Below are 72089 nucleotides of genomic sequence, written 5' to 3'. Positions count from 1 at the left end.
TCATACTTACATCAATAAAATAGATTTTAATTTTTAAAATAGTAAAAAAAAAGGCAAGGAAATTCATTATATAATAATGAATGGATAAATTCAGCAAGAGGAAATAGCAGTTTTAAATACATATGCACCCAATGTTGTAGCATCCAAGTAGAAAATAGACTAAACAGTAGAGACTCCCAATAATAGTAGGTGATTAACACTTTACTTCCAAAAATGCACAAATCATTCCAATAGAAAACTATCAAGGAGATTGAAAAGGTAAATTGCACCCTAAACTACATGGACCTATAAGATGTCTTATATAGAACATTACATGTAGCAGATGCAGAATGCACATTATTCTCAACAACAAATGGAACATTTTCCAATGAAGATCATGTTATTCCACAAAACATGTCCAGACAAAATTTTTAAAAATAGAAATAATATTGATTTTTATTTCTGACCACAGTGTAATAAAACTAGAAATTAAATACAAGAAAAAATTTTGAAAATTATTCAAATACATGGAAATTATTTTTCTGAATAGCCAATGCTATTAAGGGAGAAATCAAGAAGAATATTAGGAATTTCTTGAAACAAATAAAATGAAAAAAAAAAAAAATACCAAAACCATTGGGATACCTAAAGAGCAATACTAATACCAGTTCTCAAATTATTCTAAAAAAAAAATCAAGATGAGGAACTCTCTAAAAAAAATGAAGATGATGAACTACTATACACATTCTGCAAAGCCATCATTACTTTGATACTAAAACCTGACAAGGACACACACACACACACACACACACAATGCTATAGCTCAATACACTTGATGAAACGCAGATGCAAAAATACTCAACAAAATACTAGCAAACTAAATTCTACATAACTTTTAAAAGATTATTCACTATGATCAAGTTGGATTTGTCTGAGGGGAAAGAGTATGGTTCAATATATGTAAATCAACCAATGTGATAAAACACATCAACAGAATGAAGAAGAAAAACCAAGGCCATCTCAATAGATGCAAAAAAGACACTTAAAAAAATTGAACATCCCCTCAGTATAAAAACAGTGAATTAATTTGGTATGCAGCAAATATATCTCAACAAAATAAAGGTCTTATGTACTAAGATAAGGGCTAACATAAAACTGGGAAACCAGTGAATGCTATTTTTTCAAGATATAATTTGGATTTTGCAAAGATGCTCAGTACCACCACTTTTATTCAATATTGTTGTGAAAGTCCTAGCAAAAGCAATCATGCAAGGGAAATGAACAAAAAGGGCGTTCAGAAGGAAGCCACATTGCTTCTGATTGCAGTTATATGATTTATACACAGGGAACTTCAAAAATTGCATTAAGAAAAGTATTTCAACTAATCAAAATTCAGCAAAGTTACAGGATACAAAACCAACATTTAAAAATTAGCAGCTTTTTTATACACCAGTAAAAAAATTATCTAAACTAGAAATCACAAAAACAATCCATACTGCCCAGAGACCTATAGAGTCAATCTAAACCAATTCTAAAATTTGTATGGAACCACACATACACACACACACACACACATACACACAAAAAGTGAATAGCCACATAGTAACAGGGCAAAAAGAATAAAGAGCTAGACATTATTACACTACTTGTCTTCAAAATATACTACAAATTTACAGTCATTAAAACAGCACAGTACTGGCATAAAAACAGACACTAAGACCAGTGAACCAGGATAGAAAACCTAGAAGTAAACTTATACATCTATAACCAAATGCTTTTTGACAAAGATGTTAAGATAACACATAGAGTAAAGGACAATAAATGAATGAGAAATTTGTGTGTCTATATGCTGATGAAAGAAACTATATACCTATAGTTCACTAGTATAACACAAAATTGGTTAAAGACGTAACTGAAAGACACTACTAGACACTATGGAGCTACTAAAAGGAAGCATAAAAGAAATACTTTAGGATATTGTAATGACAAGGATTTGGGGGGGCAAGACCTCAAAAGCACAGGAAAAGAAGCAACAATAGACATATAGAATTACATCAATCTTCATAACAAAGAATATAACTAGAAAACCTGTGTACTGAATGGGAGAAAATATTTGTAAACTACACATCTGGCAAGGGGTTAGTATCAAGATTACATAAGGAACGCAAAAGCAAAATTTATAAATAAATATAATATCCAATTTAAAAAATGGGCAATAGATCTAGTTATACAGTTCTCAGAAAAAGACAAATGAACATGTATATGGAAAAAAGCTCAATGTCACTGATCATCTGGGAACTGTTCATCAAAATCACTATGAGATCTCCACAATGAATTATCACATCATTCCAGTAAGAAAGGCTATTTTTATCAAAATAATAGCAGATCACAACTGTTGATGACAATGTGGAGGAAGGGGAATCCTTACATACTGAAAATGCAAATTAGTAAAGACTTTATGGAAAATAGTATCAAAGTTCCTCAAAAAATTAAAAATAGATCATATATCTAGCAATACCAGTCCTAGGTATATATCCAAAGCAAATGAAATCAGTCTTTGAGAGACCTGTTTATTGCAACACTATTCACAGTAGACAAGAAATGGGGAAACTTTAAGTCCTCATCAAATGATAATGAATAAAGAAATGTACGTTCTAACAGTGGAACGCTATTTAGTCATAAGGAAGAATAATCCAGACACAGAAAGACAAGTACTACTTGATTTCACTTGTATTTGGATTACGCAAATATTTATCTCCTATAAATCAGGAGTCATTTTCAGAGGTTGGGCAGATGGAAAAAAGTTGAAAGAAGGATACTGACTATAAGTTAGGAGCAAAAAGTTCTAGTGTGCTACTGCACAATAGGATGATTATATATAATGATAATGTTTGATGTACTGTATATTTCAAAAAGGTAGAGGAAAACCACTGTTGAATGATTTATTCATTAAAGAATCATAAATGTTTGTGGATATAGATATGTTTAGTCTGGTATAAACATTATAAAATATATACCTATATTGTAATATTAAACATTGTCCCATAATTATATGTAATACTTAAATTTGGGGGATTGGCAAAACATACATTTAAATTATGGCAACAGGGGATACTACAGGTAAACTTGGGGATACACTAGCCACATAATAAAGAAACAAGGAAGAAAAGCAGCCAATAATGGTGACTTATCAAACCAGCTACTACAATGGTAGATACATCATCCAAGGGAACTCTGTCAATTAGTGTATAACATATACCACAGCATCGTCTCAGGTAAGGAACAATTGAAATAATTATATACCAACCCTTGTTACTAATTGGTTGGTAGTGATTACTAGAAAACTAATTTTTTAGCCTTCTAGTCAGTATGATGATAGATTTCTAGCCTCCAGAAAAAGCCCTCAAGGAAGTAGCAGCTACACCTACCATGTACTATAATTATAAGGTCCAGGGAAATCTAAAGAAAGTATGAACAGTGTTTAAGTTCTGGTAAGACCCAAGAAGATCCAGAAAAGTTATCAACAGTGTTGACTTTATGTCCTGATAACTGCTGGGTGTAAGGGTGAATGGTTGCAAGAAACAGAAACAAAAGGAAAGAGTTATGTGATAAGTTTAGCTAAATCTTAACTTTGAATAGAATAGGAAATGGGGCTTTGAAAACACATGGCATTAAAAGGCATCATAATTAATTAGAAAATCAACATGGTCCCTATTAGAAAATCCCTATTATAAAGTGGTCCCTATTTTAAAGCAAATATTTAGAGAAAGCAAATGACTCATATACTTTATATAGTAGTAATGAAAGCTGCAAGAAGGAAATCTGCAAGGCCTGAGTTTGTCATTTCTGAATATACTAGAGAGACAAAAGGAAATAAATGTTCAACTTAGATTTTAACCTCTGGGTTCAAATCATGGACAGAGAGGCTGAACTTTTTACATGGTGGCTCTAACATAATCTTAGTTCTTACAGTAGCAGAACAAACCTAGATGAAAATGAGTTCCAGAGTCAGTTTTGCTGGTTTCAGAATAATAATGGTAGTTGTATTCATACTTTGATGTATTCGTAAATAAGGGCATATTTTAGCAAAGAGTAAGATTCAGACATCTGAAACAGGGACATTTGTGTGTACTCAAAGTTAAGAATACTGAGTCCATAAGTCTCTATGAGATATAAGCCCACTGCCTTTTGTTGTTTGGGGGTGATGGTAGGAGGTGCCATATTTAAGATTTGCTATTTGACCCTAACAGAATTAATGCGATAGTAACAGGTGATAAATGCCAATTATGAAGCTCCAGAAAAAAGGTGTGTTTGATCACTATAATACTCAGCAGGAAGCGGGGATATTTTGACTTATAAAGTTCTTTGCAATGCTTACTTAATAATGACATCCCTAAAAATAAAATTGATATGTTATCTATTGTGCAAAAATAATATTAATTTATCAGTCATCTGTTGTTGTTCAAACTTTGCACATTCCAAACTGGCTTATTTTAGAGTTAGTTCATGATTGGCTCCTGAGACGTGATCTCTGAACTCTTTAAGTATTCTCTCTGCTAAGAGTCTTTTGGCATGACTGAGGCATTGGATTTCAACCAATTTGATCTTAGTTTATACTAGCAATGTGATTCATAGTGAATGCCCATTTTGTTTTGTTTTGTTTTTCCTGAGTGTGAGGGTCAAGTTTCAGTAAAAAAGTCAATCATGCAGCTGTTACTTCCGTATGTGATAAATACTCAATCAGAAACTGGGGCATGGAGGCTTAGATGAGCTCCCTTGGATGTCAGCACTTCCTATGTATAGTCATGCATTGTGGCTGGGAGAACTAGGCACATCCCCATGAGATCTCACTGAGAAAGGCCACCTGGAATCTATCTCTTGGTTTTCTCCTGGACTTTATCATTATCCCTTGTTGATTTGATCTTTGTCTTTTTTTTCTATTATAAAGCATAATCATAAATATAACACTTTTTTGAATTCTGTGAATCCTTTTAGTGAATCATTAAGCCTGAGAGTGGTTTTCAGGACCCCTGGCACAGTATCTAAATATAGCTTCATCTATATAATAGGAAAATATCCAAGTTGGCTCTCTAGATGACATGACTCATCAGAAAGGAGAGTCCTCGCTTCTCCCCCAGTTTTCTGATATAAGTTAGTATGTTGACTGGCGAACCCTGATTTTAAAAAGGACAAGGGAGGAAATAAAAGAATGAGAATGTGTATGTGAGAACTATTTCTCCAGGGTTTCTTCAAAGGGTCATATGACCATTTTTTTCCCCCATAGTAAACGGGTGAATCTGCAGACTGTTCAGGGATTACTAAATTTGGTACTGACATGATGCAAATTTATAGAAATCTAAAATGTCATTGTGATCCATCAAAATAAGAGTTTAAGATCGAGAGAGGAATTCCAAAACAAAAGACCCCACACATTTTAGAAAAGATTGTTTTGTAGTTGATGTATACCCACACAGATCTCCATGTTTGATTCTCTATAATTTATGTCTATGTGAAATGGGAAATTTATTCATTTTAATTGAATAATTAATAGTATGTCAAGTATCACAACAAACTTGGCATATCAGAATCTTCTACTGAAGTTACAACAGTTATAAGTTGCAGTTATAAATCACTAAGACTATATTGGTTTAACAAGCATACCGAAACTTCTAAGAATAACTATAAGTTTCTTACCTTCTCAGGTACTTGTTGTAAGAACAATTCATTGATTTAAAAGAATCAATAATCTCACTATGTTTGTGGACAATCTTCTATTGAATTACTTTTGCTGATTTTCTCAGAGGAACTGCATTTATGTTCATTTTTGCTATTTTTATTTCAATGATTTGATTTTCAAGGAAGGATTAAAAAGTTATTTATGGTCAAATATAGGAAACAAGCAGACATTAACTGAGAAACAATAATTTATGATGAATAACAATCAAAAAGATGCATGGCAAGTCAAAGGTATATAAGAATGTGGGCATGCAAATGAAATCAATCACTCATAAATCTGGAAGACAAGATTTATGTCTGTCCACTAAGATTTCTTTCTCATCGTGAGTTTTTTCTGATCAAACTCATATGCTGCAATTATGTAAACACAGTGTTGCAAATGTCAGACAGTTAAATTATTATTTTCTTCACCTTTCATTTCAACATATATTCTCAGGTCTTTTAGGACCTGGGTAGTTTACCTCAGAAGGCTATGATGTTTTCTTACTGGGGTCATTCTTGAAACATCATATTTTATGGCCTATTGATGCTTTTTTTTTTTTTTACAAGCATTGTTTTCTTCAAATTCTATCAAAAAATCAGAATGAATCACAAACTACTGATGCTTGTTTTCATCACTCAAAATAAATAGCATGACTTGATTTTTCTTCACATTGAAGTTTATTTTTAAAAAAATATTTCTTTGATATTTCTTCTTCAAATATCATACTCACATTAAACTGTTCATTTGAATGAACTAGACTTTAGAACATTTTATTATTTTATCAAGTATTGTAGGAAACTGTCCACTTTTGTCATGCACCACAATAGATAACTTCTCTCTCTTTATATATATAATTTTAGTCAATTTGTATACACAGTATCTTGATATTTCTGTGTTATTGTCTCACTGATTAATCTGTGGACAAATTTACTTAAATTCACATAAAAATTTTCCTTTGCATTTTGCTCTATATTTGTTGCTTCCCAAACTACCCACATCCATACCCACATCTGTTCAGGAGGAAAAATTAAAACCAAACACCTATCAGTTCACCTCAAAAACTCCCCCTGTTGTTGAATTTAAGTTTGAAGATTCTCTATTAAAAACACTCCCAAAATAACAATCTCACCCCAAAAATCTTGTATTATTCCACAAGCAACTGACTTTATATAATACATAAAATTAAAAATATTCTCCTCAGATGAAGGAAAGGTTCACTTCTGGTCTTCTGAAATAGCCAATCAAAACAATAAAATATCATTCTTTATGCATCAGAGAGACTCTGATCTCAATTTTAGAGACAATTAAATGTGATACCAAAGAATTAACCTCATGCTATATACGATCTTTATTCAACATAACTTGTTTATACTCTGTAGTTCTCTCTTTACTTAGTGTATCTTCCACTCTGAATTCCAAGGGACAAGTAATTCCTTTTTATTTTCTGTTGAAATACCTTGTCAATACAATTTCTCAACTAACAGAATAATAAGGAGAAGGCAAACAAATAATGGTACAAACTTGTGATGGACTTGCCAGCATAACTACTTCATATTGCTTCATATTGTTAACCATCCCTAAGGACCAAGGAGAAAATATACTTCTGTTTCCACTTCCCTACAAGTCAACCTTCAAGACTCTGTTCCAGTGACAGGACACAAACCATCTGTGAACCATCAACTTTAAGTTCAACTTGCCTCTCAGCTCTGTTCTTGCTCATTTCTCTGCTTTCTCTGATGATGCATAACTTGTAACTATTAACTTCATTTTCTACTTAACAAAGTCAGAAAAGGATCAGATTGGAATGACCATAAATTTGTCTTCCAAATGTATACTACCACGTTCTAAGTCCATCCATATCTTCCTCCCCACTTCTACAATAGATGGATATTCCTTGTCCTATATGGTATGAACTCTTCATATGTGCTCTGGATCTCCCCCCTCCTACACACAATTTCTCAAGAACAAGTCTGTCATTCTCGGTTTTAATTTTATTTTCTCTAATCCTTTATTTTAACAGGAAAATCTTCCTGGAATCATTCATATATTCAATTCCTAATCATCTCTTCTACATAGGATGCTTTTAGTTGTGCATCACAGAATTTCAGCCTAGAAGTATAAGTGATTTTAGCCATAAAGGTATTATAGCTCACACAACAAACATAGCAATGCTAATTCAAGTATTTGGCAATGTTGTCAAGGGCTCAGGCACTTTTCTACCTGATACATACATATATATTTGTGTATATATATTTGTTACAATATATATGTTTGTTAGATATTTGTTACAATATATGGTTGTTAACATAATTTGTTATACAACACATACACACACACACACACACACCACATTACAATGTAATTAGTGTCCTCAGGAAGAGATAGCAGAAATGGATGCCTATATTAGCAAACATGTGAAGTGGAATCTATAAGACAATGAGAGGGACCTCCAAGATTCCAATTTGATGGCATGTTGGTCTTGGATTCCTCACTTCTAAAATGGTGATAAAATTAAAGATCTGTTTTTTATAAGCCAGCCAATTTGTGGAAGCCCTAGAAAACTAATACATCAGTTACGTTGTAGAAAATGAGGGCACATACAATATAGGAGAGAACAAGGATTCTTTTTAGGATGAATGTATCAGGTCCCTGATTTTTGCATCTAACACCACCTTTTTATTCATCATTTTTGGTCAAACTTCTAAACCCTTCTGATTAATAATCAGATATTTGGTGTGAGTACTTACTTATTTGAAGATAATAATAATATTTAGCCCAGTAGAAGGATGAGATGATAATGAAATGAAACAATTTTATAATTTCTTCACACAGTATCTGCTTATAAAACATTCCCCATAAAAGTTATATAATTATTTTGCTATAATTTTCAACATAATAGACTCAATTCTCTCTTAAAAGATTTTGGGTTTTGAAGCAGTGATTAAACTTTCTGAAATAGTACACAAAATTACATACATGCTATACTTCTATCTTAGAACTCTTTAATCTCCTGTCATTTTTTTTTCTTTTGTTCAGGAAAGAGTTGTTAGATATTTTTCTTATTTAAAATAAATATTAATTTGATTTTATAGGCATTTTATAGACATCCACAATAGAAAAATGCCCTTCATGTTACCTTCAATTATTTTTTTAAATTACTTTCTCATACAAATAAGGAAATAAAAACAAGCTTTCAAGAATTTAAAAAACAGCAGGAGTTAGATGCTATTTTCCAGAAAAATATAGCAACCTGTGACAGATTTGCAATCTGAACCTGAGGTTAGTGCTTAACAGCAGTTGTCAGAATTGGAAATACCAGCTGCTTCCATTTCTGAAGTCACTTGAGAGAGAGCAAATATAAAGGAGGGTACAATACAGAGTTGAGGGCATTGGAGTGGCAAACAAACCAACTGCAGAAAACAAATGAAAAATAGTGATACTGTGGACCCAGGGAGGATACAGTTCATCCATCATATAACCAGCCCAAATTGCTATTTGTTCTTTTCTAACTTGTGGAAAGATGAGACACACTTCTTTATGTCACATGAAGAAACAAACCAGATCTAAAACCCCAAAATATACAAAATACTTGAAACACTTTAAGGAAGCCAAAAAGAAAGAAAGAAAGAAAACAATGATTAGAACTGAAAACTGATTAAAATAATTTATCTGATTTATCTAGCAGCCATATTTGATGTTTTGATGTTTGCAACTTTTTTTTTTTAATTTAATTTTTAGGTGTAGATGGACACAACACAATGCCTTTATTTTTATGTGGTGCTGAGGTTCGAACCCGGTCTGCCTGTGCTAGGTGAATGCTCTACCACTGAGCCCAAATCCCAGCCTTCTCCCTATTTTTTTTTGCATATTAAGTACTTACTAATTTTACATCTGATATAGTTTAGTTATCCAAGGTTTCTTTTCTTTTAACAAATGGCAGTTTTAAAAGAACTTTAATTATGTGAAGTATGTATTTGTTAAATTTGTTATATGAGTCACTTCTTTTATGTGGTTTTGAATCCTCTTATCCCCACCCCCACCCCCATCAGGTGTTTCATTAGTTGCTGCTGTGAGTACCAGTTCTGCTGGTACTAAATCTGACCATTGCCAGATTTCCTGTCAGCAAACCAACATGACAACCTCACATCCCTGCCTCCTACCTCACTCCTGCATCATGCCTCCCAGAGGGAGAGTACTCTGTTGACCATTCAACAGTCTTCAATGCAGTCTTTGAAAAGATTGGAATTTTATTGTGCTCTGGAATGAATCTGGGACTACTGTGGGAAGCCATTCTCACACGTGATTGGGCACCTCCCTGATTGGGTGTGAGGCGTTCTGGCCAAACTGTGTCAGAGCTAATCCCCACCCTTTCTAGGTGCGAGAGCCCATCCGTGTGGGGGTGTGACTGACCATTGACCCTGAGACCAATCACTGATCCTGACCGTGGAATGCTGCCCCCCTCGACCTTCACTGGATGGAATTTTCCCCTGAATTTCTTGTTCCCCAATAAAAGGCCACTTCCTGGCGTGCTCTCTCTTTCTTTCCTGCTAGTCCCAAGTAAGCCTTGCTGCCCCACAGGGTGGTTTGAGGTGAGAGCCTTCTCGGACCTGGTCATAGAAAGGTAATTGAGTCTGTGTGTTTATTTCGATCTCACTAGTTAACTTCTATGCTACGAACCTCTTGAATGAAACAAGCATGCTGGTCGTGTGGTGGAGACTACAGTTACCTTGAAGTGATTCTTCTCCCTTTCTACCTCCCCTAAAATATGATTATGAGTAGCTTATTTGTAGATGGTCCAGAAAATCTAGACGATGTAGCAATTAAATTTAGCAAGTGACCATCATGGTAGCATATCCTCAGGTGTTTCTAAGTCCTTCCTTATCTCAATTTTAGTCTTGTCCTGCTCCTTAGAACTGCATATACATTCAGCATTAACTCTGCTTTCAGGTGAAGTTGGGCTACAATGTTTTTTCATATATTGATGAACTCAAAGCATAAGAACAGCACATCCCTTCCTTTGGTTCATTGCAACTGGATAAATTCTTTCTGTGGGCATATTTGAAAATATGGGGTTACACCTGAAATGTTTTGGGAATGTCACTCTGTTCCCATAAATATTCTCCCATCACTATGCATCTAAAATGAATATGTTATGATAATTAAAATATTATTGATCCATTACTATGTGATGGTCTTGCTAAGCTGTTAAATATTTTGGTGTTTCCTCCTCCTATTTAGTATGTGAAATGGTTATAGCTGGTGACACAAAAAGCTTTATTATTATCTTTTACATGAATTACATTCCTTTAAAAAATTATTTCTCTTTTAAAATACAGTTCTTCTCTAAACCAAGGGATTCCAAACTTTTTTTTTGACAAGATTGGATAATACATTTTTTAGTCTTTGTGAGCCAAACATAAAACAATCTAGGTTTATGTGGATAATTATGTAATACTTAAAGTGTCATACAATCTCACATCACTTAATGACAGGGACACATTCTAAGAAATACATTATTTGACAAATTTTTCATTGTGCAAACACCACAGAATATGCATACACAAACACAGGAGGTTAGCCTACAACACACCCAGGCTATATGGGAAGTATGTGTATATCTATATCTATATCTATATCTATATCTATATCTATCTATCTATCTATCTATATATATATATATATATATATAGAGAGAGAGAGAGAGAGAGAGAGAGATACATTTATATGTATATATCCATATATATCCGTATATACATATATATACATACACATATACATATACGTGTATATATGTATATACATATATACACATATAAATTTTTATATATGTATAATTACACACACACACACACATACACACACAGTAAAGCCTATTGCTCCTACAGCCATGATAAGCCAAATAACACAAGATTAAATCTAGCACAAAGAAAATTGATGTACTCAAGAGACACAGTAAAAATAGAGTATATGAGTCTTCTGCTGGTTTAATCACAGTACAGTTTTGTAGTAAATTTTTAAGTAGATGAAGTATATTCTGAAATAACTTTAAAAATTATTGTATAATACAGAAACCAATAACAATGTTTATTATCATTAGTAAGTATAATGTATTATACATATTGTATTGCTATACACTTCTCTATGACTGACAGCAGAGTAGGTCTGCTTACATCACCATTGCCACAAACATAAGTAATGGGTTACACTATAATTTCACATACATGTCATTAGGTGATAAGAAATTTTCAGCTCCATTCAAATTTTTCAGCTCCATCAAATATGAGGCTTGTTGTTGAACAAAATGCCATTGTTGTGATTTTAAAAAATGGAACAAAAAACAATTCTTATCTATGACCCATATAGATACAGGAGGTGAGTCAGATTTAGCTTTATAGCTTGTGAATCTGTTCTAAACCTATAAAATATAGATTTATTTCTATGTGTACTATACGTTAATAAAAGCATTTAAAATGCTTCCATTCTGAAAGGATAACACAATAATAGTTAATTAAATAATTCCAAACTATTTTTTGGAGGAAACTAGAATTTAGCATCTAGGATGATACTCAGCTGGCACAGAGTAAAATGGCTTCATCCATTCTGATTGATTGGCCCTTCCAGATCATGATTATTAAATATTTTAATATTGCTGGTGATAACTCATGCTGTACAATTCAACACATTTAAAATGTACTATTTGATGATTTGGGTATATTGCATTATTTATGCTTTGACTTGTGGTTATATATGTATTTATATTATATATTTTTAACAAAATTTGCCATTTTAACCATCTTTGTGCTCAATTCGGTTTCATTAACTACATTCACATTGTGCCCTTTAGGTCTATTTCAGCAACTTTTTCATGTATCCAAGCAGAGACTCTGTTAACCATTAAGAAATAATTGTCATCCCCTCATAAACTGTAACCTATTTTTGTCTCTATGAATTTACCTATTCTAGATATATGATATTCATCTTTTCATGTCTGTCTGAATTCACTTAGCATAATTTTTTCAATTATATTAGCAAATTTTTTTCAATTTTTTTTTCATGTTGTAGCATGTATCAGAAATTCAGTCATTTTCACAACTGGATAAATATTCCATTATATGTATATACTATATTTGTTTATCCGTTCATCTATGGATGAATGTTTGGGTTGCTTCCACCTGTTTTTCTCTACTGTGAATAATGCTGCCATTAACATTCTTGTGCAAGTATTTATTCAAGTTCCTTTTTGTATGTTTAATTAGAGCCATCCTGATTGTTATGAAGTGGGATCTCATTGTAATTTCAATCATTACAACAACATAAACACATTTGTTGAGTGCTTTCCATGTGCTTAGCAAGGTGTTAGGCTCTTTACATATATTATCCCAATCCTGAAAGACATTCAATAAAGTCAATGTTATAATGTCCAATTTACAAAATGCTGACCTCTCAAGTTAAATAACTTTCAAAAGGACATATATAGAGGCATAAATGTGTTTCAAATTCATCAGTTCTGTGTGCCTTCTATAATGGCAAAGACACAGAAGAATCACTCTCTGTAGAGAAAGAAAATCTATTCAAGTTATCCCTTAGTTAATTTAATTTATATATTTACACATATGTACATTTCACTAATTTACATTTATTCACATGGTATTTTACTTGGTATTATTATAACTCTGTTAAATAATTTTTCCATAAATATATTAAATAAACAGGAAAATGTGTGTGTCCTCACCCTTTGTCCTACATTAAAAGATGAAAATGTTTAATCATTTCTTGTATTAGATTTATTTTGATTGTTAATAATATAATTACAAATGTTATACTATTACTTGCTTCTTTGATTCCACAAAAGCTTATGACAGACCATTTATTTATCAATTTTTTATTGAGTACATTACTGCCAAAGGTAATATATTTAAATGTCTATGAATCAGTGTTCAGCTAAGATTAGAGATTAGGGTCCCTGTACTACCCATCATCTCAACTTTTTAAAACTCTTAAGTTCACACTGTTTTGTACCACCAAGTCACATAATTTCAACTCCTCATTGTTTTTTCTATAGGTTAATACCAAAACAGTAGCAACAGGGCCATATTAATAATTTTATAACTATTATTTATAATCAAACAGGGTTTTTGGAATTACATAATAATAATGCAATCCAGTCTCCAAATCTATGACATTTTAAGAATATTCACTCATCAAGTCAAATATTTTCCTACAATGCTCATTTCAAAAACCCAACTTAAATATTAGGCCACAGTCAATTCTGATATATATTTTATCATTAGTTTCATAGGCACCTTTTAGATTAAAAGCTTATGTACAAAGATTGAGCTTATCTATATTCCATATTTGCAATAGAAAAAGAAAAATACCTTTAATATTACCAATATTATTATCCAGTTTTTTTTTAATTATACTGCTTATTGAGTAGTAAAATGTAAGCTGCTTTTCTATCATTCCAGGCTTTCTTTCATTGCATCCTTGTTTTAATATGATTGTTTCAAAAATTCTATTTTCCTCTTTCAGTTTTCTCTTTGTTTTGATTCAGTAATTCCCAAGGCATTCCTGAGACTGCTGAAGAATGGAAATACCTTTATCTTGTTTTCACATGTTGAGAATAATTTGATTTGGCAGAGAAGTCTTTAAAATCAGTCTCACACAGACCTTTGAAGATGATGTTTCATTGCTTTTTAGAATTCAGTGTTGCTGATGAGAAATATCTGCATTTGGTTATAAAAATGAAAGGTTTTAACTTGACATTTTCTTGAAATTTTCTAATAAATTTATATTTTACTTGACATTTTCTAAAAACTTTATTTTCTCTTTTAATTCTCTATCCTAACATTTCTTGGGCATGCTTTTGAGGGCTTTTAAATTTGTTTTTTAAACCTTTCTAGTTTGACAACTTCTATTTTCTTTCTTTCTTTCCTTTTTTTTTTTTAAATAAAAGTACATATCTTACCTCAACTTTGAGAAATTTGTTTAACATGTCTTAGCCATTGGACAAAGGAATTGAAAAACAAGCTTGGATTCTTGGGAGCACTTGAAATTCTTGAAAATACACAGAGGGAAAGCAGCGCCTAATAAATCGTATTCATAGGGTAAATACAGGAGTTGCAGAAAACTGTACCAGTTACAAAATTAGAAATAGAAATCTAACTAGGGAAGACTGCATTATCTGAAGGTGCATTATCTAGTCCTGGGCTGTGGTTATAGCTTAGTGGTAGAGTGCTTGCCTTGCATGTGTGAAGTCCTGGGTTTGATCCTCAGCACCACATAAAAATAAATAAAAATATAGATATTGTGTTCATCTACAACTAAAAAATATTAAAAAACAAAACAACAACAAAAAAACTTCCAGTCCTGAAAAACAGCCACAATTGTGTAAGAGTTTACAAGGCAGGTTCTGGGGACAATGGTCACCCTAAAACATGTCTTAGCCATTAGACAAAGGGCTTGAAAAACAGGCTTGGATTCTTGGGAGCACTTTAAATGACTGTAGAACCTCTTGTTCTTCTCCAGTGTTATAGTTAATGTTCAAATGTCCAAAGGTGGTCCTTGGTTTGACTTATATAATTTTTACCTATGTTTATTCTGAGTTTACTATTTAGTTAAAGCATGGGGAATTTTAAAAAGGTATTGATAAATATTCAGATGTATCTTTTCATCATACTATTCTTTTTTATTCCCATAATGTAAATAATAGAGATTTTTCCAGTGGCAAATAATTCCATTAATAATCACATTTGAGATAGACAACCTCAGCTGTAGGCAGAAGAATCTATTTTTTTGTTCTTTCAAACTTAGCTGGGTTTCCTGAAGTCTGCCCCACACAGGGGATCACTAGATCACTAGATTGCTGGACAGTGTTTGTGTCTCTCTTCCCAGTTGTCATGTCACTCTGAAAATCCCTTCTCATTTCTCAAGCAATAAGAATGCCCTTTTTTTGTTTTTCCAGTGTTTTTTAGCCAGCCTAAGAGCAATACCTGGGACCTATTCCAACATGAAAAACTCATAAAACTGGGAAGCTTACTCCATATCCTCAGACAAAAAGCCGTAAACCCCAGAATTTGGCCTGCATTTTACCATTCTCCAGTGTCTTCAGATACTTAAAAGGTATTTTGTTTCGTGTTTTTAATTGTGTGTGGCAAGAAAGTGGATCTTATATGAGATATTGTACCTTTATCTCAGATTTAATTCTAATGCAACACTTCTAAAATTTTTATTCAATTGATTGCATTTTTGGAGAATATAACCAATACACCCAAATCATTACTCCAAAGTATTTAGATATAGTAACAAAGAAACAAAATATTTAGATTGCTCCATATAAAACTTAATGAGATCACATGCATCCTTAACAGTAACCACATGACAGCTGGTTATCTAGCAAGTGAGAATTCTCCACTGACCTTCCATACCTGTCCTGCTTTAACAGAATTTCTCAGTGTGGGAATAAGGGCTGAAAGATACTGATTGATCATAGTCATATAAAGGTATGGGAGGTAGCACAATCTTATAAATAATTTTGTTCAAAAATATTCTCATTTCTGAAAGGAAAACTAATCAAGACTATACATGGAAATAGGGTAAGAATAATTATCTTATCAATAGAATATTTTTCTTTGATATAGGGGGATGAGATTTTCTTATCTAATAAAAGATTTTTTTCTTAAAGTTCAGGCAAATGATGTCTCAGTGCTCACTTCTTAAAAAGGCAGCCATGCATTAAACACTAAAATCTCTAGAGGTACACCTCAGAGGTTTGAAAATCAAGTCCTCTGGGGTTATAAACAACTAAAAGGTCAATGAGGCTTTAATTTGACTGAGTCAGGTGATATTTGACTGGGTCTTGAATTTATTCTTCTTCCTGCTTTGCTTCTTCCTTGGATCCTGTTTCAATTTTGCATACTTTCTTTTGGTTTTAGAATTCTCCCATTTATTATTAGAAGAGCAAGTTCTTTACTATGATCTGAACCACTTATATAGATAATGACTTGTTTATCTTCCAGTCTTATGGGTAAGTCTTTGAACCCCAAATAGAACTCTATAAAATTTCAGATATGGTCTCCTTTAATACTCATTATTGCCTGTTACCAAAAAAAAAAAAAAATGCAAAAGAAAACACTCCATTTAACACAAGCTTTGTATGTATGGCCCAGAAATTAAAAAAAAAAAAAATGCCAGGAAGTCACAAAAGCTACAACATGAACAGCTTTCAAAATCAGGAATATATATATATATTTATAATATAATATATATATTACTAATTATTATATTTATAATATAATATATATATTCCTAATTTTGAAAGCTGTTCATGTTATATTTTTTTTTCCTAATTTTGAAAACTGTTCATGTTATAGTAGTGCAACACAGTTTGCAATAATTGAAGCCTGCACTGTCATCTTTCAGGCAAATGTAAATATAAGGTATTTTAATGTTATAAAATGAAAACATAACTAGAACATTAACCAACTTATTTGTTTATTACAGTTAATTTTTTTAACATTTCTAAAATACATGATAAACAAACTGGAAAACACCCAGAAAATTGTGTTTGGTTATAAAGTTCAAATCACATGAATGGTTATAATTAAGCGTAATTACCAATAGTTCAAACATAAAAAAATAAAGAATATTCTAGACAAATTTGAGGAAATATTTTATTATAATAGTAGCACAGGAAATTATGAACTGATAAAATTTGAAGCCTCTGACTTATCAGACTTTAAAAAAAATCACCAAGATTAGAAAACAAGAGGTTCAAATATCATATCCCTAGGTGAAGCCATTGAGTTGGGAAATTCCTTATGACCGTTGCTGAAAACTTGCCTTGTATTTAGATGGACTTACATATAAATAACTTTATGCCACCATGTTTCTAAGATCAGTCTGAGAGGTCTCGTCTGTTATGTCAGGTATACCCAAAATCCAATTTGTTGTTTTGTATTAGATGAGTCCAAATGCCTTGAGAACACTATCACACTGGGTGATATTAAAAATACAAGAAAAACAATATGAGAAAAACCTCTAAGCTGTTAATCTAACAATTTTGACCTGGTAAATGGGTTTCTATTTTTAGATCCCAAAAGCTTACCTTAAATAAAGGGAAATTAATTTGAAAGGGAAAAGAATGTTTATTGAAAGTTATACCTTTTTTCTGTCTGTACACAGATGTGCTAGGGCATTCTTCCACTACATGTCACTCAAAAAGTTAAGTGCACTTCAGGTATGTCTGGTCTTTCCTTTTCTACTATGTTACTCTGTACAGAGCACAGATGTTTTGGACAGAGAAATAAAAGGTGTCTGTTAATGTTATTCATGAAAAAAAAAAGTCTCATTGAGCCTTTAAGCAAACAATTAAAGCAAGAAAGTAGTAATAAAAGTGGGACATTAGAGTTGACAAGGAGTAAATATTTTCTGTTGATGAAAATATCTAAATATGTGTGAGCTAAAGGGTAGAGAAAAATTCAATAGACAAGTTATTTATTGACTATGTCTAAAATGTTGAAATCAGTGAAAATAATGGCCTCATATGTGATGAAAAATAAAACTATACCAAATGGAAAAGTCTCCAGTGAATGAAGAGGAAAGAAGTGGGAAGGAGTCAACACTGTGTATATGAGAAGATAGGATTCATGGGTCAGGCTTAGAATATTCTTAGTTTTCTGGTCTTTCTCATGCCATCTCCTCTACTTGCAATGTCCTCTTTATACTTCATCATAGAGATTCCTTCTGTGTCCTCATACAATATTTAGGTAGCTTGCTTCTCTATATTTCTAAAGTACATTATATATTTATTTAATATAATCAGAAAAGGTTTTATGAAGTTTTAAGCTTCATTTATTTTCTAAGTATAAATGTTACACACTTAAAATCACCATCATTGGTAGGCATATTATTTCAAATATATATGTATGTGTGTGTGTGAATATATATGTGTATATATATATATATATACATATATATATATATATATATATATATATATAAAATTTCAATTATATATATTTGAATTGAAACTTTGCAGTATTAGTTTTTAGTCAACATGTGTTTTTTCAATTATATGAACCATAATAAAAAAAGTTAAAACTGAAAATTTAGTACACAAAATGTGAAAACCTAAAATAAATCTATAGAATTTGAAATTATGACACTTTTGATTGTTTTATGTTTTTATTATTTATACTTTAGAAGTTATGAAATTTCAGAACTGCTTCAAGACTTTTAGAACACCAGACTGCAATTTATTATAATTATAATTTATTGTGTGAAACATACAAGCAAATAAGTATCTTGAAGATAGGTTCCATATTGTAATATCTTCCTTACTGCCAAGACCATAATTGGACCCAGAATATATTATAATAAATAATTGTATTTATTGATTCATGAATGAATATGGGCTAGGAAAATAGATATTTTATATTATATGTCCTAGATATGTATGTGAATAGAGAGAAAAAAAAAGAGAGAGAGAGAGAAATGGATACTCAGACATACAAATATGTATTGAGTTGTCCTAGGTTTATCTGAACAAAGATAAACCTGCCTTTTTATATCAGTGTTCTGAATCACAAATGTCAATACATAAGAGACAAGGCAGTAATAAGAAAAGAGTACTGCAACTCATGGCACTTATGACACACTCTACATTGGTAACTCTCTGCATGTCCAACATAAAAGAAGATATTCCTGATAGTAAGAAACCAAAGCTATTTCCCTTCCTATAGCCCCTTTTTCCTTTATGGCAGACTTAGGAAGCAGCAGGCTCCAAGGCTGAACTGTGATCTGGTTGTCACATCTCTAGTTCTTGGTTCATAAATCAACATTTCCTCTTTCCAGCCTTACAATATGTGCATTTCTGAGCCTAAATAAACAATATAGCATGGCTCATCAAGTTCATGATTAAAGTGACACCAACACATTTACATTCATGATGAGAATATTCTGTTTATAAACAAGATTTTCACTCTAGCTAGAGACAAACACATTCCCTCTGGGTGTAAGTGATATAGTGAAAACCAGTGGTGGATGTGACTGATATCTAATTTTATTGAGCATGAACTAAATGGTGTACTAAGAGGTACCTGATCAGAGGTATAATGGTATTATGAAAATATATATGCTTTACAATATTGGAAATATAGTTTTGAATAATGCTATATCACTTAGAGTTTCTGGGATTGAATCAAGGTACACAGACTATATGAACACATTTTTTTAATAATGAAAGTAAATATGACATAATATTAATTTGAAATGCTATTGAACATGATCACATAAGGATGCAATAAAAATCTAGGCATATACAGACGTCTATAAATAAATAATCCTAATTTTAATATGTTTACATGGTGCATTCCTTCTCCAAACATATGTGCAAATCAGAGACCACCTATTCCTTGATAACTTAACCAACAAAGGCCTGTTTTTTTTTTAATTTTTAGTATTAATTGACCCCTAATAATTGTACATACTAATGGGATACAGTGTGACATTTCAGTACACGTACATGATGTACAGATTGGGGTAACTGGCATATCATGATCTCGAACATTCATAATTTCCTGGTGTTGGAAATATTAAAAATCTTTTCTACTAGTTATTTTGAAATATGTGGTTAATTTTTGTAAACTATACTTAACTCATGGACCATTAGGAGTTATTTCTTCTAACTGCACCCATATAACCATTAACCATCTTCTGTCCATCCACCACATCCCCTCCCCTTAACCATTGTTCTATTATTTATTACTATGAGATCAACTTCTTTAGGTTCTACTTACAGGTGAGACTATGCAGCTTTTGAAGGTCCTGATTTAGATGTCAAATTTTCTTACCCCCCCCAATTCCTCTTTTTGATTCTGGCATATTTTGAAGTAAGTTTTCCTTTTAAAATATTTATTAAGCTGTGATGGAGATGCAGTTTGATTTTATGAAATTCCTTTATGTGAAACTGAAGAATAACAACTCAAAAATTCATGGAAATGTAACCAGAAACACGATACTTTTCTCGTCCACGGCTTTCCATGGAAAGCTATAATTTAGAAAGAAATTTCTAAGCCAGAGTAGGTTTTAGTCACACATGTCCAAATAATCATGTTGATTCTTGGGGATATTCACAAAACTTTGACAATGCTTATTACTAAAAAGAACAATTCAAGTTAAAAATGAATATCTGCTCTTACTTCTAAATCTAGCTAGATGAGAAATACTTTGCAAATCGATTAGGATTTATACAACTGTACTTTCAGTAACTATCTTTGACTTACCAGGATATGCTACGAAAAGTCACAATAACAGTGTTGTCAAGAGTTGTTATTATTTTTATAAGAAATATAGAACATAGCATGTAATTTAATATTAATCTAAAATTAATCTTAATTCAGTTTAAGACATTAAATTTTATCTTATATAAAGATATAATATTGATTTTTTAAAAAAAATTGATATTTTATGAAAAATATAATTGCACAAAACCATGGGATCATGTAAAATGGGATAGTTTTTAGTATCAGAGCTATCACTGTAACATTTTGATAAAATATTTCAAGAACGGAACCACCATTTGACCCAGCTGTTCCTCTCCTTGGTTTATATCCAAAGGACTTAAAAACAGCCTACTACAGGGACATAACCACATCAGTGTTTATAGCAATTCACAATACCTAAACTGTGGAACCAACCTAGATGCCCTTCAATAGATGAATGGATAAAAAAAAATGTGGCATATATACACAATGGAATATTACTCAGCAATAAAAGAGAATTAAATCATGGCATTTGTAAGTAAATGGATGGAGTTAGAGAACATAATGCTAAGTTAAGATAGCCAATCATAAAAAAAAAAACAAATGCCAAAACATTTTCTTTGATATAAGGAGGCTGATTCATAGTGGCATAAGGAGCAGGAGCATGGGAAGAATAGATGAACTCTAATTAGGGCAGAGGAGTTGAAGGGTAAGGGAGGAGGCATGGAGTAATTAATGATGGTGGAATGTGATGATCATTACTATCCAAAGTACATGTATGAAGACACAAATTGGTGTGAATATACTATGTATACAACCAGAGATATGAAAAATTGTGTTCTATATATGTAATAAGAATTGTAATGCATTCTGCTGTCATGTATAAATTTTTAAAAATTACATGAAAGAAAGTTCAAAATGATACTAATAACACTGAATCTAGCATCTTTATTTCATCAATAAGAACACAGTCTAGGGGAAGATTGACTCAAGAACAACAGAAACTTGATTCCTAATATAGTTTACAAGTAGCATAGAAGTATAGCATTCTGATTTGTTTATGTTATTGGAGAAAGAACAAGTCATAAGATAAAAGTAGGTATGAACATAGTCTCAATTAGAGTATAAATAAGAGCAAATATTTCATGGAGCAATTCACAAGTGTCAATATCATATGGGGCAAGGAATGCTGGAAATGTAGTCTTAGCCAGAGTGTTCATATTCAAATAGCTGAGATAATAAATTGTCCTCATTCTACACATAAAATGTTTCAGTGATACTTATTGCTTGCAGGCAAAGATTTTTTTCAATATATAAGATAAAAGGGTGAAATAATTTTTCCATAACTTTTGCAGCTAGAATATAGTCATGTGTCTTTGAATTAATTTGATGTGGTACCTTACCATCCAAAAACCTGTAGGGGTAATGGGGACAGCATGCAGTTCAAGTGGCCTGGAACAGTGATTCAGTCTGCTACATGTGACGTTGGAAGTAAGAGTTCTGTGACATGCCAGGGATTTTGCTGCTTTTTTCACACTTCTATGATTATCCCATAGCTTTTCAATAATTTATACATACATACACATGCACATGCACATATACGCAGGTGCACACACACACACACACACACATCAGCCACATTCTATTTTTGTAGCATCAATATAAAAATCATCAATATAAAAATCACTTTCAATATTATGAAAAATATAAATCCACAGAGCCAATGAGGCCAAAGAAACTTAAGCATCACATTATAATCAAATTGCTGTAAACCAATAGTAAATAGAAAATCTTAAAAGCAGTCTAACAAATTATGGGACAACTGAAAATTTAGAGAGCAATTAAAAAGTTAAAAATGAACAATATGATATTTCTTAAATAATGACGACCTGCTATATTGTGAGTACTTTGGATTTTACAAGGTAACATATTTTTAGATACATGTGCTGAAGTATTAAGGGTGAAGTATCATGATATCTACAATTTACTTTTAAATGATTTGACAAAATAATATGGATAACTATGTGATGGATGTATAGTGGATAGGTGATCAATAGATGGATAATTGATAGATAACTGATAGGACAAATTGATAGATGATAGATGGACAGATAAGTGCATAAGTATAAGATGATTGATAGGCAGATCAATGCATTATATATAAATGGATAGTTGGCAGATGATAGATATTAGGTAGATGATAAGTTGAAAAAGGTGCATAGACAGATCATACATGTATACATATAAACATATACATGCATAGAAAAATACTGACAAGGTTACATGGCTGTTCATTGTACTACACTTTCAACTTTTCTATATACTAAAGTTTTTATTTGAAATGCCATATTCAACCTTCAAGACCTCAACAGAAATATTTTGTGAGATATAAAAAATGAAACTGTCAGAATCATTTCCCTGGAGCATATAGGAGAAGATATTGGGGGAATAAAACAGAGAAGGCAGTGGAAGACCCCAGACATTTGTTGAAGTGATTTCTCTCTGAAATATTAATAAACTCATAAAATATGTGAGCTTATGATCAGTCCCTTATTCATGAAAATTAATGATGGTATGCACCACACAGTAATAGACAAAGGTAGCATGTATGTTTGGAGGAGTGTAGCTCCAGCACAGTTTTGATAACAATATAAAACAAAATACTTGCATAGAATGGCCTTATTCATAAGAGTTAATCATGACATTTCTAGAAATCTGGTGTTACTAAGGCTTTATTCTCCACAACCTTTCAATATACTTGTATATGAAACCTGAAAACTACCCATTTAGCATATTCTGTCTCCATTAGTGGTCCATACCTCTCATAGCAGCACTCCTGATTTAACTTATTAGCTACTTTATTTTCTTGTTGCCTCATGAGGGAAACAAATTTGTTCATACATGGTTTATCTCAATGTCTGCAAGATGCTTCTGGTTCGTATTAAAAGCTCAGTAATTATTTGCAATAAAGGATCTACAATATAATTTTGTAATAAAATTATAAATAAAGGGTCTACAGGAAAGTTTAGTGAAAGGGGAGGTGGTAAAGGAATGATAATTGTTTCACAGCCATCAGGTAGGGGGAGAAGTCAAACTTCCATTTGCTTTCCTAAGTAAATGGAAAGACTTATGGTTAAACTTAAGTCTACATGGATGTAGATATTCAATAATAAAATAGAAATGCCTCTTATATGAAATGAAAAAGAAAACACAAAGAAACTAAAAAGAAAATAATACATAAAATTACAATCGGGCCAAATAAAAAGGTCTATAACTAAACATGTAAAGAACCTATTCAAATATAGAGTAAATCATGAAATCCCAATAGTTAAATGTGAAAGGGATACAAAATAGCAATTCAAGTGGGAAATGAAAAAAAAATGTAAGCTACTAAATACCAAATTAAAGTAATATTGAGGCATCATTTGACATGTATAAAATTAGCCAAAATTTAGACAAAAACCCAAAGTTATTATGGTTGAGATTAAATAGGAGGACTCATTATGCTCATATCTTTATGGGTTGTTAGAAGCATTTTGAAGATTAATTTACAAATGGAAATTAAGAGAAATTTTTGAATCTCTACTCCTAAGAGCTTAACAAATAGAAACAGAAAGAAAACAGTGTAGGATGTTTGTAGCAGTTCCCATTTCTAAAGATGAAATATAGAAAAAGAGTATAAATGTTCAACACTGGGATAATAAAAATATAAAGTATGTTCCATCAACCTGATGGAATATTGCATAGCATTATGCATCACTATTAAATATATATGAACATGTGGAAAATATAAACAGCATCCCTGAGGGGAGGGTAAAATTCAGCTAACTTCAACTGGAAAATCTGTCCACAAGGGTAGAATTCCCTAGGAAAAGGGGGAATGAGCATGACAGTGAGTCAGTGGCTACAGTGCTCTCAGTCACTGAGAATAGAATCTGGGAGATAAAACAGGTGCAGCACAGTCCCTCGTGAGGACAACTGCTGAATTACCTTACCATATGCCTTTTACTCCCCCGGTGCAGAAAAATTAGAGTCTCATCACTTCTATTTGTTTGTACCCTTGCCACCACTGACTTCTTTCCCTGTGAAACTGAGCTGCTTGGTTTTTCTCTTGCAATAGCTGCATTTGTACTTCGCTGAGTTCTGACTGTACCATTTTACATACAGACATCCTGGTCTACCATTTCTTCCTAGTAGTGTCACTTTCGTGAAGTTCACCAAAATGACACAGAGAAAGGGCCTTGGTGCACATATGCCAGCTTCTTCCCCATAAAACACAGAAGGGGATCTCTGAGCCTGCAGAGTAGACAATATGAGCAAAGCTCACCCTCCCGAGCTGAAAAAATTTATGAACAAGAAGTTATCATTGAAATTAAATTGTGGAAGACATGTCCAAGGAATATTGAGGGGATTTGATCCCTTCATGAATCTTGTAATAGATGAATGTGTGGAGATGGCAACTAGTGGACAACAGAACAATATTGGAATGGTGGTAATACCAGGAAACAATATCATAATGTTAGAAGCCTTAGAACAAGTATAAATAATGGCTGTTCAGCAGAGAAATCCGTGTCCTCCTTCCAGAAGCCCTGTTTTTAACTATGACTTGAAAATTGGGTCATGTACATTTTCATATTGAACTTTTTGTTAAATAAACTTCAATAGCAAAAACAAAAACAAAAAACACAGAAGGGGACAGAATCCACACCATGAGCTCCCAGGTTAGAGAGGCAGGTGTTTTTTTTCCCACAGTGTCAGCTCCAGCATCATCCAGCTAAAAGCCTTTGTTTCATGATGCCTCTCATTGTGCATTTCTGTAGCTCTGCTGGGGTGTGGTTCCTGCAACTGATTCCCAAATTGTGGCTTTTCCTCTGGATGACAGTCAAACAACTGTTTAGTTTTACATTTGCATAAAAAGGAATTTCAGTTAATTAATAATATAATTGTTAATTTTGGCAAATTAAAACATAATAGGAAATATCTCAAGCTTATGAAACTTTTTAGAAAATATACCAGAATTGATACTTAATGTAGTTTTCTGAAGGTTCTGCATGTTTCATGAGAGAAAATATAGACAAGAGAATAAAAGATGCCAGTGATTCCAGAAATAATGGTCTTTAAGTATTGTAATTTCTGAGCATAATGTTCTAGATTGCCACAAACACATTTTCATTTTTTTAGGTGATAATGATGATTTTCTTGTACTGTTCTTTTCACACATTGTTTTAACATCTGCATCAAATTATATATAATTATTATAATATTTCATAGCTCTATCTACTTTTATTTTCTTTTCATTTATACCCTTTTTGCTTATATCCTCTGTAGGTAACAAACATTTTCACATAAATATTGATTTGTATTTTATGTTAGCATCAAAGAATAAATTTTAAAGCAGAATTAACAGATCAAACATAATTAATAATTTAATTCTAATTATTATATTATATAATTATTTTCCTAGAACACTGTTCTTGTTCCTGACATCTACATTGAAGTACCTCCAGGAGATATGAAGGATGTGATAACAAGTTTACAATAACAGCTATTGAAATTGGTCTGTCATGCAAGCAAATACTTCAGGATGACACTCTATTTAAGCTTTTCTACACACAGGAGAAATTTACCTCATCTGCAAATTTATGTGCATATAGCATAAGATAAAAACCTTATTTTTCTGCTGAAAACATAATCCTTTAGTACTTTATTTTATTGAGCCCACATAGAAGGAATCAAATAAACATATAAAGCATCCTTCTGCATGTCACATAAAAAATGAGAAAAATGAGTGATTATTATCTTGCATGGAGCCTGCAGATGTATTTTCTTTGCCCTTATTTTTAATTTAAATGGTTTAATATAGCTTGTTTGTTATTGTTTCAACCATTCATCCAATACTTCTGTTACTACCAGAGTGATCACACACTGATGTAGAAACATGAGCTTCTGGATGCTGAGGAAGCACACTCACTGCTAATCATTTTGCCATATGCTCAAATGCTTTATTCAGAAAGCATAGTTATTGCAAACATGGGGTTCTGTGAGGCATATCTGTTGTACTTTGACTCTACTTTCTGAAGTCTCTCAACTTTGGGACGCGTCCAAATGCAGGCGTGCAGGTATTCAAAGTGTAGCAAGTCTGTTTTTGAGCTTTCTCTTAGCATGTAAGCATGTATCCTCAAAGCCTCACTGGGTAGTGTCACTTTTCTTTCATTTTTTTTTCAAGGTATCCTAATTTCTTTTTCTTTCTTTCTTTTTTTTTTAACAATAAATGCATTTATTAGATAAACAGAAGAAGGAAAAGCATTGATTTGGTCCCTGTGCTTTTCTTTCCTAATCCTAGATTCTCTTGTTTTTGGCCTAGTTGAGATTCTTTTTCGCATTACAATCCTTATTACACATATAGAGCACAATTTTTCATATCTCTGTATATAAAGTATGTTCACGCCAATTTATGCTATTATACATGTGCTCTTTTTTTGCATTACAATTCTTAATACACATATATACCACAATTTTTTATATTTCTGTTTGTATATTAGGTATGCGTAGTGTTGCTTTTCTTAGGATGGTCTGGGCTTCATTTGCAAAAACATGAAGTTATGAATCATCTTTGTAAAGTTGTATTAGGAAAAGGATATTGAAACATAAAAATATAAAGATGTTTGTTAGAGGGAGATAAGAAATCAAAGAAGGCATTTATATTTTCAGTTTTAAAAATAATGATTCTTCCAGTTTTATCTACAACATATAAAGAGTTTAAAAGGCATCACACCCATCTTTACCACAAAGAAAAAAACATGTTGAACAAATGGAAAAACTAATGAGCCAGGCATGGTGGCACACACATGTAATTCCAGTGGCTCCAGAGGCTGAGGCAGGAGTTCAAAGCCAGTCTCAGTAAAAGTGAGATGCTGAGCAACTCAGTGAGACCCTATCTCTGAATAAAATACAAAACAGGGCTGGGGATGTGGCTCAGGGGTCAAGTGCCCTTGAATTCAATCCCTAGTCCAAAAAAAAAAAAAAAAAAGAATGAAAGAAAATTAATGACTTGACTAATGACTAAGAGAATGGAAATTACATGGAAAATTGCCACCCCATAATCTTGAAGAACAAATGGAGGAAGACTATATCAAGAACATTAGAGGAATTACCTGAGATTAAGCTAGCTTTGTTTTAGTGTGGAAAGTCTCAACATGACCCATAAACCACTAGAACATTAAACTGGAAAAAACTCCTAAATGATAATTTTGATAAAGATTCTGGAGACCAAGGATGGAATAGACACTTCTAGGGGCATATAGTCTCAGGTGAGCTTCCATCTTTCATGGGTTTTACCTGTAGGAAACTTACTTGGTTGTCATGGTGAAGAGCCAAGTGACAATTAAAAAAAAAGAAAAAAAAACAGAGTATTTTCTGTACCCAAGGCCTGCTCTTCAAGGGAAAGACTTTACTCAAGTCTTATATCATGCTAGAGATGTCTAGGGGCATTTACCCTGTCTAGGGGCATTTACCCACAATCAAACCCAAGTAACTTTTATGTCACAACTAAAATTGTAGAAAATTAAAGACCACTTGTGAAGGTCACATCTTAAGAACATAGGCTCATTAAACACTGAGGTATAGTTATAAGGTCATAGAAAGCTTTTCTGCCATGCACCTAATAAACACTCCAATTGGGATCAAATACAAAGGCAATGGATAATAGATAATAGAAATGTAAGTTGCAGATTCTTTTTAAGAAGAAGCTCTTTAGAAAGACCCAAAGACAAGAGGAAGACTAAAACAAGAACATTAGAGGAATTATTTGTCAATGGCACATATACCTATAGGAAAAATATCACAGACCAACTTCTAACCAGATGATCATAAAGCTTCCAATTCAGACTTATTTACTCCAGATTCTGTTACTTGATACATCACATCTGACTCTTAACAAAAAGTTACAAAGCATGCTAAAAGATAAGAAAATTATGATCAGAATACAAAAAAAAAAAATTAGGAACTGGGTGATATGACAAAGATTTTGAAACTGTCAGACAAAATATTTAAAATAACTACTATCCATACTTCAAAGATCTAAAATGAAAAAGTACAATAAAAATCAAGAACAGATTGATAATACAATCATAAAATTGGAAGCCAAGAAAGAATCAAAAGAAAATGTTGGAAATAAAAAAAAATACTGAAATAGAAATAAAGAAACTCTTGTTTGGGCTTATCAGTAGAGTGGACATAGTGAAAGAATAATAAGTGGCCTCGAAAATATGTCACCAGAGATTTTTCAAACTGAAATGTGAAGAAAAAAAAAGGAATGGGTAAAAAAAAAACCCATAATACCTTTGAAATATGGTATGTTTTCAAAAGGTAATGGAAGTGTAATTGGAATGCCAGAAAGAGAAAAGAGAAGGAAGCAAAAGAAATATTTGAAGTGATAATACCTTGTCACAGGCAAATGGTGAGTTGAAGCCATAAGCCTGGGTTCTTGTGTCCCATCAAAGGAAAGTTTAGAGTCAGATGATAAAAGCTAAGCAAGAGAATTTTATTATGAGTGAAAGTAAGCCTCAAACAAAGAACACTCAAAAGAGAAAGGGAGTGGGTAGTCTCTGAGCAGAAAATAACAAAGGAAACTAAATGCTACTTCCAAATTTATTACTGTTTTTTTTTTTATGTTTGCTATTAAAACTGGGATCCAATTTCCCATGTTTAACTCTTCCTTCACATTGGCTCAGGGAGTTTTTGACCCTAGTTGATCCTTTCCAGAACTATCATGATAAGCATCCCATTCAGAGGGTGAGTTGATGTACAAGTCAATTCTATGTTAAAGCAGGTGCTGGAGTCAATGACTGGGCAAACTTTATCTTCGTGCACTTGTGCTATTAATACATTTTCCCTTCTGAAATACATTTAGAAACCTACGGCCATAAATCCTAACTTTATAATGATCCCAGTAGACCCTGTCACGAGTTAGCTTATGAATCTTTCCTTCTTGGTGTATTTCTTATTTGGACCCCTTTGTTTCTACCTGTTTATTCTCATGATTTTAATTCACCTACAAGTTACTTGATTATTCCTTAAAGGCCATTTAAAGAAACCCCTATGTTACTGGTTTGCATTGCACTGTTCCTTACTAAATAACACCTAACAATAAGAATTTTTCCAAAAGTAATGACAGACACGATTTTAATTGGATTTTCCACCACTTTGACTAAAAGATCTGGTAAACAAAACTTTTGAGGAGAAAAAGTTTGTGTGGCACTCATAATTTCAAAGGTCTCAGTCCCTAATCCGACGAGTCCATTGCTCTGGGGCCAAGGTGAGGCTGAACATTTGAGGCAGAAGGGTTTGGCAGAGGAAAGCAGCAGCGGAAACGGCAATAAGGAAACAGAGAGAGAAAGGAGCTCCACTTACCAAGGAAAAATATACATCCTATAGGCACAGCATTGTGATCTACCTCCTCCAGCCACACCCTGCCTACAGTTACCACCCAGTTTATTCATTCAAGTGGACCAGGCATGGATTAGGTTAAGACTATCATAATCTAATCACTTCCACTCTATAAACTTTCTTGCATTGTCTCACACAAAACCCTTTGAGGAACATTTCATATTTAAACCGTACCGGACACAAAACTATTTATTGATGAAATTTAGAAAACACACATAATGATAAACATGATATAATCTATACCTTGTCATATTCAAACTGCAAAAGACTAAACCCAAAGTAAATACTTAAAATCAAGAATTGATCAAACAAGCCAAAACTGAGTAGATATCTTTGATGTAAGCAAAGCTATCAATTAATTTGATCTAATTGATATTTGAAGTTTACTCTATTCAACAAAATTTGGATACATATTCTTATCAAAGTCGCATAAAAGTTCACCAAAATAGACCATAGTCAAGTCTATGAAACACATCTTAACTATTTCTTAAAGATTTAAATCACATAAAATATCTTCAGAGCATAATGAAATTGAACTAGAAATCAGTCACAGAAAGACAGATGGAAAAGACCAAACATTTGGTGAAAAAACAAGATATTTAATATAGCACATGGATTAAGGAAGAAATAATTTTTAAAAAATATTTTAACTGAGGGGATGGGGTTGTGGCTTAAGGGTAGAGTGCTCACCTAGCATGCATGAGGCGCTGGGTTCAATCCTCAGCACCACATAAAAATAAAATACATTATGTTCACCTAAAACCAAAAAAAATAAATATTTTAAAAATATTTAACTGAATAAAAATAAATATAAAACCCATACAAATGTACAGGAGATAGTAAAGCAATATTTAGAATTTTATAGAATTAAATGTATATATTAGGGAAAAAAGAAAAATACAATCAATACTCTAAGCCTTCACTTTAGGGATCTAGAGGGAAAAAGTAATATATGACTAAAACCAGAAGAAAAATATAATAAAAGCTTGAGCACAAATAAATAAAATTGAAAATAGGAAATAAAAGATAAAATCAATGAAACAAAAAATGTTTCTTTGAAGAGATTAATACAGTTGACAAGCCTCTAGGTAGACTAATCAACAAAAGTAAGAGAAAACAAAAGTCACTAACATCAGACATACATTTTTATCAAGAACCAACCTCATTGCAAACAAGGCATATCACTCTTGAGAATTACCCACAGATTCATGAAAGAATCATGCTAATGTTTTTGTTCAAAGAACCATGGGGATTTGTTTTTATTATAACAATACCTTACATAGAAAAATGAGAGGTTTTTTCAATTTCCTGTTTCACACTCTAGGAATACTCCTTTGTATTTTTGAAGTTCTTTTTTGTCACGATAATTTTGTTGGATCTAATTCCCATAGTGTGCATGCTACCTTGAGAAAAAGGAAATACTTTCTAAGCTCCATTCCCTCCCTCCTTTCTCCAGAGGTATTTTGAAATCACAGCACACCACAGAATTCCCCAGTGGCCTGCTATAGGAACATAGTCCCCACAGTGCATAATGACTCCCGAGTGGCAGCTTAAACAGTAGGAAGTTAGAATGAATTATGGAGAATAAAAATACCCCTGGATCCTTTGTTTCTTTTTATTTTATTTTATTTTATTTTATTGGGGGTGGGGGTGGGGGAGTGCAGAGCTGGCTCTTTAACGGTAATGAACATGATCCATACAACATTAGCATCAGACATATTCCCTACAGTTTCCCAGCATGGAAACAGTTCCCAGATAAGACTGAATAAGCCAAAGCAATTTTATTGGTCACATTCTTTGTGCTTGATTTGCAGATATCATTATTCTGGCAATGCCTTTGTCATAAACCAAAGTCACAGAAGTGCTTTTAAAATGAAAAGCACTTTTGAAATGTCTCCAAAGTTTCAGTGTTTTAAAGGCCCAAATTTTCTCACTTAGCAAACAATGAAATCATCTATATATTATATTGGCATGGTTTTGTTTCTAAAACTACAGTCAGAATCACTCTGGCAATAAGAGCCATGTCAGGGAACTAGTATTTAGAGATGCTAAATAGATGCACAGCTATGAGATCCCTCAAGTGTAGACACTGGGAATTCACCAATGTTACCAGCATTGTTGTCAAATAATGTCAATAGTTGTTATATCAAATCCTGATGTATAACTTAGGAAAAAAGCTTTCTGGAAATGATTAATAAAATGTCACTGTGGGCAAGGTACATAATGGTTGGGTTTAAGAGGTGAGAATAGAGTTTGCATGATGAGACCACAGTATTTTCTAGCACAGAGTACTGCAATAATCCACTGTTTCTCTTTGACCATTCCCAGGCTCATTGTACCCCCTATCATACCTCTCAACACTCACCTGGCTTCAAAATATATACTGTTTCTTGACTGCAGGTGTCTACCCATTTCTAGTGTTTTAATATAAACCAAACATCCAACAACATACTAACTGTTTATCACCCCTGATCCTTGTAACTTTCTTTTCTGTCTGCTCTCTTCTATTGTGCTATTTTTTTTAGTCATTTTGGCCTCCACATTTCTTGTTAATGCATTACTTTTTCTGTTTTGACAGTCTATAAAATTTTATTGTGTATTAAACATTCTTTTTTTTTAGCATTTAAAATATTTTATTACAATTTTGAAATAAATAATTGCTAGGGTTTACATATTCCTACCAAAACTCATGTTGTGATTTGAGTGTCATTGAAAGATATTAAAAGGTGATACTTTTAATAGCTGATTTAAGTCATGAGGATTCATGGATTAGTGAGGGAGTGGTTTTGTTATTAAAAAATGAGCTTTTCTTTTTTTCTTTTTTGTGCCAGCAATTGAACCCAGATATGCTTAACCCTGAACCACATCCCCAACCCTTTTTATGTATTTCTTTTGAGACAGGGTCTCACTAAGTTGCTGAGGCTGGCTTTGAACTTGCAATACTTCTGCCTCAGCCTCCCGAACCATTGGGATTACAGGCATGTGCCAATATGCCCAGCCTAAAAATGAGCTCTCTTAGGGTAGCTTTCTCTGTTTCTTGCCATGTCATGACCCTGCAGTAAAACCCCCACCAGATGCTAAGCAGATGCTGGTGCCATGTTTTTGGACTTCTAGAGCTAAATAAACCTATATACTTAGAACTTATCCAATCTGGTAGTCATAACCATATTAAAGGAATTAAAAATAGTACATTAATATTAAAAATGTTACCTCCTGCATGCTCTTTCCAATCAGATCCTAATTGCCATACTACATGATTACTGTTATTTTTGATTTGTATGTGAACAAATGCAAATCTAATTTCTTTTTTTCTACCTTTTATACTATTCATGCTATTCTTCATCTTGCTCTTTTTTCACTTAATATATTTTGGAGATTTTGCATTTCAATAAATAATGAATTTCTTAATTCTATTTTAAATTTTATAGTATTCCATGGAATAGATTGGCCATCATTTATTTACACAGCATCTTATGGATGAACTTCTAGCTTGGTTTAAATATCACACTTATAAGCAATGCAATAACAAGAAGCCTAATCTACATCAATTTGCATGTGTGCACATTTATGCAAGAAATGTTTTATTAGTCTTCTATTGCCATATAAAAATGGTCAAAAGTTTAGAAGCTTAAAAAATCATTTATTTACCGCCCTGGCTCAGGGCTGTGGAGCCTGCGGAGGCTGCTTCTTGGACCCTGCTACTATCAGAGCAAACACCAAGCACTAAGAAGCCGAATTCCGGCTCCCGGAACTGAGCCCGCGGGGACTGCTTCTTGGAGCTTACACTTATAGGAGCTTACACCGAGCATGGAGCGGCCGAGTTCCGGCTCCCGGAACCGTCCTGGAACCGCCCTGGCTCAGGGCTGCGGAGTCTGCAGAGGCTGCTTCTTGGACCCTGCTACTATCAGAGCAAACACCAAGCACTAAGAAGCCGAATTCCAGCTCCCGGAACTGAGCCCGCGGGGACTGCTTCTTGGAGCTTACACTTATAGGAGCTTACACCGAGCACGGAGCGGCCGAGTTCCGGCTCCCGGAACTTCCCTGGACCGGGGCTAGGAGCCCGCGGAAACTGCGTCTCGGTCCGGGTCCTGCTGAGGGCCGGTCAGGACTCACCCGTTGCTTGGGTTGCCCGGCAAGGGGAACGAAATGCTGCCATTCGCATAGGATACCAACATGGCAGAGATCTGATGTCAGCAGAAAGCGGTGGAGGAGAGATCTTCATCAATACCAGCGGTGACATAAGCAGTTGGTCTCCTGGTAAGGGGGGTGAGGCTCAGTCACCCGAGTCTCCTCAATTTGTCCTCGAGCCAGAGGGAAGGAGCCGGGCCGCCGCCAGCCCCCGGAGCAGGCCCAGCGGCTCGCCAGCGTGGTGACCGCGTGACCCCAATTGGAGAGGGGGCGGAGCGGAGCCGCCACCCACACCCGCCAGGTGGGCAGACCCACGACCCAGTAGTACATGGGCGTGGTAGGAGGGGCAGGGCAGAGCCGCCCTTCGCGCTTGCAAGGTAAACAGACCTGTGACAGCCTGGCGGGTCAGGCCCAGTGGCCTGCCAGTGTGGTACACACATCATCCCAACTCCAGTAGGGGCAGAGCAGATCCTTCTCCCACGCCCGGATCAGGCCCTGCCGGTGTGGTGGTCACGTGACCCCAATTGGAGTGGGGGCAGAGCGGAACCGCCACCCGTGCCCGCAGGGTGAGCAGACCAGTGATCAACCTGCAGATCAGGCCCAGGGGTCTGCAGGCGTGGTAGGAGGGGCAGGGCAGATCCGCCGCCCGCGCCTTCAAGGTAGGCAGACCTACAACAGACCGGCGGATCAGGCCCAGGAGCCTGCCGGCATGGTACAAACACCACCCTAATTGGAGTAGTGACAGAGCAGAGTCGCCTCCCTTGCCAGGAACAGGCCCAGCGTCCTGCAGGCGGGGTAGTCACGACACCCCAATTGGAGTAGGGGCAAAGCAGAGCCTCCACCCGTGCCCGAAAGGTGGGCAGATCTGCGACCGACCAGCGGGACAGGCCCAGTGGCCTGCTGGTACGACAGACACGTCACCCCATTTGGAGTAGGGGCAGAGTAGAGCTGCCGCCCGCGCCTGCAGGGTAGGCAAACCTGCAACTGACCGGCGGATCAGGCCCGGTGGCCTGCCGGCGTGGTACACTCGTCACCCCAATTGGAGTAGGGGCAGAACAGAGCCGCCACCAGCTCCCAGAACAGGCCCAGTGACCTGCTGGCATGGTAGCCACGACACCCCAATTGGAATAAGGAGAGAGCAGAGCCGCCGCCCGCACCTGCAGGAAAGATACGCAAGCAGTATGAAAAGACAAGGAAAGAAAGGACCACAAGCAATGCAGGTCAACGCAACTTTAGAAGAGGTAACAGCTGCAGCAGATGGAATGTCAGATAAAGAATTCAGGATATACATGCTTCAGATGATCTGGAGTATCAAGGAAGACATTAAACAGCAAAATCAGACAATGAAAGATCACTTCGACAACGAATTACGCAAACAAATCCAGGAAGCAAAGGATCAACTATACAGGGAGATAGAGGTTATAAAAAACAAGCAATCAGAAATCCTAGAAATGCAGGAAGCAATAAACCAACTTAAAAACTCAATGGAGAATACTACCAGCAGAGTAGAACACTTAGAAGATAGAACATCAGACAATGAAGACAAAGTATTTCAACTGGAAAAGAACATAGACAGCTCAGCAAGACTGTTAAGAAACCATGAGCAGAACATCCAAGAAATATGGGATAACATTAAGAGACCAAACTTAAGAGTCATTGGGATACAGGAAGGTACAGAGCTCCAAACCAAAGGAATGAGCAGTCTATTCAATGAAATAATACAAGAAAACTTCCCAGACTTGAAGAATGAGACAGAATCCCAAATCCTAGAAGCCTACAGGACGCCGAATGTGCAAAATCATAAGAGATCCACACCTAGACACATTATAATGAAGATGCCCAACATACAGAATACGGAGAGAATTTTAAAAGCTACAAGAGAAAGGAAGCAGATTACATTTAGGGGTAAGCCAATCAGGATAACAGCTGATCTTTCAACACAGACTCTGAAAGCTAGAAGATCCTGGAATAACATATTTCAAACACTGAAAGAAAATGGGTTCCAACCAAGAATTGTGTATCCAGCGAAATTAAGCTTCAGGATGGAGAATGAAATTAAAACCTTCCACGATAAACAAAAGTTTAAAGAATTCGCAGCTAGAAAACCATCTCTTCAAAACATCCTCGCCAAAGCATTACAGGAAGAGGAAATGGAAAATAACAATGAAAACCAACAGTGGGAGGTAGGACAGTAAAGGGGGGGGGGAAATAATCAAAGAGGAAAACAAACAATGTTTAGTAACAGAAATAAACAAATATGGCTGGAAGAACAACCCATATCTCAATAATAACCCTAAATGTTAATGGCTTAAACTCACCAATTAAGAGACACAGGCTAGTAGAATGGATCACAAAACAAGACCCAACAATATGCTGCCTACAGGAGACGCATTTGATAGGAAAAGACATACATAGGCTGAAGGTGAAAGGTTGGGAAAAATCATATCACTCATATGGACTTCGGAAACAAGCAGGCGTGTCCATACTCATATCAAATAAAATAGATTTCAAGCCAAAGTTAATCAAAAGAGATAAAGAGGGACATTACATACTGCTTAAGGGAACCATACACCAACAAGACATAACAATCATAAATATTTATGCCCCAAACAATGGTGCAGCTATGTTCGTCAAACAAACTCTTCTCAAGTTCAAGAGTCTAATAGACCACCACACCATAATCATGGGAGACTTCAACACACCTCTCTCGCCACTGGACAGATCTTCCAAACAAAAGTTGAATAAGGAAACTATAGAACTCAATAACACTATTAATAACCTAGACCTAATTGACATATATAGAGTATACCACCCAACATCAAGCAGTTACACTTTTTTCTCAGCAGCACATGGATCCTTCTCAAAAATAGATCATATATTATGTCACAGGGCAACTCTTAGACAATATAAAGGAGTAGAGATAATACCATGCATCTTATCTGATCATAATGGAATGAAACTGAAAATCAACGATACAAGAAGGAAGGAAAAAGCATACATCACTTGGAGAATGAACAATAGGTTACTGAATGATCAATGGGTTATAGAAGACATCAAGGAGGAAATTAAAAAATTCTTAGAGATAAATGAAAACACAGACACAACATATCGGAATCTATGGGACACATTGAAAGCAGATCTAAGAGGAAAATTCATTGCTTGGAGTTCATTCCTTAAAAAAAGAAAAAAACCAACAAATAAATGATCTCATACTTCATCTCAAAATCCTTGAAAAAGAAGAGCAAAACAACAGCAAAAGAAGTAGAAGGCAAGAAATAATTAAAATCAGAGCTGAAATTAATGAAATCGAAACAAAAGAAACAATTGAAAAAATTGACAAAACTAAAAGTTGGTTCTTTGAAAAAATAAACAAAATCGACAGACCCTTAGCGATGCTAGCGAAGAGAAAAAGAGAGAGAACTCAAATTACTAGCATACGGGATGAAAAAGGCAGTATCACAACAGACACTTCAGAAATACAGAAGATAATCAAAAACTATTTTGAACCCTTATACTCCAATAAATTAGAAGATAGTGAAGGCATAGATAAATTTCTTAAGTCATATGATCTGCCCAGATTGAGTCAGGAGGATATAGAAAACCTAAACAGACCAATATCAATTGAGGAGATAGAAGAAACCATAAAAAGACTACCAACTAAGAAAAGCCCAGGTCCGGATGGGTATACAGCAGAATTTTACAAAACCTTTAAAGAAGAACTAATACCAATACTTTTCAAGCTACTTCAGGAAATAGAAAAGGAGGGAGAACTTCCAAATTCATTCTATGAGGCCAACATCACCCTGATACCTAAACCAGACAAAGACACTTCAAAGAAAGAAAACTACAGACCAATATCTCTAATGAACCTAGATGCAAAAATCCTCAATAAAATTCTGGCGAATCGGATACAAAAACATATCAAAAAAATTGTACACCATGATCAAGTAGGATTCATCCCTGGGATGCAAGGCTGGTTCAATATACGGAAATCAATAAATGTTATTCACCACATCAATAGACTTAAAAATAAGAACCATATGATCATCTCGATAGATGCGGAAAAAGCATTCGACAAAGTACAGCATCCCTTTATGTTCAAAACTCTAGAAAAACTAGGGATAACAGGAACATACCTCAATATTGTAAAAGCAATCTATGCTAAGCCTCAGGCTAGCATCATTCTGAATGGAGAAAAACTGAAGGCATTCCCTCTAAAATCTGGAACAAGACAGGGATGCCCTCTCTCTCCACTTCTCTTCAACATAGTTCTCGAAACACTGGCCAGAGCAATTAGACAGACGAAAGAAATTAAAGGCATAAAAATAGGAAAAGAAGAAATTAAATTATCACTATTTGCAGATGATATGATTCTATATCTAGCAGACCCAAAAGGCTCTACAAAGAAACTATTAGAGCTAATAAATGAATTCAGCAAAGTGGCAGGATTTAAAATCAACACGCATAAATCAAAGGCATTCCTGTATATCAGCGACAAATCCTCTGAAATGGAAATGAGGACAACCACTCCATTCAAAATATCTTCAAAAAAAAATAAAATACTGGGGAATCAACCTAACAAAAGAGGTGAAAGACTTATACAATGAAAACTACAGAACCCTAAAGAGAGAAATAGAAGAAGATCTTAGAAGATGGAAAAATATACCCTGTTCATGGATAGGCAGAACTAACATCATCAAAATGGGGATATTACCAAAAGTTCTCTATAGGTTTAATGCAATGCCAATCAAAATCCCAACGGCATTTCTTGTAGAAATAGAGAAAGCAATCATGAAATTCATATGGAAAAATAAAAGACCCAGAATAGCAAAAACAATGCTAAGCAAGAAGTGTGAATCAGGCGGTATAGCAATACCAGACTTCAAACTATACTACAGAGCAATAGTAAGAAAAACAGCATGCTACTGGTACCAAAACAGGAGGGTGGACCAATGGTACAGAATAGAGGACACAGAAACCAATCCACAAAACTACAACTATCTTATATTTGATAAAGGGGCTAAAAGCATGCAATGGAGGAAGGATAGCATCTTCAACAAATGGTGCTGGGAAAACTGGAAATCCATATGCAACAAAATGAAACTGAATCCTTTCTCTCGCCATGCACAAAAGTTAATTCAAAATGGATCAAGGAGCTTGATATCAAATCAGAGACGCGCCGTCTGATAGAAGAAAAAGTTGGCTACGATCTACATTCGGTGGGGTCGGGCTCCAAATTCCTCAACAGGACACCCATAGCACAAAAGTTAATAACTAGAATCAACAAATGGGACTTACTCAAACTAAAAAGTTTTTTCTCAGCAAAAGAAACAATAAGAGAGGTAAATAGGGAGCCTACATCCTGGGAACAAATCTTTACTCCTCACACTTCAGATAGAGCCCTAATATCCAGAGTATACAAAGAACTCAAAAAATTAGACAATAAGAGAACAAACAACCCAATCAACAAATGGGCCAAGGACCTGAACAGACACTTCTCAGAGGAGGACATACAGTCAATCAACAAGTACATGAAAAAATGCTCAACATCTCTAGGTGTCAGAGAAATGCAAATCAAAACCACCCTAAGATACCATCTCACTCCAGTAAGCTTGGCAGCCATTAGGAAGTCAAACAACAACAAGTGCTGGCGAGGATGTGGGGAAAAGGGTACACTTGTACATTGCTGGTGGGACTGCAGATTGGTGCAGCCAATTTGGAAAGCAGTATGGAGATTTCTTGGAAAGCTGGGAATGGAGCCACCATTTGACCCAGCTATTCCCCTTCTTGGTCTATTCCCTAAAGACCTAAAAAAGGCATGCTACAGGGACACTGCTACATCGATGTTCATAGCAGCACAGTTCACAATAGCAAGACTGTGGAACCAACCTAGATGCCCTTCAATAGACGAATGGATAAAAAAAATGTGGCATTTATACACAATGGAGTATTACTCTGCATTAAAAAATGACAAAATCATAGAATTTACAGGGAAATGGATGGCATTAGAGCAGATTATGCTAAGTGAAGCTAGCCAATCCCTAAAAAACAAATGCCAAATGTCTTCTTTGATATAAGGAAAGTAACTAAGAACAGAGTAGGGACGAAGAACAGGAGAAGAAGATTAACATTTAACAGGGATGAGAGGTGGGAGGGAAAGGGAGAGAGAAGGGAAATTGCACGGTAATGGAAGGAGACCCTCAGGGTTATACAGTGGAGGGGGTAGAGAGAGAGGAGGGGAGGGGAGGGGAGAGGTGGGGAGGGGGGATGGTGGATGATGGGAAAGGCAGCGGAGCACAACAGACACTAGTATGGCAATTTGTAAATCAATGGATGTGTAACTGATGTGAATCTGCAATCTGTGTATGGGGTGAAGGTGGGAGTTCATAACCCACTTGAATCAAAGTGTGGAATATGATATGTCAAGAAATTTGTAATGTTTTGAACAACCCACAATAAAAAATTAAAAAAAAATCATTTATTTATTATCTCATAGTTTCTGTGAATCAGGAATCCAGCATGGAAGAGTCTGACCCTCTATTCAGGTGCACACAAAGACTTAATCCATCTAGCTGTTTTGCATCTGGAGCCTGAAGTCCTTTTATAAGCTTGGTTGTTAGCAGAATTCAGAGCCTTGTAGTAGTAAAATTCATGGTTGCTTACTTAAGCATAGTAAAGGAGAGTCTCTGACTCCTTCTCTGTCTTACTTCCTCTAGATCCTCTTTTAAAGAGCTTGCTTGACTAGATCAGTTCCTCCCAGGACAACTTCACATTAGATTAGTTTAAAATTAGCTTCACCTTAGATTAACTTAATATTGACTAATTCCAAGCTTTAATTACATCTGTATATTTCTTTACCACTGAATTCCAACTGAATATAATCACAGAAGGTATATCTCATAATTTTTACCATATTTTTATTAGTTAAAAAGCAAATTATACCTGGGTATGGTGGTATACACCTATAATCCCAGAGGCTCCTGAGGATGAGGCAGGAGGATTGTGAGTTCAAAGGTAGCCTCAGCAATTTAGCAAGGCCCTAAGCAACTTAGTGAGACTCTGTCTCAAAATAAAATATAAAAAGGGCTGGATATGTGGCTCAGTGGTTGAGTGACCCAAAGTTCAATCCTCTATACAAAAAAAAAAAAAAAAGAAAGAAAGAAAGAAATTATATATTCTATCTATACCCAAGAATCCTGGATTATAGAAAGACATGAGCCATTGGAGATCTTAGAGTCTTACCTACCACAAATATATTCCCTGAGGAAAAAAAAAGTGAAGTCAATTGCAATTTTGAAATAAATTGTCCAAAGACTCTTCCTAGGAAATTACATATTCAAAAGCAACATATTCCTTTTTCTCCATAGGACTCACCAGCACTACATGCCAATAAATTTTCAAATGAAACCAGTCTTACAGGTCAACTGGGGATTCTCAATATAGTTTTAATGTTCTTTCTCATTATATATAAAATTCAATAGCTTTCCATATGTATAAGGAATATTTTCACTGATACTTTTTAAATTTCTTCTCCCATATTCTTCCATTGGTTATTAATCTTATGATTTTAGAGGATCAGAAATGTAAGACTTCTGCCCATGACAGGAGTTGCAAACATTTTTTATAACGCTGCCACTATTTGCATTTATCTTTCACTATCCTTAAAAACTATAAAAAGATTTATTTTTGTTATCAGACTCATGGAGATTTTTAAATAGCATTTGAGTAGTAATTGGCATTGAAAAGGAGTGTTCATCATTTTCCTGTAGTAATATATAACTATATAATTTTATATTTAAACAGTCCATATTCTGTAAATTTCCTGGCATATTATTGTTAAACATGGATGTATATCTCCCAATAAGCTCTCCAAACCATTTATGGCATACTTTGTCTTTTTCCATTTGATTTGAAATAATCTCTTGTAGAAGACTGCAATTTCCAAAATTAGCTGCACAATATTCTTAAGAGAGATGTTGATACTATTTTGTTGAGAACAAGGGTCTATGTTCTCTCCCCTGCACCAAGGCAGACCAGTGTTACTTATCTCAACCAATAGAATAAGAGGGATGTGCTGCTCTGTAACTTAGGAAATGAAAGGCAACATGGCTTCCTCCTGGCTTCCTATCTCAGGAAATGTGCATTTGGGGCTTTGAGCAACCAATTAAGAAGTCTGGCTACTCTGACACTGCAATGGTCAGGGAACCAACTGAAGAGATAGAAGGTCATGTGAAGTTCTGACTTGTCCATTAACAAAGCTGTCAACTCAGGTACCAGCATATGCATGAAGACACTTTTGAGATGATCCTAGGACTAGCCAGAGGCAGAACTATACAGCTAAGATGCTCCCAAATTTCTATCCCACAGAAATTGTCAGTGATGATAATTATAATTTTTAAGTTGTTAATTTGGGGGATATAAAAAAAGAAAAAAAGAAAAAAAAATTGGGGGGATATTTTGCTATACAGTAATAGTAATCAGATTATCCCTCCAGCATATACCAAATTTACATCTGAATTTGTGTATATATATGCATTTAACATTTTGCTGCATTGTCTGAGCTGCCAATTCATGCATCAGTACTACAAAGTTTTAAATACTGGAAATTTGAAATATTGGATTTCATTACCAAATTGTATTAGTCCTCCTCAGTAATTTCTAGCTTGAGAGTATTTCTATACACTTCTTGATTTTTCTTGGGAACTTTATTTTCATATTTGTTCAAATTTCCCTCAATAACTTTTGATATGAAGAAAATCTGAAATTTTCATTAATATATTTCTTGAAATTTTTTGTGTGATGCTATCTATGGTTTGAATGTGTTCTCTCCAAAATTTAGATACTCCAATGTAATAATATTAAGAGGTAGGCCCTTTGAGAATTGACTAGGGCAAGAGGACCCCTTCTGATGAATGGGATGAAGACTCTTATTGAAGAGGCTTCACTTGGCTTTTGACAAATTTGCTCTGTTGTCCTTCTTCCTTATCCATGTGAGAATGCAGAAAGAATACCCTTAACAGACACCGGACACTGGTATCTTGACCTTGAACTTCCTAGCCTCCAGAGTCATGAGAAAATACTTTCCTGTTCTTTATACATTACTGAATTAGACACTCTGTTATAACAGCACCAAATGAACTGATATTTTAGTGTTGTGCTTGCTACTTCTAAAAATGGAATATTTTCTTCTGTTATTGTCTAATTCAAGTAAGTTGCATATATAAATACTATTTAATCGTGTACACTATTTGTACAATCAACTAGTATATGAATAAATAAGAATATTTTTGTGGTTTGTGGGTTTATAAAAACTAATATTCCTAGTCACAACTACTATTCGAAATTTCCAACTTCTATTTATTCAAACTTCTGTTTATCTCATTACACTGCATAATAGCAACAAAGTAAACAATGATGATAGAAGGCATCTTTCTTTTGGCCATGTATCTAGCAGAAAACTCTTTTCAGGGTTTCCCTATTAATTGTGATGTCTTTGGAGAAAAAAAAAATCTTTTGAATGCTATCAAAGTGCCTATGTATTTCAATATATTAACTGTGTTTTAATGATATAATGATTTTAATATCATTAAACTATATTTTAGTGATGTCTCATTTTAAAAAATATCATTAAACTATATTTAAATGAAGTCTCATTTAAAAAAATATGACTGTCCCCAAATCTTTGGCAATTTTCATTTTAAATGATCAGGACATCTAGTCTACTGACCAAATCCAGAGGCAAGGACTATATTCAGATTTTCTTGCTTGATGGTTATAGCATTTGACTCCATTCAATGTTATAGAACACTGGATTATTTATGTACTTTCATTAAAGACTGTTTTCTATTCAAATGTTACCACATGTGCAAAAGAAGTCCTTGTGTATAATAAATATATACATCTTTAAGATATGCCTTTAAGGGAGACTTCAAAGCCTACAGTTAGCTGGTGGCTCTCAAAATGTGCTATTCAATATGCAAACATTATATGTAAATGTAGAGGAGACCATAGCTCTTTTCCTCTCTTCCAGAACTTAAAATGTATTTTTTGAGAAATGCTGCATTTGTTTAAAGTATTAAATGAGTGACATATCTAAAATATTTAAAATTCATGAGTTCTCTACATCAGGAACAATATTTTTATATTTCAATATATTTTATGTTCCAATCTACAAAGCAAAAAGACTATTTATGAAAGTTAGCATTGCATATCCTGGTATTACTTTGGGGAATTATTTCTTTCACCCAAATTTTAACATTTTATAAATAGAGATGTCAAAGAAGATAAAAGAAAGGTTTAGATGCAAAGAGCTACATGTATTTAATTAGGACATTAGGCCCAATGTTAAGTGCCTGCCCTCACATAAGACTATTCTAATTCTATACAAGCAATAATTTCTACATTGTTTTCTTAAAATGTTTATAGAAACAAGGTTTCATAATTCCTTTAGGAATAGATCCAAATTATGCACAGTTTTGCTTTCATCCATTAAAAAAAACAAAATGTAGTCTTTTCATTACAGAATATTTTAAACTAATAAATATCAGTATCATCTTTCTACAATAATTTTTCCATCTATTTCATGTTAGTAATTGTCTCCATTTTTTTTTTTCCTAAACACAACTTTATTTTTCTATGTAAATGTTTCCTTAGGTCACTTCATTAAATAATCAGATAAAGCTCAATAAATATCTGCATAGTTGTAGGGTAGACTCAAAATGGCTACAGATAGGCTCCATCACTGAGGCTTCTGGCAGGCTATGATTTAATGTGTCGTCAAGATCATAAACACTGTGATTCAGTATGTGTACTCAAGGTTATAAACATTTTCTTGTGAACATGTGCCCACTGTTATAACCTGTTTGTAGTGGACCTTCTTTGTCTGGCCTGTATATAAGAAGGGCCTATAGAAATGGTTCAGGGGGCAAAATAGAGCTGGCTAGGGGCCAAGTTGAAGCTGGAGACTGGCTAGGGGCTATTATAACCTCCAAATAAATCATTTCTACTATCCCAACCATATCTTGCATCTTATTCTACATGACAGAATCATAAATCTATTTCCTGGGTCTGAATCCAGGCTGACAATATCTATTATATACCATGAGCTGTTTATCTTTGCCATATGGTAATTAATTTTCTCATTTTATAAATTTAGGGAAGGTCCCCAAATCTCACAACATCTGTGGATTAAAGAAAGGAGTAAATGGATTTACGGGTTTTATTATGGTTCTGTTGAAGTCAAGGATCATTTCTTTCTAACAATCTCACCTTTGATTCCTAAGTTTGTCTCTGGTGTTTAATGTATATAAATTTGATCAATGAGTATAAAATTTGATCAAGAGTATATATTAAAATATGATCCAAACAGAAATGTTTGATAATCAGAAACTGTATAAATTTAGTAACTGTTTTATCCAGGTAATGAAATGGAAAAGAAGGTAGCAGAAGTTTTGTTAGTGGTGTAAGAAACAGAGAGGTGGCAAAGAAAATGAGAAAGAAAACAAGAACATCACAGTAGCCTCACATGAATAGAAAGCTGAGCAGAGTGGAGAAATGGAGATAAAGAGGAGGGAACAAAAGGAAGTGAGAGTCAATAATGGGAAACATATAATCTTTCAGGGAAGTAGAGAAAATTGTGTGACATCACTGAAGCTAAACATTGGTGAAGAGAGCTGGAGAAGTAATCTTCACAATTTCCAGGATGTAGCAGGTTACATTGAGAGCTTTGATTTTTAATAGTTAATCTGTACAAGATTTGTCCTCCCCACAAGTCAGAAACACCTTTCAGAAGGACAGAGACCACATTTTGATTTTCCTCAAAAGCTTTACATTTGATAATGCACACAATAGACAGGCAGGATTTGCTTTTGAAGACATGCTGACTTAGCTCCATCATGAGTCACATCACTTCATTTTCTTCTACAGCAACTGACTTTTCTCATTTCATAAATTTATATATATATATATATATATATATATATATATATATATAAAGTTTATATTATATATAATATAAAGTTTATTATATATATATATATATATATAAAATTTCCAGGATGATTGTATGTACTAAATATTCTGTTCAGCTTTTCTATTTCATATTTATATATTTTTCACCTTTCATAATCTTAATCCTTAGGAAGATTAACAATCAGATGGCTTCTTCTCATTATTTAAAGTTAGAACTACATAAAACAGGCAAGAAAGTAGAAAATTAGTTGGCATCTCCAATATATATATACAATAGGTTAAAATATATTTTTAGTAGTTTAACAATGACTATTTAATAATATGTCAAAGTTTATCTACTAAAATGGCATCCTGTAATGTCCTTGCTTTTAAATAAAAGTTTAAATGTTTTAGGAAGCAGGAATGTGCGTCATAGATACCCAGGCAATCCTTCATTCTGCCACCCAATCTGGGCATTGAGAATCAAGACCTGCTTCTGGTTCTATACCATTATTAAATTGGTCTCCACTGTAATATTAAAATTTTCCTTTGTTCCTGAAAATTTTCTTCTGGGTACTATGATTTGAAAACAAATTGAGATATGTATCAAACATGAAATTACTGATAATCTTTGTAAATATATTTTAGCAGAATCTTTTAGGCAAAATCTTTTAGGCAAAATCTAAAATATTAAAATGAGTTATAAAGCTAAAGTAATACAAAATCATGAGATTAGCTAAAAAAAAATAGTAAACACAAAGATCTGAGTAAAATCCTTAAAGGGAGAATATCTATATAAATTTAGCTCATCATGTGTTGACACTTAATATAAGTTAAAAAATTATGGATTATTAAATATCCAATTTCAATACCAATATCCATTATATGTGTGAGTGTGTGTGTGTATCTATACCAATCACAGGTGTATGTGTGTATATATATATATATATATATATATATATATATATATACATATATATATATATATATATGTATGTATGTACATATATATATATATATACATATATATATATATATACATACATATATATATATATATGTATATATACATACATATATATATATGTATGTATGTACATATATATATATATATATATATTCGTGTGTGTGTATTTGTTGTTTATGTTTGTCTATGTTTGGGTATGTTTAAATTGACTCAGATATTTATTTGACACTTTGGGTTATAATCTAATACTATCTAGAAAGATTTTATATATATTATATATAATATATATATATATATATATATATATATTTGTATATAATTATATATACAAAATCTTTCTACTTCACATAAAACACAATTTTTAAAAATAAATGATGAATATAGTTAAACAAATCCATACCTTCAGGATGGCAGCATATAAAGTGAGTATAGGAGACAACTAAAGGAGTCCCCCATGGTCAAATCTAAAGCACTTTGACCAGCAGAATAAAGCAAAAATAGCATTGGATTATAACCCAAAGTATAAAATGAATACCTATCAGACAAGACACACACACACATACACACACACACAACTCACCCTGTAGAAGAATCATAATTTATGTACATACTTTACCTTCCAGAAGCATAACTCTTCACTCCCTAGGTAAGAGGCTTGTTTAGTGATTTACTTCTCAATAGTATGAAAAGGACAAAAAAAAGTAATTTCACAATAGGGTAACTTGACAAATGTCACCTTAAGAAAGATCAAGGTTAATATCAACCCTGATAGATCATATTCATAGATAGTACCATTGATATGATATGATGAAAATGGTTCTTACCTCCCCAAAACACTTTATTGCAAAGTAATCATGAGGACAACAATACAAAAAATAAAAATTAGGGGACATTTTTACAAAATATTGACCATCATCATCAAAACTACCATTGTCATCTAGAGAGAGAGAGAGAGAGAGAGAGAGAGAGAGAGAGAGATAACAATTAAATAAATGTCATGTCTTGGATGGAATCTTGCAAGAGAAACAGCAATTAGATTTAAAAAAAAATAAGAAAAAGTGAATGAAATATGAACTTTAGTTAATAATCATTCATCAACATTGGTTCATTGATTGTGATATATGATTAATAGTGTGGGATATATGTAAAAGATATTTTAAAAATGAAATGTTCATTAAAAACTCTAGGATGTATGATGTGTAGTCATAATATGTATCAGTTTTTGACTAGAATGAAGACACTGTCAATAATGTGTACTTGGATTTTACTGCAATGAATAATCAGTTAATATGCTGGTATCCAACAGAGGGCTGAGTTCCCAGGGTAAACAATCAATCAAAAATTTAACCAATTTAATGATAGATTGGTTTCCAAGGAGATTCAGAACCCTTGGCTACTTGTTTCTGTCCAAGTACAATTGGAAACTGGTAAGAAGAATTCAGCTAAAATAATTGTTTTAGCCAGCTTTTTTGCTGCTGTGACTAAAGGAACTGTAAGGGAGGAAAAGTTTATTCCAAGACTCACAGTTTCAGAGGTCTTAGTCCAGAGAAGGCTGGCTCCATTCCTCAGGGCTGGAGGTGAGGCTGAACATCATGGTGGGAGAGGATGGCAGAAGAAAGTGGCTCACATCATGGTGATCAAGAAGCAGAGAGAGATCCAGCTCTAGATTTTAAAAAGTATATACCATAGCCACGCCCCCAATTAACCACTTTCTTCAGCCGCACCCCACCTGCCTCTAGCTACCACTCAGTTAATCCCATCAGGGATTAATTTACAGATTGGTTTCAGACTCTCACAGTCCAATCATTTCTCCCCTGAAACTTCTTGCATTGTCTCACATGTGAGTTTTTGGGGGACACCGTATATCCAAACCATGACAATAATGAATTACTACAAAGTGCATGTAGGTTTCCAAGAGACCATGGAACACATAGAGTCTACAGATGTAATCTGTACCTACTGATGGGCTATTCTTCACAAACATCAATGGTGTGAGAAAGATAGCCACGCCCCCAATGAACTACTTCCTCCAGCCACACCCCACCTGCCTCCAGTTACCACTTGGTTAATTCCATGAGGGATTAATTCGTAGATTAGGTTAAGGCCAATCATTTCTCCTCCAAATCTTCTTACATTGTCTTACACATGAACTTTTGGGGGACACCACATCCAAACCATAACATTGAGCAACATGCAACAGAATCTACTGTTGAGGGGGGACAAGAGTTGGGTGTATTACCATGTGTGTGCAGCTGCTCAATTTGGCAGGTCAGATCCATAGATAACAAAGACACTCTCTTTATACAAGATACTGTTTATTTTATGGAAGGCAGAGGAAAAGAAAAAGTAATAGGCAAGAGAAAAAGAAAATATATTAGCAAATCAGGGAAATACCAACACTTGAAGCCATGTAGCTGGGGAATCCAGGGTAGCTTTTCAGGGTCCTGACTGGGAAGTACTGGACACAGTGTCCTCTCCACAAGTGGGATTCCAAAATTGGATTCCCAGGGGAGTCCCTAAATACAAGTTAGAACAAAGACAGCTCTATTCTAACAACTGGCTTGACCTATCTATCCCTCGAGGACACTTCATCCCCCAAAGACTGGCCAGACCCCAGAGGGAGGAAGCGAATGAGTCTGAGTTCTTCTGAGACAAACCCACCAAGAAGTTAGTATTCTTTAGATATTCCATCAATGATGAGCAAAGTCATGGTAGGCACATAAACAGGGAAGAAATTTAATGTTTTCCTTAGCCCTTTATATAGGAAGAGGGTTTCTAAGCTCAAGGTACCAAGAGAAACACTGAAATTGAGAGTAAAGCAGACAACTGACAAGCTAGTTGGTTTTTATCTTTCACAGAATTTAGACTAGAGGACTTCAACACTTATGTTAGACTGAAGGTGACAATAGTGAAGACAAAGCCCAAGCCCAGTACAACACCTTTTTTGATTGTCTTAAACCTGCCCCCTAAAATAAGTCTACAAAAAAACAGAAGTGTCCCATTTTAGAAAGAATATTATTTATCTCAGTCTCTGCTGGCCTCACACAAGATGTTTGGTTTTTAATCAACTTTTGAACTTTTGAGGGACACCACATCTAAACCATAACATTGTTCATGAAAACATGAACAAGGAAACAAGAAACAAAAGAACACAGAGAAAGAAAACAATCCCCAAAACCAGTTGGGGATGTGGTCCAGATGTTGGAACATTTGTATAGAAACTTAAGAGAACCATGATTAATTTGTTAAAGATTCCCTTGGAAAATTAAACATCATGCATGAACAAATTGTGTAAGGAAAAGAGGGGCAGAACAGGTCAAAACATTTATATTTTAAGAGGGATGACTGAAAAAAAAAGGGGGGGTACTGGATAATTTTTTTGGAATTCAATGCCTTAGTCTATTTAAGCCATAAGAAAAATACCATAAACTGGTTAGTTTATAAGCACCAGAAATGCATTTTGTATAATTATAGAGCCTGGGAATTCTAAGATAAAATTGCCTACAGCCTCAGTGTCTGGTGAGGGCCTGTTTCCTGGTCCACAGACAGTGCCATCTTGCTGTTTCCTCAATGATGAAAAGATAGAAGGCATGACTCAGTTCCCTTGGGACTCCTAGAAGGGTACTAATGTCATTCGTGAGAGTTCTGCCTTCAATACCTCATTTCCTTTCCCAAACCCCATCTTCTAACACCATCACCTTGGGCATTAGGATTTCTACATATGATCTTGGAGGAGGTGGGGACACAGTCATCCAAACCACAGCAGACAACAAATCACAGATCCAAGAAGCTGAGGAAATACCAAAGGGAATAAATACCCCAAAAAATATGTACATAAATATCAAATAAATAAACAGAAGAAAATCTCCAAGATATACTCAATTCAAACTACTGAAAATGAAACATAAAGGCAAAATTTTAAGTCAGACAGCAAATAAAAGACACATTGCATACAGAACATCAATGAACATCAAAGTTTTCATCAGAACTTATTCAAGCTAAAGACAATGGTGCAATACCTTTAAGTACTGAAATAAGAGAAGTTGACCTGGAATTCTCTATCCATTGTAAATCCCTTTCAAAAAAAAAAAAATGCAAAGCAAGATTTATTTTTTCAAGCCCACTAATACTGAAAGAATTCTTTGACAGCACATTTGTACTACAAATGATATTTTTAAAAAATTTAAATAAATAACATTATAATACCAGCACAAAAAGAGAAGGAAGAATTGGTAGATAGCTCTGTGAGATGCTAACACAAAACTTAAAGTTATGTAATATTAGTTTAAAGTAGACCATAGTTAATTAAATATGTAAAAACTATACCCTAGACAAACATTCAGCAAAGGATACTTAGAGTAAGATATCTCTTTCATCAGCCTCTCTCTGCTGTGTGTGCAGAAAGAGAAACTCTTATTCCAACGGAAAACATCAAGAAGCTTAAAAAGGGGATTGCTATAAGCAAGTGGAAAATTGGCCTGTAGCCCAGCAGAGAAAAGCAAGGAGAACCCAACACTGAGTTTAACACAGTCATTAAATATGAAAACTGACACAGGTATAAAGGACACTTAAGGAAATCCCATGTGTCATGGAGCACTAAAGATGTTTTCATAACTGCTAAGCATCTGTGATTTACTGACTAGAAAACAGAGAGGGAAGGAGCACATCGGAGCATCCTGGCTGTGCTGGCCTGGAAATATGAACTGATTCAGCCGGTTTTCTTTCCTTCTAAAGGCACCTTACACCAGCTTAAGATGCTAACAGCAAGAGCTACAAAAGCTATTCCCAGACTTGGCTTAAAGTCATATTTAGACCTGTATAACTTGAAATCAGTTACAAGAAACAGCTCACTAAAGGCCATAAATAACTGCCTATGTCAGTGCTAAATCCATTACTTCAGGGACACAAGAGTGAATTACTGACTCCAAAAAGACCATGCTTAATACATTTGTATACAGGAAGATTAACTCAAAAGCCTATTTACCCTGAAAATCAATTCTTCCCTTCCTAATACCTGGTGCATGTGGAGACAGTGAAGTTTATAGCATTGCATGCTCAATAGCACCAAAGAAGGAGACTTTCATCTTAAGAACAGTCATTAAACTAGGGGCATGTTTCCAATCGAAACTGTGTACCAGCTACAGAAGGGTTATGTTTATATAGTAAATCACCAAGATGAATATTTGTGAAGAGCCTGCCATTCAAAGATAAAAGTTTTGTTGGTCTAACACTAATCGTTCCAAAAAATTACTTTCCCTCCAACACTCTCTGCCCTCCCATATCCACCCTTGGTTCTCTATGATTTCTAGCACATTCTCCAAATCTATAAAATATTAACAGATTTTCAGACTGGACTCTTGGAATTATTTTTTATTTATAATCTGGTTTTTATGTTGCAATCTTAGATAAAGGAGCACAAGACCATGTTCATTTCCCTTTTTTCTATGCTCTTGCATGCTCCATGTGTTGCTAACAGGAAGTTGAACTAAAGATTCAGAAAGAATCCACAGCAAAGCAGTGCAGTTTGGGAAAGATAGCTTAGTTGTCAGCCTGCAGCATTAAGCTCAGGACCTGTCACATACTCAGAAAACTTCTATATTATGCCCTATTGTTTAGAAATAGAGACTAAGATTTGAGATCAAGTTCACTTTCTACTTCACTGTAATTTGATGACTTTGAACAATTTAGACATGGTCTCTGGTCTTCAGCTTCCTTTACTATGAAAAAAGAACTATGTCAGGACTGTAGTGATATCTAAGTTACATAACAAGAATTGTCCATCACAGCACTTAATATGTAATTGATGCTACTCATTGAATGCTGTTTTTCTTTGACTTCCAGAGTTTAATTAGTATAATCTCCTATCTTTATATAATTGTCTTATAAAACAGCCATATAAACTATATTCAACCCATTCTTGTGAAGAAGAAATTGTAAAATTCATACATCACAAATTAAGCAGATAACATAGCTTATGGTAGGTATTAACAAATCCGCATAAATTTTGTTTTCCTGTTATGTCTACCATTTAATAGTATAAAATATTTTTAATTGATCAACGAAGAAAATAATCCAAAATAAATAAATAAAACCTATTAAAACAAAAATAACACATAAAAAGAATATTCATTACATAATATATATTGGGGGAAATACAAAATTTTCTAAATGTCCAGTGTATAATTAAGTAAGTACTGAGCCACATAAAGAGTTGAGTATAGCCATCAGAATGTCCTTTTATGAAGAAATATTTTTAAAATATTAAAGTGAAACATGTTTACATAATACAATAAAAAATGAAGATAAAACATGTTATATATATATATATATATATATATATATATATATATATTAATCAATGAAGTAAAATGTATTTATATTGTAAGTAATATGTACTCATAGTATTTGTAAATGCATATGCCCATATATACAAACTAAATATATGCGTATTATGTATGCATACATATAAAGTATGTTTACATAATTTAAAAAAGTGTTTGTACACTTAACTACATATATTTATGTGTCTACATACAGAATATATATTGGACGTAGAATATTTATTGGCAAATTATTAAGTGCCAGACAGTAACCTAAATGCTTTGAAAGTATTATGTAACATTCTCATGTAATAATCATGAGTTAAGATCAGTTTACAAATAAAAATCAAATCCTTAGCAAGGCTTATCATGTCTGAAACCTATCAGAAGTCCCATAGCTAAAGAATAAAGCCATCACAGGAACTTGAAATCCAATCAGCCTGATTCAATATAAACATGTATTGCTCCTGTGCAAAATAGTTCAGTCCTGGATTCTATAGACATTCAATAAAATCAAGTATGCCCCCTACAAAATTAGGGGTTTTCTGGCATATTGTATCACTTGAGGTCATTACTAAACTCTTACATTCCCACATAATTCCATGGAATTTGGGTTGTAAGTGATTATGCTTAGGCACCTGTGTTTGAGCACTTCTGTGATATTGACTATGACCCCCTTTTAGTCACTGTCTTCTGTCTTCTGCACTGTCCTCAGAAAAATTAATTCCTACTTAAAATACTCATTAGCTTAGGAGTATAAAAAAGCAAAAAGCATAAGCTTTTTTTTTTTTTTGCATTTTGTTGTACAGAAAAGTTGTTTTAGGGAACAAAAACTCTAAATTACAATTCTAGCTCCATTATTTTTATTGTGAGTTTTGGACACTTAACTCAGTTTCTCTGTTTCCAAATCCATAATACCATCTGCCTCAAAGATGTTTTGTTAAGATTAAACAAATAATAATGTATGATAAAATACCAAGAATAGTTTCTGGCAGATCATAAACATAGTATTTATCTTCTTTGATTGATTTATATTAAATTAATAAATACATAAAACATATAGATAACACTTGGTTCATTATGTTGTTATTATAACTATTTCTTTAACTTCTTGTATGAATGTCTTTCACATTACCTTATCTCCCTTCAAATAGCCACATTATTTGGAATAATTTCAAACTACATGATTCCCCCAATTAAAATTTTTAATTATCCTTTAAATGCATCTGAAATCTCCTCCTTGCTAAATAGATCCAAACACTCCTCTGCTGGCCATGTCAGTTACCTGCTTCAAATCCATATCTACAGCCACACGGGAGAGGAAGTATGAATGGCCTCTCTGTTTACTAACCACAAATCTGCTGACATGAGAAGGTAATTTGAGAATAATGAACACTCCTTTAAGGTACACTCTGAATCTACTGTAAATTCTCCCCTGTAAGTTTACTCATCTATCAAATAGAACAGGAGGGCTTCACCTTATCTTCTGGAAATTGCTGCCAAGTGGATATATTGATTTAGCTAGCCATTTAATGGGGTAGGTGTCTATTATATTTTACCACATTGGTAAATGTGGTTTATTTAATCCCATTCTCAGTTTAAAAGGTTTCAGCATTGATAAAATCTGCAAAGACAGATGTGCAATAAATTGTGCTCTTTTAATGGAATTACAGAGAATGAAATGCCACAGAAAGATGCTCACCCCAAAGTGTAAATCGCCTAAGGATTTCTCTACTTCAAATATATTTTGGAGGAAGTGTTTGTTGACAAGTTGAATTATTTAACCATTGTAAATACAGCTTCTATTCTAAACAATTATTTTCCTCATGTTAAAATAATTTGCTCACAAGTATAGAAAAGAGGAAGAATGGCAAACTAAACTCTCTGTTTGATTAATTCAGGAAATTGGCATAATGCAAGGACAAATATTTTATTTTACTGCTTGCCTTTGGGGTGACAGCCAACATCTCATTGGGGGCTCTTCTTCCTGCCAAGGAGGGTGCAAGCCACCTGAGAAATTAAAGTCTAGAATAATTAGTGAAGAACAAAAGGCAAAGAGTCAGAAATATATCTGATGTTTAGTCCACCAGGGTGCTGGAAGTAGACAAAAGAAGATGTCTCCAGTGGTTTATTAAAGGGAGTACATCAAAGACAGGGATAAGGTTTCAAGGGCGGAGTCTTGCTTTATGATGTCTTGCATTCAGCAGGTTGATTGGCATCTTGGCAGGTCATACCCATCTTAGGTGCTGTGCAGCTACAGCAGTTCACCCCATCTCTGGTGCTATGTGGGACTTTGGCAGAACAGAATAGGAATTCACAATGTGTCAGGGCAATCAACCATAGAAAATGTCCACTGGTCATTCCCAGACACCAGATGTTCCTATTCACTAGACTTTGATGTGCAGTGGCCCACATGCAGTCCACGGATGGCTCGTGACACTTGCCTTCCCTATGTAAGCAAGCTATGTACCTTAAGATTAAAATATCACACTATTATGCTTAAGCATTACACACCAATAAAAATTTATATATAAACACATATATGTATGTATATAAAATATATATGTGTATATATAAATATAGATATAGAAAACAAAACAGAATCCCCTTCACAAATAATGATAACCAATGTACTATATGTATTTCTGGAATGCTAAATTGCTGTTTGGTATATAATTGGTTCATTTATGTATTCTTCACCATATCTGTTATCCTGTAAGCTTCTTAAGAAGGATTAAATTCTGTTCCACATTTGGCCTTCACAGAGATTGCATCCAAAATTATAGTTACTAAAAATAGCTGAACAATCTATCTTCAAAATTCTACTAATTCATCTTCATAATGATCTCAGAGAAAATACATAAGCATACAGAAAATTGAAATTGTAAAATATATATATATATATATATATATATATATATATATATATATATATGTATAAATCAGTCAAAATTAGTTATTGTTTTCATTTGGTAAATTTCTATGAGATTGGACATTGTACACAATTTTATCTTTTGCTTTGACTCAGCATTATGTTATGAGCATTTCCCTCAGTCATGAAGATTCTTTTATACATCGTGTTTTGTAGTTACATAAATGAATGTTGAAAGACAAATCATGTATCAGATATATGCTTTTATTTCTGAATTTCTGTTTTCATTAAAAATAACATGAGATAACCTAAATCTGAGATTTCCCCTTTTTAAGCTCTAGATGTTGGCTAACAGTTTCCAGAAGTAAAGCCCACCAAATCTTATCCTGCATTCTAAAATCCAAATTACCCTGATCTTAAAACACTTTTCATAACTCACTGGTGAGAAGAATGACTTACCTAAACTTATTCTGTGTCCAAAGCTGACCTTTGACAGATGTGATGTGAAATGTCAATGTCTTTCAACTATATAGACTGAACATGCCCCCAGTAGAAAAAGTTGAGTTTACTTCTCCGTATGGCAAGGAAGTGCCCACACCAGGAGCAATTGAGGGGTACCTCAGTGAGATGGTATTAGAGAGAACCTACTATATATAATATTTTGTCTTTGCTTGAATTATTTGAAGAAGGTCTAAAAAACTGGGGTTAGCATTAGATTGGAAGGAAAGTTTCCAATTGGTTATCTCAGTCAATCTTTAGAAAGGGCAGACTAGAGAGAGAATAAAACTTCTGGGTAAAGACCCAGCAGTTTCTCAGTTTAGGAAAGGGTGAATGTTCAGACTTGCTTTTGTTTGTGCTTAGACAAAAATCCTCTGACCTCTTTTGGTGCTTTGTGAAATTGTGCATGTTGATAACAGAAGAGCATGACTCAAAGGGAGAGAGAAGGAAAATTGCATGGAAATGGAAGGAGACCCTCATTGTTATACAAAATTACATACAAGAGGAAGTGAGGGGAAAGGGAAAAAAAACAAGGGAGAGAATTGAATTATAGCAGATGGGTAGAGAGAGAAGATGGGAGGGGAGGGGAGGGGGGATAGTAGAGGATAGGAAAGGTAGCAGAATACAACAGTCACTAGTATGGCAGTATGTAAAAACATGGATGTGTAACCAATGTGATTCTGCAATCTGTATACGGGGTAAAAATGGGAGTTCATAACCCACTTGAATCAAATGTATGAAATATGATATGTCAAGAGCTTTGTAATGTTTTGAACAACCAATAACAAAAAAAAGAATAAAATATTATCAAATATATAAAAAAAAATGAAGAGCATGACTCAGCTGGAAGCACCAGAGCAGTTTCTGATCGGGGAGTAGTTGCTTTTCTTTTCCTTTATCAGAGGCTCATTATAAATTGTATTTGCTCTAGTTTTTTAAATACCCAGATATTTTGCTACAGAAATAATAAATTGAATAATGAAGTATCCCTAATATGGTGTTAACTCAGCCCACTGATAGATGCATAATGTCTTGACTTTCTAACACCTGAAAAAAGAATTGAGTTCCCATATGCATTTATCCCCAGGCTTTTAAGGTACAAGTGCTGGATTTGTGTGCCATTTTATAATGGTATGGAAAAGAGAATTGAAAAGGTCATTTTATTATAGCATGCTTATCAGCACTGACTATCCTCACTTGTAGAAAACTTACTTTACTGCCCAAGTGGATGGGTACACATACTGACACCCAGTATGTGAAGTTCTAATATTTGAATCAATATGATGAAAGTTATAGTCCATGGGCACTACTGCCCTGGATCTCCTCCATTCATAGGTTCTGTCTTTGGTCACTCTCTACCATAGCCCTAACATTACCCACAGACGCCTTATTCTGCTCCTCAATTCTGTCCTATATAGATACAGAAGAAGTATCAAGAGGCAAAAATGTGCTAACCAAGAGACAGGAATCTAGCTGCCTCTTCCCCGAGAAAAACTTTCTGTGTTCTCTTTGTTAAGAATTGCCCTGAAAGAAACTCAGGGGAGAAAGTGAGGAACAGATGAAGTATCTTCTTGTTAAAGCCCCTGTCATCAAGCTGACTTTATGTCAGAGGTAATGACACTATGGAGAAGATTGAGTGTATTGCTGAAAATATTGAACAAATGTCAAAACCTTTATTATTAAAAATATTGCATATAAATTGTTTAAAAGAACTTAAGAAACCATTTCATTTTGTGGACTGCATATCTACCAGTGGTCCATAAATTTTATACTGCACTGAAGTATCCTGGAGTGATTCTTCTCAGCATCACCCTGAGATTCAGATCAAGGAGACCTGTCTTAATGTTAACATTTGGACATGGAATGTAGAATTTTTTTTTTCTTCTTGATCTTAAAAATGTGGTCATCTGTGGAAAAGCTTCAGAAACAGCATTTCTATTAAGATGGATTTTCTAAGTGTATCTTCAGAACAAGTAATATTTAGATATCTAAAGTTGCTGAAATGACACTTTATTTCAATCCTCTCCTCAGACAGTTTGAACAATAATCTGAATTAAGAAAGGAGTTTGAAACTACAATATCTTGTTTCTGACTCCTCCAAATAGAATACTAATGACCTATTTTAATTCTGTGCAGAGAGGATAACACATAGAACTAATTTTGGTGTTTCTTAATTGGAAAAACAGAAAGAATCAGTGGAAGTGTGGGAAGAGAAAAGAAAAAGGGGAAGAGATCATTCAACATGATTGTAACTAGCATATGAAGCAGAAAAAGAGCATAAGCAAAATGAGAGGTACACAAAACAGGAAATTGAGTAGGAACCCAGAAAGGGCCTACTCTCAAATCAAGACATACCAGGACATTCAGGAAACAGAAAAATCACTTGTGTGTACTGAAGGAGCAAGTTAAGGGTGCACACTTCTGCCTCCTCTTCTATTCATTACAGTATTTTAAGTTCTATCCAGAAAAATTAGCAAAAGAAAGAGAAACAGTAGAGGAAAAAGAAAGAAAAGATTCTAAACTTCAAAAGGAAGAAGAAAATTTACGAATGAATTAATGTTAAGGGTAAAAAATCTCAACAAATCTGGACAGACACACATTTACACACACACACACACACACACACACACACCAGATTAAAAAAATAACAAATAAAAATTTGGCAAAATTGTAAGTAACACACACAAAAAATCAGTTCTCTTTCTATATACCAGCAATGACAATTTCATTTATAATCACATCAAGAATAACATAATATTTAGGATTTTATTCATTCTTTTCTAAAATAATTTGAATGTTCCAAACTCTTATAATTTTATTAATATCTATGCAGGTAACTTCCAAACTGAATATTCCTTAATTTATATCTCTTTTATATTTTTTCTCACTTAATTATTTTTAATTATTTTTATTTTTTAGTTACACATGACAGTAGAATATATTTTGACATATCATATATACATGGAACATAGCTTCCTAGTTTTTTTGATTGTACATAATGTGGAGTTATCCTTCTATTCTGTACCATTGGTTCTCATGTATGTTTTGGTGGCAAATAAGAACATAGGAAAGTTATGTCTGATTCATTCTACTGTCTTTCTTATTCCCATCCCTCATCCCTTCCCTTCATTCCCCTTTGTCTAATCCAGTGAAATTCTATTCTTCCCTCCCCTGCTTAATATGGGTTAGCATCTACATATCAGAGAGAACTTTCTCTCTTTGGTTTTTTGAGATTGGCTTATTTCACTTATCATGATAGTCTCCAGTTCCATTCATTTACTGGCAAATGTCATAATTCCATTCTTCTTTATGCCTGAATAATATACTATTATTTACATGTAGCATATTTTCTTTATGCATTCATCTGTTGAAGGGCACCTAGGTTGGTTCCATAATTTAGCTATTGTGAATTGAGCTTCTATAAATATTGATGTGGTAGTATCACTGGAGTATGATGATTTTTACTGCTTTGAATATATACTGAAGAGTGGTATAACTGGGAAAAATGGTGGTTCCAAATTTAGTTTTTTGAGGAGTCTCCATACAGATTTCCAGAGTAATTGCACCAATTTTCAGTCCCACCAGCAATGTAGGGGTGTATGTTTTTCCCCACATCCTTGCCAATATTTATTGTTGCATTTTTTCCAGATCATTGCCATTCTGACTGAAGTGAGATTAAATCTCAAGTGTATTTTTTTTTTTTTTTTTTTGGTACTGGGAATTAAACTCAGGAGCATTTGACCACTGAGCCTCATCCCCAACCCTATTTTGAATTTTATTTAGAAACAAGATCTGAGTTGCTTAGTGCCTCACTTTTGCTGTGGCTATATGTGAACTCACAATCCTCCTGTTTCAGCCTCCATCTCAATGTATTTTTAATTTGCATTTCTATAATTGCTAGAAATAGTGAACATTTTTTATATATCTGTTGACTATTTGTATCTCTTCTTCTGTAAATTGTCTGTTCAGTTTCTTTGCCCATTTATTGATTGTGGGGACAAGTGCATGGAACCACTTGAATCACTTTGAGTTGAGTTTTATGCAGGGTAAGAAATAGGGATCTAATTTCACTTTGCTATGTATAGATTTCCAGTTTTCCCATACATGACATACTTTAAGGGCGCCTCAGTGGCAAACCATTCCCCCGTGCTAGACGTGTGAGTGGAAAACAACTTACCCCATAGGCACAGCCCTGGGCATTAGACCATGTGTTGCAGTCCCTGTACTTGCTCCATAGCCCACTCCTCGATTGGTCACTGCAAGAACAGTTAGCAGAAATTGCATTGGTGGCCACCTGTAATCTGTTTAGCTACTGCCTGAGTATATATACATGGTAACTGCACAATAAAATCAGATCTGCTTCCTGCTTGGGCTCCAGAGGTCTTGATTAGTGACTCTGCAGCCACACTCTCCTTTACCCTGTTCTGTGGACCTCTTTGCTGGACGAGAGAGAGCCCATGCAATTAATTGGGTTATCTGGTTGTGTTTTTGTTTGTTTGTTTGTTTTGGTGTTAAGTTTTTTGAGTTCTTTATATGTCCTGGAGATTACTGTTCTATCTGAGGTGCAGGTGGCAAAGATTTTCTCACATTCTGGAGGCTCTCTCTTCTTGTCAGTGATTTTCTCCTTTGTTGTGAAGAAACTTTTAGTTTGATACCATCCCATTTATTGATTCTTGATTTTGCTTCTTATGCTTTAAGAGTCTTATTGAGGAATTCGGTTTCTAAGCCTACATGATAAAGATTTGGGCATACTTTTTATTCTCTTAGGCACAAAATCTCTGGTCTAAAACTTAGGTCCTTGAATCACTTTGATTTGAGTTTTATGCAGGATAAGAGATAGGGGTCTAATTTCACTTTGCTACATATGGATTTCCAGTTTTCCCAGCACTACTTGTTGAAGAGGCTATCTTTTCTCCAGTGTATGTTTTATAGTGCCTTTGTTTAGTATGAGATAACTGTATTTATGTGGGTTTGTCTCCGTGTCTTCTATTCTGTACCATTGGTCCTCATGTCTGTTTTGGTGCCAATAGCATGCCATTTTTGTTACTATAGTTCTGTAATATAATTTAATGTCTAGTATTGTGATGCCTCTTGTTTCATGTTTCCCACAAAGGATTTCTTTGGTTATTTTAGTTCTCTTATTCTTTCAAATAAATTTCATAACTGTTTCTTCTATTTCTATGAAGGATGTCATTGGAATTTTAATAGAAATTGCATTAAATCTGTACAGTGCTTTTGATAGTACAGTCATTTTGACCATATTAATTCTGCCTAACAAGAACACGCAAAGTCTTTCCATATTCTAAGGTCTTTTTCAGTTTCTTTGTTTAGTGTTTTGTAGTTTTCATTATACATGGCTTTCACCTCTTCTGTTAGAATGAGTCTCAACTTTTTTAGGTTTTTTTTTTTTTTTGAGGATATTGTGAAAGGGATAGTTTTCCTAATTTCTCCTTCAGTTGACACATCATACTTTGCTTAATTCATTTATGAATTCTAGAAGTTTTCTGGTGGAGTATTTTGGGTCTTCTAAATATAGAATCATATCATCAGCAAATAGGGATACTTTGAGCTCTTCCTCCCTATTTGTATTCCTTTAATTTCTTTTATCTGTCTAATTATTTTGGCTAGAATTTAAAGGACTATGTTGTATAGAAGTGGAGAAATAGGACATCCCTCTCTTATTCTAGTTTTTAGAGGGAATGCTTTCATTTTTCCTCCATTAGAATGATGTTGGCCTGGGATTTAGTACATATATCTTTTACAATGTTGAGGTATATTACTACTATCCCCAGTTTTTCTAGTGTTTTGAAAATGAATGGATGCTATATTTTGTCAAATACTTTTTCTTTGTCTGTTGAGATGACTATGTGATTCTTGTCTTTAATACTATTGATGTGGTGAATTACATTTATTGATTTCTTTATGTTGAATCAACCTTGCATCCCTGGAATGAACCCCATTTGATCATGGTGCACTATCTTTTTAATATGTTTTTGTATGTGATTTGCCAGAATTTTATTGAGAATTTTTGCATCTATATTCATTAGAGATATTGGTCTGACATTTTCTTTCTTTGATATGTCTTTCTCTGGTATAAATATCAGGGTGATATTAGCCTCATAGTTTGGAAGGGTTCCCTCCTTTTCTATTTCATGAAATACCTTGAGGAGTATTGGTGTTAATTCTTCTTTGAAGGTCTTTGAGAATTTTTCTTGTCCTGGGCTTCTTTTAATTGGTAGCCTTTTGATGGTGTTTTCTATTTCATTACTTGTGATTGATCTCTTTAAATCATGGAGGTTCTCCTGATTCAGTTTAGGTAGGTACTATGACTCAAGAAATTTCTTGATATCTTCAAGATTTTCAATTTTATTGGAGTATAAATTTTCAAAATAGTTTCTGATTATTGCCTATGTTTCAGTACTGTCCTTTGGGATATTTTATTTTTCATCACAAATTTTACTAATTTGGGTTCTTTCTCGCTCTCTCTCTCTCTCTCTCTTCATTAGCTGTTTTAAGCATTTATGAATTTAATTTATTTTTTCAAACAATCAACTTTTTATTATGTTGATTTTTTTGGATGTTTTTGTTTCAATTTCATCAATTTCAGTTTGATTTAATTATTTCCTACCTTTTGCTTTTAGTGTCAATTGTTCTTCTCTTTCTATGGCTATGAGATGTAATGTTAGATTATTTATTTGTTGAATTTCTATTCTTTTAATAAATGAGCTCAATGCAGTGAACTTTTCTCTTAATGGTGCATTCCTAGTGTCCCAGTGATTTTGATATGCTTTACTGCTGTTCTCATTTACCTCTAAGTATTATTTTATTTCATTCCTGATTTATTTTGCTATCCATTTGTTATTTCTTAGTTTATTATTTAGTCTCCAGGTGTGAAAGTAGCTTATATTTTTCATTTTATCATTGATTTCTAATTTTGTTCCATTATGATCTGATAGAATGCAAGGAATTATCTCTATTTTTTTTTTTAATTTGCCAAGAGTTGCTTTGTGGCCTAACATATGGTCTATTTTAAATAAGAATTCATGTGCTGCTGAAAAGAAAATATATTCAGTCTTTAAAGGATGAAATGTCCTCTATATAGCTATTGAGTCTAAATGATTCATTGTATTTTTAATTCTATAGATTCTTTGTTTAGTTTTTGTTTGAAAGATCTATCCAGTGTTAATGTATTATTGTATTGTGGTCTATTTTATTCTTGAAATTTGAATGGTTTGTTTGTTGTATATAGATGCTTCAATGTTTGGGGCATAAATATTTATGATATTAAATATTTAGTCATAACTATGACTTGTTGATGTATAATTTCCATAAGCAATTTGAAATTAATTACCTTCTTTGTCCCTTCTAATTAACTTTGGCTTGAAGTCTTTTTTATCTGATGTGAGGATAGTAACCCTTGCTTGTTTACAAGAGCCATGTAAATGATAAGATACTTCAGACCATCAGTCTGTGGATGTCTTTGCCTATGAGGTGAGTCTCTTGGAGACAGCATATTGTTGGGTCTTTTTATTTAATCGAATCTGATTATTCATGTCTTTTGACTGATAAATTTAGGCCATTTACATTCAATGTTATTATTGAGATATGATTTTTGTTCCCTGTCATTTTGACTTATTTCTTGTTTTTAATTTAAATTAGTTTCTCCTTTGGTTGATTATTCTTCACTGTAGTTCATCCCTTCCTGGTTTTTACTTTTATGTTTTATTTCTTCATGAAATAGCTTACTAATTATATTTTGTAGTATTTTGTGAATTCTTTTAACTTTTGTTTATTGTGAAAACATTTTATTTCATTATTAATTCTGAAGCTTAATTTTACTAGGTATAGTATTATTGGCTGTTATCTATTTTCTTTCAGAGCTTGGTATATATTATTTTAAGATCTCCTACCTTTGAGGGCCAGGATTGAGAAATCAGTTGAGATGCAGATTGGTTTCCCACCAAATGTTACCTGTAATTTTTCTCTGGAAGTTTTTAAAAAGTCTATCCTTATTCTATATGTTAGACATTTTCATAAAAATGTGCCTTGGTTTAAGTCTGTTGTAATTTTGTTTATTTGGGGTCCTGTAAGCCTCCTGTACTTGATTTTCCATTTCATTCTTTAGGTTTGGGAAATTTTCAGATATTATTATATTAAAAATACTGTGCCTTCTTTTGGTTTGTATCCTCAAGTCTTCATCTATCCAGATAAATCTTAAATTTGGTACTTTCAAATTATCTCATATTTCTTGGAAGATCTGTTCATAGGCTCTTAATATCTTTTCGCCACAGTCAACTTTATGTTCAAGATTATATATTTTGTCTACATTCCCTGAAACTCTTTCTTCCAAGAAATGCAGTCTGTTGTTATGCTTTCAATTGAATTTTGATATGGTTTGTTGTTCCCTTCATTTTGAGGACTTCTTCCTGATTTCTTTTTCAGAATCTTTATTTTTTTTTTTGAAGTGAACTTTCACTTCCTATATTTCTTTCTGATTTCACTGCTTATATCATCCTTTACCTTATAGACCAGTTTAACTATATGTGTTCTAAACTCCTTTTATTTATTCTACTTTCTTTGGGATGGATTCTGTTATTGGAGTATGTTGGTTTGCTTGGGGCAATTTGTTTTCTTTTTCTTTCTTTTTTTTTTTTTTTGGTATGTCTACCCATCTAACAATATGGGTTTGAGGTAGTAGAATTTCTACCCTGGGAACTGTGAAGGTTTCCAGTACCTCACCATTTAGTGGGGAAGTGGGACAAATGATAATAACAACCAATGCAAAGAATATACAGCATTAAATCAAATAGATTATGCTTTCATGTTAATTGTCACAATAAAAAAATCACTTATTGCCTTATAATAAAAACAGTAATTTTGCAAAAGGATTTATAATTTTAAATGGTGGACAGGGTGAGAACAGAAGTATATAATGAGGGAGGATAAGAGAAGCAAGAAGCAAAAAATTAAAGAAAAATGAAAGAGAGAACAATAGAGATTGACTTCCAGCATAAGAAAAAAGAGAGAATCAAGGGAAACAGGTGAGAGAAAAAAATACATATGTGTGTAGTAAAAATTTTAAAAAATTAAAAGGAAAATAAAAATAAAATAATACAAAGCAAAATTAAAATATACTACTAAAACTTCATAGTCCTCAAAAAACTGATCTATGAAATAAAACTGGTTTCAAATATTCTAGAAATAAGAAAATATAAATATGTATAAATATCCAGGAACCATTAAGGTCACAATTATGCAGAAAAAAAGAAAGAAGTGTGTGGGGGGAAGATCTTAATGAAAAGTTAAAGAATTTTTTTTCCCTTGGAGTTCTAAAATTCTCAGATTCCCTTCTCAGCAATTGCATGGGGTTGTCTGAAGTACAATGCCTGCTCCACCCTCAGGGTGTGATTACTAGGGTAAGAGAGGTAATCCTGTAGGCAGAACTTCTGGAGATGGAGTTTTGGCTTTGGTAGGCTCCAGGCTCTTTGCTGTATGTCAATTATCTGGAGAGTGTAAGTCAGTGCACCTCCAGGGCCCACCATTGTCAGACCATACTAGAAGAATGAACCTCAGAATCTCCCCTAGGTTCCACTAGTGTGGTAGAGGAGCCCGCATTTCCTAGTCTCAGGTTTAGTCTCCAAACTCAGTCTCTTGTGCCTGTGCCCTTTCAAATTCCCCACCAGGTGCATCTCTCCAAACTGGTCCTGAAGGCCACCAGACTGGAGGGGATGAAGGAGAACCAGATGGGCTTCCATAACCAGCATTCCCCTGTGTAAACCTATATCCATGTTTGATTTTCTACTGATCACTTAGGCGCACTCCATGCCATGCAGTTTGGGTTTGCCAAGCCTGTATTTCAGGCCAAACTCAGGTTTGCCAGGAATTGGTTTCACCAGCCTCTGGCCCCTGCACTGTGGCTTCAATGTGGTTTCTTCCTCTGTCCTCTGCATGCAGCTGGAAGTGATTTGGCTTCTTTCCTGCACAAGGATATTGTGTAGTATGCCTTTCAGTTTATCTTTGATCTCTAAACTCTCTGTACAGACAAACTTCAGGCCTCCTAAAAATGCAGGTTCCTTTAATTCTCTTATCCCTCCACTTTGCTCACAGAGGGACAACTCTGGCTTGTGCTCAGATATAGCAGCATCTGTGATGCAAGGAATTCTTTCTTATTTTATTATATCCAATTTCCTGAGTCCCCAATCTGCTTTAAATGCCTGGGATTAAATTCCAGTAAAACTCCACCTACAATACTTTCTTTCTTTTTGCTCATCCACCTTGCTAAGAAGCTGCCTAATTGCTTTCTTGATTTCATGCCATGGAGATATATATATATATATTTTTCTCATATGTAGTAAAGAATATATATATATATATATATATATATATATATATATATATATATATATATATATATATATTCCCAAATATATATTTAAATACAGAAAAATATTTTGAATATTTTTAAAAATATTTTTAAAAATATTTTGAATTTTTAAACAAGGAAGGGAACAAATAACTTACTAAAAACAACAAATCATTTTTGCAAGTAATTAAATCATACCTATAAAATGAAAATGTTCACAAATTGAACAACTTGATATTGTGAAAATAGCACTACTACTCAAATTGATTTTTTGATTCAATACAAGCTATACTATGATCCCAGTGATCCTAAACTGATTTTAAAATTCACATGTAATTGAAAAAGATTCCAACAACAAAATACATTTTTGAAAAAATATCAAAGTTGAAGAGTTCACAGTTGTCACTATCAGAGCTACTACCAAGCTATAATAATTGAAAGAGGGACCTGGGATATAGCTCAACTGTAGAGGATAATCTTAGCATGTGTCAAGCCCTGAAATTATTCCCAGTACTGAAGAAAAAGAAATCAAAAATAGTGGTACTGACATAGGGATAGACCCCAATCCATGGAATAGAGACCAGAAATAAACACATACATGGATCTTCAGTAGATTTTCAATAAGAGTGCCAGGACCATTGTATAGAGAGTGAATAGTCTCTTTAAATATGTAAATGCAAATAGCCATAAGCAAAAGAACAAGATGATACACTCCTAAATTGACCCCAAAAAATGAAATATAAGGACTAAAATCATAAAACACTGAGAGGAAAATTTAGGAGTAAATTTTCATAATCTTGGATTTTGTAATGAGTTCTTAGAAAGCACAAGCTACACAAAGGATACATTAGAATTCTTCAAAATTCAAATTATTTTCTGAACCCAAAAATGCTGTCAGTAAAATGAAACCCTGTAGAATGGGTCAAAATACTTTCAGATCAGTAAATCTGTTAAGAATACACACATATACACATATACATATAGCAGTTACACATCCAAAAGGAGAAGAGAGAAAGCCACCCAAATAGAAATTGAACAAATAATTTAAATAGACTTTTATGCAAAGAAGATATATAAATGACAAACATTAAAAAAAATGTTAAATACTACTCATCATGGAAATGTGAGCAAAAACCAGAATAAGATAGAACTTCACCCCCATTAATATAGCTTTACTATATAAACAAAGGAAAAATATCAAGTAATGGAAAGGATGTAAAAAAATAAGCCCTCATACATGGTCAGTAGGAAATTCAAATGGTACAGTTATGGTAAGATACAACTTAGCAGTTCCTCCAAACTTTAATCACTATATGTTATGGTTTGGACCTAGAATATTCCCCAAAGGCTCATGTGTTGAAGTCTTGGTGCAGCAATGTACAATGTGCAGAGGAGGAGTTTTGGGGATGCAATTGGGTCATGAGATTCTAACTTCATCAAGTGATTAATCCATTGAGGGATTCATAGATGAATGCATTACTGGGAGATCATGGAAACTGCAGAAGATAGAATCTAGCTGAAAAGAGTGGGTCTTTGGGGCAAGGCTCTTACATCTCTGCCCTGTTCCTTCTTGGAACTTCATAACAATGAAGTGAACAAATTTGCTCCATTATGCTCTTCCATCATAATGTTCTGCCTTGTCTTAGCTTTAAATTAAAACAATGGAGCTGGCTTGACCATGGACGGAAACCTCTCCAACTGTGAGCCTAAATAAATATTTGGTCCTTGTAAATTGCTTAATCTCAGGCATTTTGTCACTGTGATGAGAAGCAGACTAACACACCATATTGCGCAGTAACCCTGCTTGTAGGTATATTCTCAAAGGAATGGGAATCTGGCATTCAAGCAAAAATTTGTGCATGAACATTCATAGCAGCACTCTTCACAAAAACAATTAAATGTCCATCACCAGATGGATGGATAAATGAAATGAGTTATATACATGCAAAAAAATATTATTCATCCATAAAATGAAATCAACTCTACCAATACAATCTACAATGTAGATGAGCCTTGAATACATTATGCTAAGTGAAGAAGCCAGACACAAAAGGCCACATGTTGTATAATTCAGCATTGAATTATATACCAAGTATTGAATATGATATATCAAGACTAATAACTATGAAAACACATTAGACTGGTTAGTGTTTTCAAAAGGCAGTGAGAGGGAAGGAATAGAATTAGCTGCTTAACATTAACAGGATTCTTTTTGGTTATGATAAAAATATTTTAGAATGAGATAGTGGAGGATGGTTGCATAACATCATGAATATACTCAAAGTCACTGAATTGTTTATTTAAAAACAGTTAAACTGAAAATTATGCTTAATGTATTCACCATAACACAAATATTTGCATTGAATGGCCCTAAAATAATGATATATAATGGGAAGTCTTTTTAGATGTCAAATGTATTAATTAAATTTTGGTTATTGCTATTAAAGATATTTAAGTTCATCATGTATCAAGTTACCCTTTTTTTTTTTTTCTTTTGTGTTGCTGCCTCTTAAGCCCAGCCAGGTATGATGTTATAATATTACAACATCATAAAAATATTAGAACACCCCATCTTAAGAAAAAGACAAGTAAGCTTATAGAATTTTCTCCCTGCCTGTTGATGTAGTAAGCAGTAACATTTGGTCTTGTGATGGACGTTTTTAAACTCTTAGCAATGGAAAATTGAATTGAAAATAGCAACTCAATAGGCAATTTTGACCTCTATTTCCATGGTTCAGCTCCTTCTTCCCTTTATGATGGTTTATTCGTACTAAATAGACAACACTTCAATCACTTTGTTTAGGACAAGAAATAAAAGCCTCTTTAAATTTTCTGTGTGTTTAGGCTTCAGGAGTAACCCTCCTCATACCTTCCCACATGACATTTTCTAGGTGTGTGATGTCCACTTAAGAAATCCCTCTACAGTATTTTCTGCTTCAGGCTCAGTATCCTAAGGTGCTAGTAAAGTCCTGGGTATAACATTTCCTAGATCTGTATTGGCTCTCCCCTCTGGATCCTTCCATTTGTTAGTGTCATCTATAAAATGCAGAAGTATCAATCTCAGTGATTGCAACTGTGTCTATTCTTGTGAATTGCCCGGAAAAGTTCTGCTTCAGTAAGTTAAGGAGGGTTTCACACAATGTAATTTTAAAAAGAGTCTGAGTACCACTGAGGTAGCCATTATAATCAGCCTGATACTCAGTATGCCTAGCACAAATCCTCTATCCCTTAGGCTAATCTGCTTGCTATTCCTTGAGCATCATTTCCTCCTACCCATCACCTACCATCTGGCTCTTTAAAAAGAAACAGATTCTCTTTGAAAACACCTTTATAGTTTTCTCTAAAACCAATATGCATTACTCACTGAAAGCTAACCCTTTATTGGAATGACTCTCTGAACCCCACTTGTGATAGCTGTCTGCTCCTTTCACATTTTCTCAGCACTTCTGAAGAATAAATTAAACCTTGCTTGTTTCAATGTTCCCAAAGTTATATTTCCCTACCCAAGTGCATACATTGCTTAAAGCAATCACTACTTCAGTAACTGTTATTTATTAATTAAATAACATAATGTAGCACAGGGCATGAAGCAAAGAAAGGTCTTCTTAAACATAATTCCCTTCACATCTCAGTTTCCCCTCCACCCCTCAACCCAATCATAAATAACATATATTTTACATCTCCTTAAGAACTGATATTTAACATTTTCTCAAGGTTCCTATTTTGTGTCAACATTTTAATGAATTTTAATGAGACCTCCAGCAAATCTCTTCTGCTCCTCTAAATCTGCATAGAATGGTCTTTTGCCCTCTCATCACCTTATCCTTAGAACACCCCATCTTAAGAAAAAGACAAGTAAGCTTTCTCATCATCATGGATTCCAAGCATTGGGTTTTACCATAGCAATGCATAGAATAGACATACAAACAAAACAGCCTGTGCCAGAGGAAACTGAGAGAGGTAATAATAACCAGAAATTTTACTTATTCTCCGGATACTGGGTACAGCTGCATAGCCAACACTCAGGGTATGTGAACAGAGAATCTGGTATATATGCTGCTGTGGCTATATGCCTCCTGGCAAGGGCAAGGAGGATGTGAAACTAACTTTGTCCTTGCCATTCATTCCTTAGAGGATGACAATGAAGTTACAGAAAAACAGCAGCAAATTTCAATTACGTATTATTTGATGAAGACCTTTGCAGATACCATTGGTAAAGGTGAGTGAACTCATGCAGAATGTGATAAAGGTAGATGGATACTCTTGTTTACCTTCAACCTAAGTCAAGATATTGAGCTTTGATTCCCTCTGTGTAACTCAAGTAATAAGAACATTAAACAGTGAGGAAGGTATGCTCATGTGAATAACAGCAATTCAAAACAAGAGAAATCAAATAAATAAATAAATAACAGCAACAACAAAATGAAGACATATGGAAATACCTAGATTCTGAGGAATCTCTAACCAGAGGGGTGTTCCTATTTCTTAAAGAAAAATAGATTCTCTTTTGCCATCTCCCTAATACACAAATCAATAAATGTAGCCTGCCTGAGGTCCTAAAATCTATAAATTTCAGTACAAAAT

General features: G+C 34.0%; 1 protein-coding gene across 1 annotated transcript; it reads left to right on the top strand.

Moving 5' to 3' along the window:
- The first annotated feature begins 25264 nt into the window (after positions 1 to 25264).
- On the top strand, positions 25265 to 25540 carry LOC124075525 (small nuclear ribonucleoprotein G-like). Its single transcript, XM_046418963.2, has one exon. It carries the CDS (start codon positions 25274 to 25276, stop codon positions 25502 to 25504), a length of 231 nt encoding a protein of 76 aa, XP_046274919.1. The 5' UTR covers positions 25265 to 25273; the 3' UTR covers positions 25505 to 25540.
- Positions 25541 to 72089: the final 46549 nt, after the last annotated feature.

This window comes from Marmota monax, unplaced genomic scaffold (genome assembly GCF_021218885.2).
Source record: "Marmota monax isolate L192 unplaced genomic scaffold, Marmota_monax_Labrador192_F-V1.1 WCK01_AAM20220418_F8-fsc00391, whole genome shotgun sequence".
Lineage (NCBI taxonomy): Eukaryota > Metazoa > Chordata > Mammalia > Rodentia > Sciuridae > Marmota > Marmota monax.
Note: the sequence above shows the minus strand (reverse complement) of the source record. Positions and strands in the feature narration are given on the sequence as shown.

Coding starts and splice junctions, on each gene's coding strand:
- LOC124075525 (XM_046418963.2), top strand. CDS start 25,274: ATGAGCAAAGCTCACCCTCCCGAGCTGAAAAAATTTATGAACAAGAAG.